We start from the raw sequence: 63,285 nt of genomic DNA, 5'->3' as shown, positions 1-63,285 counted from the left end.
GATTGGTTGTTGTTGAAGGCTCTTGACCGCGTCCGTCAGCACGATCATCTACCGCACGATCGTCACGATCTGTGCCTCCGTGGTCACCACAGGATGCGGAGAGCTGGGTTCCGCCATGGGGGGTGGAGGAGAGGCCTCTTCCCAGCGGGAAGAGTGCCTCGCCGATCTGGTGGCTCTCGACTGCTGAGCTCTGGTTCTTGTCATTTCGAAAGGATGTTTCGAATTATGTGAGGATCGTAATCCCTATCGCTCCCCCCTTCCTGACGCACCAAAACCTGTTGCGGTCAATCCCCTCGTCGCCTGGTCACCGGGAGCGAGCGCCTGCAAAAGAAGTCCACACAACTGGAGATGACTACGGCGGGGACCCTCCGACGGTCAAGTCAGGGAGGAGACTAGGCAACAGTAGAAAAGAATCAAGAGCTCTGCGAGAGAGAGAGAGCTAGAGAGGAGGAGATCGGGGGTTGCGAAAAGAACCTCTCCCAGCACTGTTGCCTTCCCCATTTTATAGTAGGGCGCGGCATGGCGCCGTCATTAATGGCGCAGACAATGGGAGAATTGTCAAATCGTCGAAGACTGTCAGAGTCATCGTGGGGCTGTCAAATCACCGTGGGGCTGTCAAATCATCGTGGGGCTGTCAAATCGCTAGGGTTGACCCATGCCTTAGGTGGGATAATACCCCAGGGCGGCTATGCCGCGCGCCGCTGTCAGGATGGACAGTCTCCAGCAGTCGTACGGCGTTTGAAGGAGTCGACCGACTGTATGTCGGTGCTTGGTTGAGGAATGTCGGTCGAAAACCCAGGGGCCCTCCGATGGATAGTCGGGGGTGTTGCGAGAGTCGGATATCGGGCTCCACAGTTTGGCCAGTCGGGAGGGGAGAGGGTCTGCCTGACCGATATATATTCGGTCGGGCAATGTCGGCAGTCGTCGGTCGGTAGAGTCAGGCTCCGGTCAGGTAAGCCCGATGGTGAGTCGGTGTGAGAGGGACCGGTCGGCACATCCCAACACTATATTTTCTCTTTCTTCCATCTTAAAAAGAAAACCCAAAAGCCAAATAAGAATAAAACTCATCCTACCAAAGGAGTATGTCAATCCCATAAGTTAAAAAAATAAAATAAAATAAATTTCACGTGCTAAAATAGGACATCTATGAATAGAGACCATCCATATCCTTTCTTATTCCTCGTCCCCAAGTCTTTTTTTTCCTCCTACAAACATAAAAATATCGATCTTTTTTTAATCGGACTTAATATATACCTATAGATAAATTGATATATAATTTTTCGAATATGGTATTCATCAGTACATAGTATATGATCAGTTAATATGTCTAAAAAAATATTCATTCGACATTCCAATATATATCTTTAGATGAATCGATATGAAGTTTCTAGAATATGATGTTTACCAATATACAGAATATGACTAAATGATATATACTTGATATCTTATTAATACATATTGTAAGCTTTTTTAATACGTACCTAGTAGCGATCCAATATATATCTATAGATAAATCGATATATAATTTTTCGAACATAATGTTTATTAATATACAGTATATAGCTAGTTGATATACACCTAAAAAAATATTCATCCGACATCCCAATGCACATTTCTAGATAAATCGATATATAGTTTCTAGAATATGGTGCTCATCAATATATAGTACATGATCAAATGATACACATTTGATCCCTTACTGATATATACTATAAAATTTTTTGATATACATCCAGCAATGACTTAATACATATCTATAGGTAAATTGATATATAGTTTTTCGAACATAATATTTATCAGTACATAATATGGCCAATTAGTACATACCTAGTAAAACTTCCTTCGACATCCCAATACATATCTCAAGATAAATCGATACAGAGTTTTCAAAACATTAACGATCACTATCAATAATATATGACTAAATGATATACAATAGTTGATTTATTGATATATGCTGTAAATTTTTTTAATACATATAAGTTGTAAGTATGTACTGACCAATTTATGATTAGAAAAAGGACCAATGCTTTTAGTTTATAGAAGAAAAAGATTTGAAAATAAGAAAGATTTGAGGAAGAAGAAAAGATATGGATGGACTCTTTTTATAGATGTTATCTCTTGGTGTACGAAGTTTTTTCTTTCTTTTTTTTTTTCAACTTATAGGATTTACAGATTGAAATAGTAGGAGGAGTTCTATCCTATTTGATTTTTGGGCTTTTTTTTTTTTTTTTTTTTTAAGATGAGAGAAAAAAAAATATGGTATAAAAAAATGCCATCCCATATGATCGGCTATGGTGCCCACTCCTTATGATTTTTAGGAACATCTACATGGGGAATCCCTAAGTTATGGCTTTGCTAATTCCAAGACAAAACCATATGATGTTGACATGTCAGAAAAACCATATGATGTTGATATGTCAAAAAAAAGAAAAGCAAGAACTTGAGTAGGAGTTAATCGAGCGTTTCATCAAAAAAGCTTACTTCTAAAAAAAACTTTTGAGTTCCCATACTGGATGAACTATATGTGTGCAGTGTGGATCCTAAACAATGCACGCATGGCACCACAGGATGTAGTGCATCCATGGATAGCAAATATACATCATAGAATGGACAGCGATCAAACAATATTCATGACGTGCATAGGCCCGTGCTCATGTGCGACTGTCCATCTGGACTCCAGCGATGAAAGCATGTGCACATGGCATCCTGTGGTGCCACATGCACATCGCAGGAGATCTATGCTCATGTGTGTATCATGCAAGGGGTGAAATCCACGGACTATTCATGCAAATCATCAGTTTATTTTTCATCAACAGCTATTTTAATTTGGTAGATTCTTCAAAAGCTATTCAACTCGAAAAACATAATCAACACTCAAATGTAAACAAAACTTCAAAGGTGAATATATATACACTAGAGATCTTGTAATATGGAGAAATCTATTCTAATATTACACATGAACTGGTGAACGCATCCTTGAAATGGTCCTCGAGTATGTTGCTATAATTCTTCAAGGAAGAGATGAGGGTAGAACATGGCAAATTTGACAGTCTATTTGACACATTACAGGAATAAATAAATAAATAAATAATCATTAGTTTGTTCGGGTAATCGCATCAAGTGCATTGCAGGTGCTAAAACTGTTAGCTCAGTTATAAACTAAGCCAGCCATTCTGCCCTGATATGCACCGGATCATGATGCAATGATACAAAAGCTTGGCAAACAAAGTGGAATCAAGCACACCATTACTTTTTCCTTGAGATGATACGGAAAACCAATATATGATATTGAAAGCTCGTCGCAAGAAGTGCTGCGACTGTTTGATGTTCGGCATGAACAATCAAATTCTGCTACAACCAGTTCTTTATTGATTTTTGTCTCCTCCTTTTGACTGCATATCAGATGAGAATAAACCTTCCAACAACGTGTTCTCGTTTACTGGAGCCTCTTGCCTATGCTTTCTTATCGACTCAGCCTTTTTATTCTTTTCCTTTTCGTTTTTTATGAGACTATTTTTGGTATATCAAGGAGGCACTGTTTGGAAGAAAACTAAGCTGGAAGGAATGCTACTCCGAATGCATCTGCTGCCAAGATACTCTTCAAGATGGATGGAATGGAGGCTCAAATATCCAAGGTGAAGTCCCCCTCCATTGTTTGCACAACAATTCAATCCAACACTTGATTCCCCTCATGATGGACATCGATGACCTTAAGAGTCATGATAGATTGCTTTCACTGTAGAATGTTCTTCAAAAAAAAAAAAGATTTCTTTCACACCCATGGAAAGAGCTAGGAGAATTAATCCATGATATAATTACAGTAGAATTGCCCTTAAGCCAACCTTTTTATTCTTTTAAAATTTGACTCTCAAGTCAGCAAAAAAACAAAATGCTCAAATGTCCAACATTTTATCAAAAAAAAAAAAATCTACGCTATGATAGACTTGTAGTATTGTAGATTTGTTTTTTTTTTTTAAGGGTAGCATTGTACAATTCATTAATTGGATCGTTTCGATGCATGCTAAAGAGGTTGAGTTTCTCAATCATAATTACCAGTATATCATATTGTAAATTCACGTGGTGTGTGATCACGTGAGACGCAAGATGTATCAATCCTGTAGAATTGGTCAATGATGATAGCTTCTTCTAATATATGAATGACCGTGTTTGAAAAATTAAACCTTTCCGATGCAATTTGAGTGCTCCCCTTCAGGTTGTGATTGAGAGCGCCAACCTTCTTATAATAACTTGAAAACAAAACCTCACCAGCACTGGGCCCAAGTCATTTTCTCTTAGCAGAACAGCCTTAATGAGAGATAGAGAAAGGTATCCAAGAAGAGTACTCAAGTCACGGACCTGACGGGGCGATAAACGATCGGTACGACATCCGAGAAAGTAGTAGTGATAAATTATTAAATTTCGTGCTAGCACAATAAATTGAGTGATGGTGTGGTTAGTGGTCATCATTGTTTTCCTATAATAAAATTTTTAGTTGGGTCAAATCTATAGTTGAACTAATCAATTAGTCTAATTGTAAATCATTACGCATAAATCTGTAAGCATTATATTTTTTTAATATTTTTTTCTTCACCTTTACGTGTGTTAGCTACGGATTGGATTGATCTACAAGTTGAGTGATCTGATCTAGATAATAATTTTTTTTTAAAAATATATAATAATTTATGAAAATGCTACTATCGTGTCCATTTGGGTCACGAATGGCATTCCAAATTCCAATTTGGATGCTCGAGGATAGAGAAATTTGGGGTGAACGCCTGTTTCCTGTTTGGAACATAACAGCTTTTATTCCCTTGCTTCTTTTTATGGTCAAAATTCATCATTAGGGCAATTGGTAATGAACTGACAAAAGCCCGTGCCCGAAATACATAGGGAAAGGGAATTAATAGGCCGGTACAACTCGGAAAAGCTCATGAAGTGAATGGACCAACAGAACGGACGGCTGGAATATTCTGATAAAGGTTTATTGTTTTTTCCCCGGGGAATAATGGAAGATTTTAAGCCTTTAACACTTCAAAAGTTACGTTTGGTAGTGTTTCGGCGACTCCTTGTCTGCTTCAGTTCCGGTTGATCCTTTGAGGTTGGCATATCCTGGCAGTGGACTCCATTATTGGAGCTCCATCTCCACCGGATATGCCCCATCATTTTCACCGTAAAATTATATATTTTTTTGACATTAGTACTTGGCATATGGGAAGCACTTTTAGAGAAGATAATGATATTTATGATTTTAACCAAAAATAACATAAAAAACACTGGGTTTTCTATCGAGAGTTCTTTCATGTGAAAAGTATAGTTAAGTGTGGCTCTATATAGAGAATTTAGACACGCAAAACAATTCAAATAGTATATTTTCACTATCCTGATGCAAATCATTTGTATTTTTATCTATAGTCTTTAATCTATTTATATAATTAAGTATTGCCATATATTCCCTCAAAACATACTATATTTTTTGAACAAAGATACATATTTATCATTTAAATTTTATTTTTATTTAAAGAAGAGGAGCAATTGAGATGTCTGAATTAAAAATTAATATTTATTTATTTATTAGAGAGTTGCAAGTTGTAACCACCAATATTATCACGCTTCTTCTAAGATTTAAAATAATAATATTATAATTAATAATAATTATAATAATATTTAATTTAATATTATAATAATAGATAATATTTATTTTATATTTTTTAAATAAAATATTTTTTAAATTTTCCCTAATTCTTTCCGGTCCTTGCATGTACTGTTGCACAAAATGCAGCAGTATTGCAATTGGCCAGCGGCGCAGTCCTTGGTTGCTGGTCCAACGGGTGGTTTCGTCGGGGAAAACGACCGTAAACCGCAAGAAATGAAAAGCTTTGAGAGGCTAATCATGTGCCTGGGGGTTGGGACCAATGTATATCACATGGAGCCCTGGCTCCTTAGCCAATAGACGACCGCCAAATACGTCCGGAAAACTTAACCCCTCCTGGGCCTAATCTAACATTTTAAATCTAATCATTATAATTGTAGTCAGCTAATTTTCAAAACAATCTACAAAAATTTCAATCATCCCAAAAAATAATTTATCAAAGCCATAAGAACCTGAATTAAATCATTGTAACTCGAGTAGAACTTTGAGCCCATATACCTAAATTGGGTGGAAATTTTAATTTATAACCGATTTAAAGTTTGAATTATAAAATATGGCCGGTATGCAACTCTAATAAAAAGAATCCCTAATCCAAACCCGGCTCAAACAGGAATAAATTGAGTTGAGTTTTCATATCAAGCCAATTTTTAGCATGCCTAATTGCTTAATAAGTCATGTCGAAATTGACGTTGATATTATTCGAACAAATGAAAGATTGCCGAATTAGCTTCCACCACCATATTTCATTCTGACTCAGAGAGGAAAGAGAATTTCATCAATAGAAAGATATTCTTACAGAATTTTGGTATCCTACATGACTAAGAATGGCAATACCGTGACACCATACTAATATCTCCCTTTAATTTGTTGTGCCAACCTAGAGCAACAATTCAAAAGGGTGGTTGTAATGGTCAAATTGCAATGTAAAGCTGGTACACCATCATTGCTGGTAAACAAAGGAGGAATATTGGACCACCATGGCATTTCCCAATCCATTGACAACGCTTTCTCCAGCCATTATAAGCGGACAACAAAAAACGAACGTACTACAAAAACAAGCAGGTGACTCCTACATAGTTGCACATGATCTATGAGATAGAATTTCCCCAAGTCAAATACCTGGAAAAATAACCTCCTCCTATGTTTCATGACCAATGGCATCCTTCCGTAATTCTTGGAGCATAATCGTCCATTTATCTCCAACCTCTTTCCTCCTATCACAAAACCCCTGCTAATTCCAAGCCCAACGGATGCCCGGTGAGTCTCGTGCTTTCGCCTTCCCCGCAGCAACCGCAAGTGGAGGGGGTAATTCCTCGTCCCTCGATACCCCCACTTTTTAATACTCTACACCTTAAACTTACTCTCCTCGGACATTGCAATGCAAAATCGGCGTTTAATCCTCTCGAAATCTCGATCTTGATCTCATAGGATTTTGAAAGATGTTCCTTTCGTCATTTCGTCGAGTAATTGATGGTCTGTATCTTTCCGAATTGCTCTTTGGCGATGTCTCGAGGGTTTTTGGTCGGTTCTTTTAAGCTAGGGTTCTGGAGGAGTATAAGTATATATGAGTGATTCTAGGTGTTTGTTTGGTGGTGTGGAAGGATTGGCCCGAGACTTTCGTCAGGGATCTCGGTGTTCTTCAGGTGAGGATTCGTTTTTTATTTGGAGAAGTTAGTCTTCTTGCTGTGATTTCGTTTAGATATCTTTTCTTATCTCTGTAAGTAGTAGCACTCATTTTCCCCTTGTTAGAAGTTAGAATTCGCACGGTCTCTTCTTGTGGCGGGAATTTGAAGTTCAAAATCGATTTTTTAGTTCGGAAATATATGCTTTCTTGATTTTTTATTTTTTTGGAACTCTTTTTCCTCCGTTTTGATCCAAAATATTAGTTTGGCAGCTTCTCTTATTCATAAGACATTCTGAAGAATCCACCAAGTTTTATTCTTTCTTTCTTTTTCTGTTATTTTGTTTCAATTAGGTTCTTTTTTTTTTCTTTTGTTGGAATTACACTTAATACTGAAAGTTTGAATGAAACTATGCAGTTCTTTCGTTGCAGGTAGAGTGACTACGATGGCAAAGTTTGGTATTTGAGTCACTTCACAACTTTGGGAATATGTTGAGAGGAGAGGCTTTTGTGGAGATCATATGATTCCTACTCTGCTCCAAGTTGAACTTTTTGGCTTAGGTTAGGAAGGAGATTGTGATTATTATGACTGGTGGTAAAGTGGAAGTGGTCAGCAGCATTGGCTGTTCAAGGCTCTTTGTTGGTTCCTCCACTTCCTTTCCCTCATTGAATTTTCTGAGACCCACCGAGATGATGTCCCCGGCTTCTTCAGCCCCCCCGCAGTCTGAACCTAGAGTTCCGTCGGTTGTAGGGCCTTTTACTGGTCTTGTCATATGCGTCACGGGGCTCTCTAAAGGTAATTACAGATTGCACCACCATCTATGAGTGTTAATTTCCCTTCTATTTTGCTCTTTCTTTTTTCCTTTTGTTTCCCCCTCCCTTGTGAGTTCCATAATTGCGTCATTATGATTGCTCTGATAAAAAAAAAAAAAGAATGGTTTGATTACCCGCTTAGCTGTTTTTCGCAAGAATTGTTTGATTACCTACTTAGCTGTTTTTCTCTGTCTTCATTCATCAGATGTTTGTCTTGTGTGTTACGGAACATCTAAAAGTACCAGTGGTGCAAAAGTGGTCCAGATGAATGGTGGTCAACATTTGGAGGTTCAACTTTTAAGACGTGGTTCAATTCATAGGATGACTACATGCCACATGATGCATAGACCCTACAGTTGCCTCTAGATTACTTTACCCTTACCTTGTGGTGCATCACCCCTAGAGCACTGCTCTATAGCCGTCTAACGTGTTGGTTCCAATTGACTTAGAAATTTCCCGTCAGTAGAAAACCATGGTTGTGAAGCCTGGTCCAAGCAAAGTTATGATCTTACTACAGCATGATAAGTTAATAGATCAGTGGATCCTTCAACTCCTGGTCAATTTTGAGTCACTTTCGTTGGAAGCAATTGCCATCACCATTTAAGGTGTATGGAGGGTGTTTGCCTGTAGAATATTGTAAGCTTGTCCTTCTATGTTCGCTGACCAAGTGACACGCTGAGAGCACTGATGGTGGACTAAGCTCTTTAACCCTAGTAGTCTATTGGTTGAAGGGATCTTCAAGATAGTCACTTCGAGGAACAAGTTTGGGAAATAATGACCTTTATGCTTTGAGTCATCTTGTTTGCAGTTTTCAAATGATCTCCCAACCACATTTAATGAGACCTGATGGATAGTTGCTAGGCCTGGGGGCAAAAAGCAAGTAGCTCTCCACAAAGTTGTTCAGTGCATAGCTAACTTGTGCTGTCACTTAGTCCAATGTGTCACAACCTCTTCATAGCCAACTAACATATTATGCATCTTCTGCCTAACCCCTAATCCCAAAAAAGCTTCTATGTGTAAGTGCTCATAGGTGACAATACTAGCATGCACACGTGCACACGGTAGGTCTTTCCTACTTGCCAATCGACCTTCTAGGTTCATGGTTGGCTACCCTCCTGTTCAAAGTTTTCTTGGACAAAGATTCAGCTTACTTTGTAGAAGGCTCATTTCAGATTGAAGGCTGGTCTCTAATGTTTGCACATGTTGTTAATGATAAATTAATTTATCAGTTGAAGTGTAGACCATGTATAGATGCAATGGTACTTTCTGATTTTGTTTTTGGGTTGTAACATGTGACTGGAACTGCTTGCAAAATCATTATTTGTTCAAGACAATTACGTAATGGCTATTCTATTGCTTTCATATTTTGAAAACCAGGATTGCATGACTGATCTCATGATAAGTCTATACATACAGTTTGCTTCGTGTAGTTATGAACATCTCTTTAGGCAACTGGCACTATATTTTGATATTGACCTGACTCACCATGGTAGCCTTTTAGTGCCAAGTCAAACTTATTAGTCAAATGGGCTTATCTGGCATGTTGCAGGACAACCTGACACTATACTTGTATTTTCTTTAAAAAAAGGTTGAACATAATAATCTATCTAAAGCATGTTCTGTGACAATCTGTAAGTATCCACTGCCTTACATCTACTCTTTTAGATGCATTGCTTGTGGCTTCCTGTATCCAGCCTTGTCCTCGACACAACTAAAACCATAACATGGGAATGTTGAGGACAACAGATGTGATACTTATTTTTCATCAAAAGACAAACAGGAAAACAATGTTGTGATTCTATCTTTTCTCATGCATGATACTTTTGCTCAGTTTTGATTTTAGAATTAAAAGTTGTAAATATATTTGTGACCTAAGTGTGCTATGAGCTTGTACTCAAGGAATGAATTACAACCACTACAGAGTCTCAATCAAATGATGATGAATTACAACCACTATAGAGTTGGAGTGTGTTATAGAGGTCTGTTAATAGGGCATTCTTTGTAACTCCTTTTTCTCCTAAAATTGTCTGTCAGGACTATTTGTGTGGGTCAGTCAAAGTTTCCAGCTTATTATGTTTACTTTCTGTTAGATCACCGTGACTGAACCACTTTCTTGCAGCATTTTTCTGCACAGGATTTGTACCTCGTTCATTTTGGCTCAGTTCATTTTGACTTTATCATACTACACTTCTCTTAACCATCATGCCTCTTCATTGGAACATTTCATAAAGTTTTTTTTTTTCCTTGGTGGCAGAAGCAAGAAAACAAGTCATGGCTGCAACAGAGAGACTAGGTGGCCAATATAGTGCCAGTTTGCATCCTCAGTGTACTCATCTTGTGGTCCAGATATCCTATATAATAGGAAAAATATCGGTTTCTGTTTTTGGTGAATCTGATTTTTCTAAATCTGCAATATAATTGAAACAATTTTTATTTTTTCCTTGCTAATATTGTATTAGAATGCAAATATCGGACCCTATGGGCCCTTAACAGTTCTACAGCTTTGGTGGACGCAAGTTTGAACATGCATTGAAGTATGGATCGAAAAATGGGCTATTAATTGTTACACTCGGCTGGTTTGTTGACAGTGTTAAGAAAAACAGTGAGTATTAATTTTATGATATTGTCTCGACTTTCTTCATGCTAATGTAATCGCAGAAAGAACATGAAATTATTGAGCATTACTTTCACTGTTATATGGAGTTCATCATTGTTTTAGAATCTCTATTGATTTGGAAATAGGGAATATGTCTTTCAACCATTTATAGTCTTCAGCATTATGTGGTGAATTATGACTGTCAAAATGTGGAGTGGAAGTATGAACAAGTGAACTACTTTTAATTCTTGTAAGCTTGTCTATTCCTATTGATCTTTATTTGTTTGTTGGTCCTGCCTGCAACAGCGAGGCTAAACGAATCTCTTTATAGAATTAGAAGTGTCGGAGAGAGTGGCTTACCATCAGGGGAGTTTAATCGACTTGTTGGGCTTCCTGGCAGTGAAAAATCCTGCCTTCCTGCCATAGCCTTTGAGGATGAAAGGTCTTCTAACACAACTGGGCAACCTCAACTACCTTCTTCTGTAAAAGAGATAAGGGCTGGTGGATCTGTTTTTTTGAATGATTGCATCTACATTGATTCAGGAGTATCATATGAACTGAAGAAGAAGGTAGAATTTGACTTATATGAAGTATTACTATATTCCTATTTTATTTTAGTGGATCATGTTGCAATTTTTATTTTCATTCATTTTAGATGGATCCATCTGCATGCAAATCATTCTTTTCCTTTTTACATTATTTATTTGAATGGATCTTCATGCTGAACTTTATTACTGCTCAAAGAATATGATATTTCTATATTGTTAAGACATTCAATGTGTTCTTTGACTATTGACTTTGATTTTGTTTGTGTCTCCATAGTCATCCATTTTGATGAACCATGTTCCAGTTTTAGCAACTGGCATTATAACAAAGCAAACTGTGCATTTAAGTTAGAAATGATAACATTTGAGAACATTAAACTATTGAGTGTTGGAGTTTATTTGAAAAACTAGGTCTACAATGGAAGCAAAATTTCATCCACACTAGTAAAGACAAACTTCAATTTTACTATATCTATAGGTGTTTCCCCCCACTTTTTCATATGAAGTATGTCTGCTATGTCTAAAAGCAGTGGATTTGAGAACTCCTATGGAGGTGAGCCAATTTGTGCATTTCTGACAAAAGTTATGTGGAATGTTCAAGTTTGAGTCCTAGTCCCTTCATCTTTTAGTTTAAATAGTTAAATAAACCTCATAGGCCTCAGGTACGAGCTTGGGCTTCTGCTAAAAATCAGTCATTACAAGCCACAAGGGCACTTGAGGTGCATTTTGTACTTCATGCATACCATCAACTTGGACGTGAGAAGTGCTTTACTCACATAGGTGCTTGGGGCTTCAGTGGCTAGGTAGCTTACTCTGTTAAAAGCTTGGGGGTCTATAGATAGACTAATGCAGCATTGAGGTCTTGACCATGACATGCAGTCAACATTCTATTCTGTAACTTCTAAGCAAGGACTTAAAATCTGGCTAGGAACCTATACTGGTCACTGGCTGTTATCATATGTACCAAGATATGGGGTTGGCATGGGCTGGAACTTGTTGGTTCACATGGGCTAGGAAAATTTGTACTGAGTGGTATGGTACTATGGGTCGATACAGGGCCAAAATTTACCTGCAAAACCATATTGAGAGATGTCGTGTACTAGTTCCCAACTGGTGCGGTATAGAGTAAGCGATACAGGGCCATATAGATTTCTGAAAGCTAATGCTTTTGATCAGGGTTTGCTGTACCGAACCGAACCATCCGATACGGGACGTATCGAGCCGTACCGGTCCTTTACCGGTCCGGTTCGGGCCTGTTTTTCGGAAAACAACCCCGAACCGCACCGAACCGCCCGGTTCGGTGCGGTTCGGGCCCATATCGCCCGAAATCGAGCGGTATAGCTCGGTTCGCCGTCGGTTCGGGGTGAACCGAACCGTACCGCCCAGGGGATTATTTCACATGGGGGAGGGGGGAGGGGGAAGGTGGGGGCCTTTTCACGGGGTTGGGGGGAGGGAGGGGGGAGAGAAATGGATGTGGCCCACTTCACATGGGGGGAGGGCCTGGTGCTTTAATAAGCACCAGACCTTCGGTGTTCTTTGAGAGTTCTCAGAAAATACCCATGGCCGTGGGCAACTTAATCGTTGAGACCTCCAAAAAATTAGAAAAGAAGGCAAAATTTCGTGAAATTGGAGGAGTGATTTGAGAAGAGACTGATCTTTGGTCGGAGGTAAGATAATCTGTTATTTTGTTAGTAAATATTTTTTTTAATTTTTGTTGTTAGAAATAGGATAAAAATGAGGTAAAATAAAAATAAGAGAAAATCATGTCAAAATCTTATGATTTTGGTATGATTTAATTATATGTGATAGATCTTTGGAAGATCTACACGATGACATCAAAATTATTAATTTTTATTAATTATATATTTTTAAATATTTTTATATATTTATTCATTTAAAAATTAAAAAAAATAAATTTAAGAAAAAAATTAGAGTTTGAAAATCATGTTTAGAATGATTCAAGCTACTTAAATCTAATCTCAAAATTTTTTTAAAATATTTGAAATTTAAAAAATTATTTTTTTAATTATTTAAATTAAAATTTTAATTATAAAATAAAAATATATAAAAATAGTGTTATATTTTAGTTAATTTAAAAATATTATTTGAAGCATATAACATATTTATTTTGAATTTATAAGTTTTAAAATAATTATTAAAATTATTGTAAAATTATATATAATTATTTTAATTATCATTAAACTATTGTGTTTTGTTATACTTGCATATATTTTAGTTATATATATATACCGTGAACGATCTTGTACGTGGAGTAGGGTCCATGGATGTATCTGGATCATCCTCGCATTATGGATCCTATTATCCACAGCCACCTTATGATCCATATGCATATGGTGCATCCGAGGCATCATCTTCTAGTAGTTACTACCCTATGCAGTCTGGAGCATCTTACGGATCAGATTTTGCTACTGGCATATTTGGATGGGCTCCTCCACAACCGTACCATCATTTCGAGGATACTTCTCAGAGTCAGAATTTTAGTGAGAGGTATGAGATGTCTTACAATCCAGAGAGGATGCCTTATGGGATGATGAATATTCGAGAGTATGGTGCAGCTTGGCTAGAGGGTTGGACTGATATCCCTTCAGACTATGTTGATGATCCAGACATTTACGAGCGTCACAGACACTCGACAAGAAATTAAATGCAGAGTACATCTTAAGGTTCGTATATCAGTTATTGCGCTTTGTACTTAAATATTTAGATACATTTTAATGCGTATTTTATATATTTTTTCTTTAGTTTTAAGATGACATAGTTGAAATATAATGTAAATAAATATATGTTTGAAAGTTTGGATCAAGAGTCTTTGTACTGCAACCTAACTCCAAATTGAACCCAAATATGTCAATAATATACAATATAATGCCATATTGAGGTTGTATTTATCAATTATTAACTTCAAAAATTCAAAAAAAAAATTTAAAAATCGAAAAAAATATTATGTACCGGTACTGGACCGGTACGCCTAGGCATACCGTATGTCGGTACGGTACCAGTACCATACTGTACCAGTCCGGTACTGGCACGCCGTCTGGTACCGGTACAGCGAACCTTGCTTTTGATTAAGGTCAAGGTTATTGGACTTGGTATCGTGACTCATACCTGCTACGTGCCAAGTCAGTACATTACAGTACCTTGTCATACCAACACACGTGTACATAGCAATGTGTCAGTCTGCAGGTGCCAGATTTTTTTCAACAAAATAATCCCAAATATCAGACATTATGGCTTTTCCTACCTTTTGAATTCTAGAAAAGAAAAATCTCTCTTTCAGAAAGAGGAAAAAAAATGAAACACTAACCATTTCTAACTATTGGATCAAGGTGGGGCACAAGATTAGAATGCTCTAGGGTCCATTGAAGATGGACAGCCACGATGGTGCATTGATCCAATCCATGGTGAGGCGCTTCATGCGCCAGAGGTTATCTCTGCATGATAGCCCATCCCAGTGGGGCATCCCTCGCTGAAGCGGCTACATGCCACCACCACCCAGCAGCCCTCCTAAATGCTTGGGATAGATCTAGAAGCAACCAGATCTAGAGCCAACAATCCACTGCATGCATCATTCACACCAGCTCCAGCCACAACCATGATGCCGCCCTTCCCACACCCCCCTCCCCTCCCCTCTCTCTCCTCCTCCTCCTCCTCTCTCCCCCTCTTATCCTAGCAACCATCATTGAAGAAGTGAGGAGAAAAAGGGTCAGGAAGCCCTTTTTATTTTGCCAGGGCTTCGGAGTCGAGACTTTTGGGCGAACCGGCAGATGCTGATTAATGCCAGCCTAAATCGGGTGAAAGCATTCGGTTCAGCCCAATTTGGCTTAGTTCATCTCATTGTGCCACTTTTGAAGCCCGAACCATCCTGGTTAAGCCCTATCTGGTATGGTGCAAACTGAACCGAGCAGTTTGGGATGGTTTAACATACCTTGGTTAAGGTGGATGTTCTAGAGGGAAGTGAAGCTGTTGAACAGTTGGTTGTGGTGAGAAAGACCTCTATACTGGAGTTCTTTTGCTCAAGTTTCTTTCTGTGGATGGCCATGGCATTACTACCCCCTCAAGCAATAATCGCCAGACTTCATGTGAAAGGCCTTGTTTTGGCTCATTCTAGTTGATAGGGACAACTGCAAGTTGCTTCTGATGCATTGTACTGTGTCTATTTAATCAGCTATTAAATAGCAACCATCCTTTTGCTATTCCAAACTGGAAATAAGTCCATAAAAGATGATCCAAAGATTAGGTTTAGCTAATAAATGGTTCGAGGTTTGGGCCTCAGTTTCTTGTATCCCATGATTTTTTTTGCTTGAGCTATGCATATAGACCTTAGTTGCCAGAAATGTGGGTGTGGATGTGGGAAAGTGAATATTTTAGAAACACCCGAAATGGGGAAACCTTTAGGAAACAGGCTCACACTTGAGATCTGTAGAAGATTCTGAAGCAGGTGTGCTAGTTAGAAAATTCTGGCTATTAAAATATAGACAGCTAATCACGAGCAGTGCAAACCAGAGTTCTTTTAGCGAGCTTAGTCTCATGCTAGGCTCGTTGGTGTTCCCTTGTTTTTGTGATGGGTGTTTATGCTTGCTATCATATGTAGATATTCTTTGGATTTATCCTTAGAACATATATGGTAAAATTCTCTGTTTGATTGTTTACAGAATGAATCTCTCTAACATTACTTGTCTAACATTACTTCCCCAGGTCATTGAAGCTGCGACCGACGAAGGTGCAGCATTGTTGGATCACTGGTTTGTTGGTTGCCATGCAAGTCATGTTGTTTGTGAAGGACCTTCTGTCCAAAGATACATTGGCCACACCAATAACCTTGTAACTGTAAGAACTGCCGCATCATGTCTCTATTATAGTGAACTGTCTTACTTATTTTTCTTTTAAATGTTATGTCTTCATATTGTTGTGTAGCTTTATTCATTTTTGAAATGATCCAGCCACTGTGGGTCCTGAAAACAGCAAAGGAGAAGTGCTTGCAGCGGCTTGTGCACTTATCTTCTGATCTTGCCAGGCAGGTAGCCATAGTTCTCGAAAATGCTCAGGTAGCAGGAGAGGTTCTTCTAGTTCCCTCTTTTAACAATTTTACATACGTCTTTCTATTCTTGAGCTCTTGTATAACTCATCCTGCTATGGACTATTGATATTATATTGTTTTGTAAGGTTTGTTAAGTTTATTCTCCCCTAAACTTGTATGTTGCTGTCTTCATCTTGGCTGGACTTGTACGGATCAGAATATTTGGCAATAAAGAGTGTCCAAAGTAAAGTGATGGAGAAGTGATTTAGATGGTTGTGTAGAAATGAAAATGTTGAGATGGATATGTGTTAAAGGAATGGTAGGGTAACAATTGCAGTATACTATTGGAGCTATAGGAGTTGCATAAATGAAGGGTAAAGTGTTGGCAAATCAGTTTAGATGGTATGGGAATGAACAACAAAGATTTTAGGGGGCACCTAAAAAGAAGGAACTTCAACCCATGTTGAAGGTACTGGAAAAAAGGGCAGTATCTTAGGTAACGTGGATGGCAGTTGCAAGAAAGGATATCAAAAAGCTTGAAATAATAGCAAAGGTCATCTAAGTTTGGGTGAGGGAGGATCTCTATAGTCGATCACAAATAGTTGGATCAAAGTTTGATGGTTATGGATATATGATAATGTCCAAAATTTCCGCAGCATTTGTTTTCCTTTTAGAAAACTGAAAAATCTTCTTGGTTGTTTAAACGTCATGACTGGTATTGGACTCCATTGAAGCTCTTCAAAGAGAATACAAAAAGCAGATAGCATGAGATGTGAGAGGAATAAAACTGAAAGCGAGAAGAGTTGCCACTGCAGGAGTGGCAGGCTAACCATCAGGGATCTGTGGCTGACGAAATATTAATAAATAGGCACCTAGCCAAATCTCAAGCTGTTCCATTATTAGGTCATCTCAGCCGCTCTTGTTTCTCATGTGAATAGGATCTGCTGTTTACATAGCTGACTAGTTAGATGAACGATCTTCCAGATTGTGGGTCCCAGAATGAAAATGGAGCACTGTGACACAAGTCTGAACTTATTATCAGCCAGACAGCTTAAAACAACAAAATACCGCTGTCTTTCAAGTAGCTAAGATGCTCTACCACATTAAAACTTCTAGCAGATGTATTTAATTTGGGGCTGGCTTGCCCCTGTTTAACCTTTATTGATGTTCACCATCTCATCTAACTGTCTAATCATGTAAACTTGCAAAAGAATTATTCTAGTTACTTAGGTTCATCCTGTCAAGTTCCTCACTTTAAATCAACACAATGGTGGACTTCTTTTTGGTGATTTTGACAGCTCAGACCTGTGCAGTGTCAGTATTTGACATGGGCTGTGCTGTGCTAGTTATGGCAATCAAGCTACTTTAGGTTTGCCAACAAAGTCATCTAGCAAGTCAATAGCATAGTAGGGTTAAATAACATCTTTTGCCCATCACTTGGAGCCAATTTCCGCAAGGGTGGATTCAGATATGTTACCTGGAGCTATATAATGGAACTTTTATTAGTCTAACTTATCTTTTATGTGTCAAGAATTATGAGTATGAAAACTGAGCTGGAGAAGATCTATTGCATGCCAGCTCCATCTAGTGTTGCTGCATATATGTGATACAGGTTAAAAAGGTGTACAACAGGACAATAGTGACATCCCTACTTTTCTGAAATGGTCAAGTCAAAGTTCATGTTGGACTTATGACGACACAATAAAGGGAGTAAGGACCGAGTCAAGATTCTCCCATGTTTTTATATTCTTGTCCTTGGCACATAAGAAGCAATTGCAAAGAAAAATGCTGCTACTCAGGGATTTAAGCAAGAATTTTGGTTGCAAAGAATACAAAGTAAAACTCGTAGGAGAATCTGTGGTGTCGAAGGGCTCTCATGTGGAAAATCTAGTGGTTCATTTGTATATGTAACTTGTTGGTACAATGTCTCTTTAATTTTTGTCATGGGCATTGGCTTCTTTCTGCATTGTCATTTTCTTTGAATTTGCACTTGTTTTCTCATTGCCTGGCACTCTTTCCATTTTGCTTTCTATTCATGTCAGACTTAATAAAGAACATCCAAAGTTTCATAAAGGCTAGAGTGGTCACCATCATGGTTTTACATCCCAGCAAAACAAGGGTGTCCTGGCCGTCCTATGCTGTTCCTGTGTGAAAACGGGACCAGGATGGGATCGAGACTCCAAAATCCATCTATGTAGGGAAAGAAGAAGAAAAGAGGAAAGAAAAGAAGGAAGACGAAAAGAGTAAAAGTGAAAGAAAAAGAAGAAGAAGAAAAATGAAAGAAAGGAAGGGAGAAAAAAAAGAAAGGAAGGAAAGAAGAAAGAAAGGAAAGAGAAAGAAGAAGAAAAAGAAAAAAAAGAAAGATACGAGGGGATAAAAAAAAGAAAGAAAAAAGGAAAGAAATGCCGGTAGAAGAAAAAGAAAGATAAGAAGGAATAAAAGAAAAAAAGAAAGGAAAGAAAAAGGGGAGAGAGATGGGGATATCTATAGAGATGCATGACCAAGACGGCTGTCAGGATGAGATGGGACAGTGGGGCATCCCATTCCATAGAGATACTAGGACATCTCTGTCCCACAGGATTTAAAACCTTAGTCGCTGTTACTATGATCTAGTTAGCACACGATGATACTTTCATTTCCATCTAACAAAGGAAAACCTTAATCAGGAAAGATCAATAGCATCGAGGGGTGGTATTTTCATCTTTCATTTATGGCACCCTAAGTTGCCAATTCAATGCTCAGCCATTAAGGACGAATTTGAAGCAGTGCACGGATATGTGTATCTTTGTCTATACAAACACATACATACATACATATGCATATGTGTATGTATTGAAGTATGTATATATGTATATATGCATGTATGTGCAGTTTTATCACGTGTTATGTAGGTCGTTGACTTAAATTCTTTTATAGGTAGTATTTGATTTAATCTTATTTTTATTTCTTTAGGATACATATGGAGAAAGTGGCCACCATGTTGCTTTAAATTCTAAGAGAACTGCTGATGGCAAAAACAAAGAAAGCCTTGAAGGAGACAAAAAAATGTTGATTTGGCAAAATTGGATGTCAGACGTCGTCGTTGTCGACGTATGCAAGTAAGTATAATTGATCATTCATCTTGTGCATCCTGGTTTCGCTTGAAACTTTTAATTTATTTTATGGAGTGGATGGCTTTTACTTATTGTTTAGGCCCATATAAATCTACATGTGTTTTCCATTTGGTATGTTTCTCTCATCGATGAGTGGTTATTATATATATATGTTGGGGGGGGGGGGTTGGAATTCATCTTTACTTCATAGGTTTTTTTTTTTGAGAATAGTATGGAATGGCCCATCTTTATTTTTTCATCAGAATAGTGAAACCTTACATTGGAGAAGTATTGCAGCATAGTAGCAATGGTGAAACAAGAGAGAGAAATAACAGTGAGTAAGTGAGACGAGTCAATCCTTGGATCAATGAAGACACTCAAGACTAGGCTCTAAGGCCCTCGCATCAATCAAACAATCAACATACAAGTCAAAGGTGATTTGATAGGGCATCTTTCACAATTCTGTGGGTCTTTTTTTGCTTCTTTGTGAGTAAACCCCACACACTAAAAGACAAGAGAGCTTCTCTTATGAACCTTCTCCACACTGAGTTTTTTGAAGGAATGCTCGCCGATTTTGTTTGCCCAGGAGACTGTCATCAACCACTGCATCTGGACGGCTCTGTACTTGGGAATCCTGATACTCTTCCAGTCTGACTAGACAGCATGAAAAGAACTTGACAGTGGTGAAAGCTTGATGAGTAGGCAGTTGAGTTTTCCCTAATCTCTTGACCAAGGATGGGAAAGCAATAGACGATCTACTGTTTTCCAGCTGGGTATTGCAAAACTCTTCCATTTCAAAGATAAATCTTCCAACTCGATGAAGATGGGAAAAACTAGGATGCCATCTGATATTCTTGAAGAGCAGGCAATTCTAGCCTGTAATGATTCCTCCAACAGTCCCTATGGCATTTAAATGGCACCACAAGTTAATTCTTTTGCCTCTGAGAGCAAGTAGTTGCAAGTGAGGATATAAGATTGTGGATTCCTGTATATAGATGAGATCACACTAGGACTTGATAACCACATCTCTAACTACTCTCTTCTTATGTAGCTGTCCAAGTTCTTTTTTCTGATTCAAGTAGTTGTCCAAGTTCTTGAATGTTCGATGATACAAGCTTCATGGTGGGATATATAGATGAGGCACTGGGGAAAGGGAGGGGGAGGTGCAGGTGTGCAGCAAGTGAGAAATGGAGAGAGGGCTGGGAAGAGGAGTTGGTAGAGACACAAGGGGAGCTTAAGAGGAAGTTTAGCAACAATGATGGAGGGCTCAAAAATGTAAAGCAAGACTTAGCTTAGGAAAGGAAAAAGTAACAATAGTGAGGATTAGAGGGTAGGACAATACAAAGTTTAAGCTTTGGTAGTTGCATTTTTGAATGGTATTTGAACTATAGCTAGTAATTTGGGAGGATAGGTCTTTTAGATCTTTGTTGTCAGCTTTTTCAAGAAGTTGACCACCTTTTTTGTCGATGGCAGTCCAAGTTTCCAATATTTATGTTTTAAATCCTCAGGACTCAGTGCCTTTAGTCATTGAGTTGTAAGAGGAGGTGAAACCCATCTCCTTAGAACATTATGCCAGCTTCTTGACTGGTAGCTTTGTTCCTCTGAATTCTTTCTTTAAATTGGTGGTAGAGAGATGGCCTGATTTTGGCAAAGAGGATGGTGTCCATCAGCATGAGCTTCAGTAGTTCCATACAACAAATCAAATGTGCTGGTTGCTTTTAGGATGGCTGACTTGAACCAATGGGATGCAGCTAAAAACTTTCCACTGGAAAGATACTTCATCTCCCATGCAAAGCCAAGGTTATGGGGGACCTCAGTAAGCGCAGTGTAGATGTCCGCACATGAAATTGTCCTGCCCGCTTGCACTTATTTGAGCTTGATGATGGTAGATCTATAGAGTTTGCGGAATCTGCCAATGACTTCCTATGTGGTAGCGATGACAAATGAGGCATATTGGAGAGAAAACATGGAAGGCTTTTTGGGGGGGGCGGGGGAGGAGTTGGAGAGGAGCAGTCAGGGCCATAGATGAAGGGGAAGTAGAGAAGGAGGTGGCATAGTTGGCATGATGGGGTGGGGAAGAGAGGGAATGGATATGGCCAAAAGTTGTAGTGGCAGGAGGTAAAAGAGGAAGAAGCGGAGGGAGATTTGAGTGGGAGGGAGGTTGATGAGGTTGAAGAGAGCTTAAGGACGAAGAGGCCCTCAAGGTGAGGATGGTTTTCTACGCTACCTTTGGTGTGCCTAAGATTTGTGCATCTGAAACATGCACCCTCTCGTGTATAGGTGCCAGAGGGGCGAGAGGGAAGTAGCAAGGTGCTGGAGGGGTGAGAGGGAAGTGAGCACAAGGAGCTACTCGCTACTTCATCCCAAGAGTAGCTTTTGAGAGATCTGACTTTGCTTCCTACAAACAATAGTGCTCCAACTAGCATTAAAGGACAAAGACTGTTGCAATTGGTGGGAAGGTAGGGAGGAGGCAAAGATAAAAATCTAGCTTGAGGTCGGTGCAGAAGCATAGCTGGATGGAAGACTAGAGCAACGGTGACAACATGGTAGTGGGGCAGAGGCAGGTTGGAAAAGGATGTTTAGAAGGGATGGGGCCATGGAGGTAGGATAGATGAAGGTTAGGTGGAGTGGAGGTTGGGAGAGCGACCAAGGTGGAAGAAGGGAGCATGAAAGATGGAGTGGCGGAGGAAGGGGTAGGGAGCATGACAATAAAAAGGGCAGGAGGTGGGAGCTGGGTGAATGGTGAAGGGGGTGATGGGGTTCATTGCTACCTTTAGACCAAATGGAGAATAGGAATATTTGGACATTATTTATCTTTTCTTCAGAGTTGTGTTATTTTTTTTTGTTTTTGATGCATAAGTTCTCTCTCAAAAGATTTCAAAAAGAATGGAAGTTATTGTATGGTTACAGTTATATTTACATGTATGAGAGAACATTTTACTGCAAGGGCAGCAAATGTAGGTCAGTCTATGGAAGAGAACATATTGGGGTCTACAAAAGGGCTGCTATGATGTGTGCTGGAAAATTCAATTCAGACCCAAATGCTCATTAAAATTGAAATAAAAAAGGGGCACCTAGTGCATGAGGCTCTTGCCTTTTTAGGCTCTGGGGAGGGTCAAATGTATGCAGCCTTACCCTATGCATAGAGAGGCTGTTTCCGTGTTTTGAACCCCTGACCCCCAAGTCACAATGGAGCAATGTTCTGGAATGCCGTATAACTCAGGTCACAATGCAGGAATTTGAATACAGAATTGATGGATGCTAAGATGAATCTGAAGAATATGAAGTTGTGGCTCAATTAGGGAATGAAGAGGATTTATACATTTTGGAATGGCTTGCTCTTCATTAGAAACCAGGCCCTTTTTTTTCCAATGTTAAGTGAACTACCAAAATAAAATTTCTGGAAGGGGAATCAATTAAAGAGAATCCATCTAAAATTCTAGGATTTAGGGTTTAGAGATGAACTACTAGCAAAAATAACACAATTAGGAATTTGAATAATCGTCATGGAGATGAGGGTTTTGTGGCAAACTGATAAGGATCAAGAGATAGGATTCAGCTATGATACTCCACACGAAAGTGGAAATGGGAAAAAGCCCAATGTAGAGAAATAAAGGAAACTAAGAAGAAGGCACAAATCAAAGGAAAAATTCATGGAATAGGGGAGGATAGATCTGGACTCATTTCAGAGACCTAGCAATCACACCTAGAAGCCTGTCCAGATCCATGCATGATGCAAGTTGGCAACTGCAGCAGCCATTAATTTCTGCAGAGTCCTTTTGTTTTAACCAAAACATGATGTTCATAGAACAGTTATGATTGTATAAATAGAAAATCCTAACTTTATTTCAAAATCTCAAAACTATCTCCACTCGTACAAAGTTATCGTCCATGGTTACTATTGGCATGAATAGTGCCATGAATGGTATCACTGTGATAATTGACCATACCAAGCTATCAAATAAAAGCTAAAATCTTGATATCTCAACCCTTGATTCCAAAATAACCCACCAAAACTAAAAAATAACCAGAATAAAAAAGAAATATAGAAAATTGATAACTAAATTAAATCTAGTAAAAATCTCTAAGTTGTCATGCTATGATTAGGGGTGCAAAGGAGCCGAGCCGAGCTAAGTATCAGGTTGCTGTTGCTTGGGTTCAGCTACTCATTACTTCAACAAGCTGCTCAAGCTCAGCTCAAGCTCGGGCCAAGCTTACCGTGTAATGTCCAAGCTCCACTGATATATGCTCTGACCGAATTTTTATGGACCCAAGTTGAGCCTTACCTTATGCTTTCAGACGGCTCATGTTCAGACTTGGCTTGTTTATGAGCCTAGCTTAAGAACTTTTTTGAGGTTCCTGGTAGAGCCAAACTCAAATGAGCTTTTGGCAAGATGAGCCCGAGCAACTCATGAGCAGCTCGGTTAGTTTCCAGCCCACCTATAATGCATTATGTCACAATTTTGGGTCTGCACCACAGCAGTAGATGCATTTTGTAATTTTCTGATTAGATTTTTCTCAATGCATTTGTTTATTCTTGTTGTATTAAACCTCCATGAGAACCATTCAGAGATAGTTGCGTTGATGGATGTTGTTACTCTCTTATTGGAAGCCAGTCTTGTCAAATTCCAATTCATCCAATTACTCCTAGCAGCCTTCTGGAGTCAATATGCTGGTCGATCTCCGAGCCAGTTTCATCTGCATGTATCTATACAGAATCCTCTGTTGTAGATGATGTTGGTGAGCAACATACTTCTGTTTTCTTTGATGCAAGGGGTGATGGGAAGGAATCTGAAGCATCATTTGACAACTTCTCGCGCCCACTTAGAGAAAGGTATTTGAATTATTGGAACTGTTTCTACCATCTTTTCCTTTTTGAAATTTTAGTGGTCAGATCAATTGGATTGCTGTTAGCTAAAGCCTGCACTCTCATCCATGCACAGTGAAAAAAGGGAGGTGATCTTTAAGAATCACTTCCTTACCATACTCTTCCCATGTGATCGTTTTGGTGAGTTGGGACCTTCTTCAAGAACATTTTTCAGTGAAGGTGGTTTTACATGTGTACAGGTTCTGGAGCATATTTACAACTTCTACCAGGTATATACTGAAAGCATTGTGGATTTAAGATTTTATTTAACACCTTACTGCATAAACATTTATTTTTTTTCATGTATAGAGTGTCCTTTCTTCCGTAGTACAAATCAAAAAAGTGCACTTGTGCCTTTATTTTCATTTATAGGTTGTTAGCTAGGTTTTGTTGATTGCCATTGTAAGATATGACACATTGAAAGAAAAATGTGAAACTAGTTAAAAAGATAGCTAATGAGTATATTATTGCTTGCAAGACCAATGTATCTATTCTATTTGAACTTTAAGCTTCTGAATCAGGGTTCTCCATCTTTCAACCTAGTGTCTCCAAAACACCTAGCAAGTTAGAGTAGGTTTCCCTTCTAGCCAAGTGTTCTTCCAGTTTTCTGGGTGTGCCATTACTTTGCCTGATCCTTCCTCATGAATTGATTAATTCATTGATGGCGGATATTAGGTTTAGAGTCAGTGGAGAAGTTTTCTGAAAATTTGATAAGTCCTGCTTAAATTGTAAAATTGGCATCATGTCATTTAAAACCTGTGTTTATTTACTCTCGAAATTTTCTTGTTTGCTAATTCACAAGATAAGCAGCTTGTATCATGGCATGTTTTGCTTTTCTTTTCTTTTCTTTTTTTTAATAATCTACCACCAAATTATTGAAGATTGAAGCAAACCTAGATCCTTTTTATTGCTTTTGTTTTCAGGAGAACATGTCAGAAAATGAAATGGCCGTAGCAATTCACACAGACTCAAGGTATGCTGACCGGCTCCGGTCTCTCTATGCTAGCAAAGAATCAATTGAACGAGGTTTTGTGCCATTCAAGCGAATTGATTTCTTGGGAAGTCGAAGGAGCTTTGAGTCACTGAAGCGAGTCAGTGGGGAGAATAACACCAATGTATATGAGCTCTTGATCAGAGCATGAGTTCTATGCTTTAATTGCAACCACGGGCTTCTGTTTGGTTTGGTTTCTTTTTCAAAAGCTCACTTCAGAACTGTTGTATATGTTGGGATTCATATGAATAATGACCAACCAGGGAAAACTCTGCTGCCCTTGGGCCTTAGCTTTGTTAGAGTTACAGAAGAGTGCAGCTAAATGCTCCACGATAGTTCCGTCTTTAGCGTTGTCGGTCGCATGGTAAAACAATAATTTAACATGCAAGAGGCCATATAACTTTATTCTTGTACCTATGTTCATAGTAACAGTACCCTCTGGATCAGTGCAAAATTCTCAAATTATTTATGACATCTTTTTGGTCAAACATACTCCGAATAATTCCTTAGAAATTGAAGACACTAAAAATCGTTTAGTTATTCATGATTTTTACTATTTTTTTTAATGAATATACGTACTCGGTTCTGTGCGTGTGGTGCGCATGTATGTTTTTGGTCGTCCTTGGCTGTTAAAAGCTACAATTTTAACTGCTCCTGCTGCTGCTGCTGCTGCTTTTGTGAGACAAATTTTGACTGGTGCTGTTTGTAGAGGGATCAGACTGACCAACGACGGTCATCCCATTGCAATGGCAGAAACAGCTTGCGATTGAATTATTTAATCGTTTTTATTCAGATAATAAAATAAAATAAAAACGATGCAAGTGTTTTGTTGTTTTATAGGTCTAGAGGGATTCCTTCAGCGGTTTGTTGCATCATCTTGTGTTATGGCATGCTCGCATTTCCTTTGAATTGGGATTGACCTTGTGTGGATGTGTGGCGTTTTTATCCAGTTCAACAGGAAATTTACAAATGATGGTGCGCATTTTCCCCCTCTCTAATTTGCCATCCAATTCATGAGTTTTGATTGAAATGGATGTTTTTAATGGACCAACGCCTTCCATTGATTTTTATCTTTCCAAAACAGTCGTTACTGTTGGTTTCATAAAATCATGTTTTAATTTCCTAGGTTCATGAAGCTGATTGTTGCTCACCGATTTAAAATTCTAAGCAAAAAACAACAAAAAAAAAAAAAAAGGGTTCCATAACGAAACTATCCTATGCATACAAATTTAGTTCTAATACGAGCGCAACACACCGTATCAGATCTTTTTACTTATAACTGATTGAATAAGACATTTCATGCTAGCTTATTAATAAATCAATGTCAATAATTATATTGGAAATATCAGTGTGCATCCAACCACATGATTTGGTTAATGGCGAATCCAAGCCGTATCAACGATCACCGTAGATTTTTTTTTTTTTGGTGCATCCAACCACATGATTTGGTTAATGGCGTATCCAAGCCGTATCAACGATCATCGTAGACTTTTTTTTTTTTTTTTTAGTGGTGGCAGTTGGGTGGCATTTATTAAATACGTTAAAATCATATAGGGCGGGCATCATAAAATATCATATGGGATAGGTTTGTTTCTCTTAATATTAATTTTAAAAAATATATCTAAAAATCAGATTTTTTTCTACTAATGGAGCTTTTAGTTCCGTGATTAAGTTATTCTCTTGCTTTCTCATTCTCAACACGTATTTTTTAGCGATACATATTATATGACTATATGATATATATTAAATATATAGTCAAGTGATACATACTACAAGCTTGTTTAATACACATCCAGCAACGATTTAATACACAGCTAAATTGATATATAATTTATCGAACTGAGGCTTCGTATGTATATAATATATGACTAGTTAATACACATCTAGCAAAATATTCATTCAATATTCTAATATATATCTCTAGATAAAGCAATACATAATTTTCATAATACAGCACTCATTAATACACAACATATGAACAAATGATACACACTAGATGTTTACTAATACATACTGTAAACTTTATTGATACACACCTAATATCGATCCAATACATATTTACAGATAAATTAATACATAGTTTATCAAATTTAGTATCTATCAATACACAATATATGGTCAGTTAATATACTCCTAGCATTAGTAAACTATTCATCCAACATTGTAATATATATCTTTAAGTAAAACGATATACAATTCTGTGAATTTCTAAATACAAAGATCTTAAATAAAAAAAAAAAAGAGAGATTTAAAAGAAAAGAAATGGACTTGAGAAAGATCTCATAGATAGAAGAGATGGTGCATGAAATTTAAAACAGAAAAAAAATATTTGAAAAAAAAATCTTGCGAACAGGAGAAATGGCTTGATAAGAAAAATAATGAATAAAAAGACTTGATGAAAAAAAAATATAGACGATCACGAAAAATTTTTCTTAAGCATATATTTTATTTTTTTTTATTATTATTATTTTGATTATGCAACTAATTGACTCCACTAGTAAAAAAAATTCAATCCCTACTTGACTTTTAGATTTCCTCTTTAAGAAATGAAAAAAAAAAAAAATGATATGAAACTAAGCCCACGCCTGCCCCTTACAATTTTTGTTCCCGTCATACAGCCATTATTTTAAGCCTTTTGCTCCTCTACAAAGTGGTTGAATAGGGTTAACTCCCTCCAATATGATCCTCCTTGTCATGTATTAGGCCCAAAAATGACCGAAACATGTATAACCATCAAACATTATGTGCAGCCGTGGCCCTGAGGACACAACGCTAACAATCCAATGCTCAGCTTGTTCACAGGTCACAACCAGAATGAAGAGCAAAGTCATGCGGATTCCGATCATATTTGCTGTTGACAGCCTGCAATCATTTATTTACAAAAACCACGATATACTCTTTTTGTGAGTTGAGCAGTGACGCACATTGGAGAAAAGAAGACGGTTGACTAAATTAACAATGACCAATAGTTTCAAACCTATGAAAGGACGGGAGAACTCAGTGAGATCATAATAAACAAACCATATGCTAAAACTTCATTGCTACCTAATCCTCTTGCTTGCGTTGTTTGCTCCATTTTTTTGAGAATCCAGAATCCTCTTCTGGACACCTCTAGAGGGGTACTGGCTTGACACCCCTGAGGAGCCCATCTGACCCTCCTTCCTTTTCTGATTAATAAATTCCGAAAAGGAGGGGATTTGGGGAAGTTCTATCTTTTCTCCAGGGGCTTTCATCTCTACTGATTCATTAGAATGCTTTAATTTAATATTGTCCTGGTTTTCTCCAGTAGAAGCTTCTCCTGGCACGTGGTCCAGAATGATAGGATCTGGTGGTGGGGTAACAGATTTACAGTTGGTGCTAACTAGAGTAGTAGAATTCGCATTAAGCCGGTCAAGTATCTGCTCATGACTCGAAGATGACAGCCACCTGACTGTCGCAGCGACTTGTGAGTTATAGAATGTTTTCCCAACCTTCTCATACTTTTTGAAGCAGTCCATTTCAAGGAAGATAGCAGAAGCCTCGAGGTCTAACCTGAAAAGTTGTACAGGACAAGAATTGGCAATGAGGTTAGAAGGAAGAGAACAAATGTATTCACTGCATAATAATCCTTCTGGTGTTTGATCAAAAGATTAACAGGGAAAGCCAGCTTGCATGGTGGTCTCATGGATCAGATAAAATAATAACTAGACACTGTCTGCTGGAAAAACAAAATTAAAGAGAATATCTGCACATAATGGTACAATGAAATTGACAGGTGGTTGCATGAACAATACTCTAAATTATTTAAGAATATCCCCTTGGAAGGACAAATCTGGATTCTTTGTTGGTGTTGTGTCATTTGCCAAATATTCATTAACATATGAAACAATGTATGATCAATTGAGGCAGTGAGAATTGGAAGCTTGCTTACGGTAGGTCTCCAAGCCTTTCCTGAGCCTGTTTGAGAGCATTCAACAACCTCTTTTTGCTTGCTTCTTTCAGTGTCTCAGATATGGCCTTTTTGTCAGTAAGACTGCCCTCCTGTTAATACACAAAATGTTTTTACATAAATTTAAGAGTAGTTTTTGCAAGGATACAAGCATCTAATACTGCGAAAGCTCAAACCAGTGGAGTATCAATGTAGTCGTAATTCAGTGAGTCCTATAGTTACTATAAATTTAAAACTAAAGTGCAATTACATTAGATTGGATGATATTAACCAGATTCGCTGGCTCGGTATCGGACCCCATACTAGTACCATCCTATTACAGTGTCAGTATACGGTTCGGTATGATACGAGATGGCATACGGAGTGTTGGTACAATATGTGACACCGTACCAATACAAGATCGGTAATGGTACAAGGTGTATCGAGCGGTTCGGCCCAGTATGGCATTCTATGATTCTAACCATAAATTAAATATAAACATTGTCTTCTAAAGACTATTCATTTTGTCACCACCCAATGAATAAGAAATCTTTAAGAACATCTGAATATCTATTTTATCTCAAGATCCTTTTTTGAAGCACAGACTGCACATGGGAGTGAGTTTGCTGGCAGTTGACATCGCGGGAGGAGAGATTGAAGGGATTAGGTGAAGCTGTGAGAAGAAAGAATTCTAAAAATTTATGATAATATAATTGGAGATTGTCCCAATGGTCACGCCCCTCTATTTAGCAACCAAAACTAAGTTCGAATCATGGATGGTGCATCCCTATGTATTTGCGCCTGGATAAATAAGTGTGGGCGGACCTCCCTTCTTTTCTCTCAAATATCAGGATAACTGGAATAAAAAGGTCATTTTAATTATCCTTAATTATATGGATTCACAATCTCCTCCCATCCTGATGCACATCCTTCAAACTTAAAACCCCAACACCCCCCACCCCCAGGGGAAAAAAAAAAAAAAAGAAAACTATTTACACCTGCCTAGGGATGTTTATTTATCCTTAAATTTTATGGATTCACAATCTTGTCCCATCCTAACACACATCCTTCAAACACCCCTCCCCCCACCAAAAAAAAAAGTTTACACCGGCCTGGGGATGTTGTGCATGGATATTCTGTCCATCCATCCAAACAAGGCATAAATGCAGATCATGATTGATGGTATAGTGGCTTTTGGCTTCCCCTTTCAGTCATGATTGATGGTGTAGACCATTAAGTTTTTGGACAGTCCAAGATCTAGTCAATCATCCTCCATATGCTAAAAGTGCAAGTATAACTTAAAATATTGATAAGCAGTAGAAACCAAGGTCTTACATCCTGGTGGGATGGGGGGCGCCGGCTATCCCATTCCATTCCTATAAGAAAATGAGATCGGGATTGGCTCCGGACTCTGAAACCCATCCACATAGGAAGAGGAGAGAGAGGAAAGAAAGAAAGGAAAAAAAAGATGAAGGAAAGCATAAAAGGAAAGAAGAAAAATGAGAAAAAGAAAGGAAGGAAAAAGAAAAATCAAGAAAAAAGGAAAAGAAAAAAGGAGGGTACAGGAAAAGAAATAAAAGGAAGAAAAGAAAAAAAATGAAAGAAAAAAGAAAAGAATGGGAGAAACATGGAGGATATCTATTGGGATGCATAATCAGGACTGCTGTCAGGATAAAATGAGATATTGGGGCATCCTGTTTCATTAAGAAATGGGGACACTTTTGTCCTATAGAATCTAAAATTTTGGTAGAAACTATCTTTGAAAATTAAATTTTCTAAGGATACTTTGTCCAATGAACAATAGATGAAAATGACATACGACCCAACAAAAGGCAAATTTTGTCTCCTCCGGAAGTCCTACAACCAACTATAGCAGATAATGGAGTAGAAGAAAAAATAATATACTATACCTGCTTTCTCTGGCCTTTGTTTTGATAATAAACCTCTTCTGCGTGCTTCAAAATCTCAAATTTTTCATCTAGTCCTGCTTTTGTTGAAATCTTTGACCTAGTTAAACTGCTTATGACCTCTACTCCATCTGCCATTATGAAGGTGATAAATAAGAGTCAGCACGAATACTAATTGATAAACTCACACACACAAGCTGCTAAAGTTTAGACACATCTGTTTGATATTTATCTTTTCCTTTATACAAGTTGGTATAGAACAATCACAGCAGTTTAAAATGTAGAAGCCAATTTTAGAGGTAGACACTACGTATATGTAATATCGGTGTTTTAATTTTACTTGTATTTGTACTTCAGAGCTGTTCTTGTTGCTTTGTGCCGCTACAGTTTCATATATAGGACATGTGCCCCCTAAAGAAAATGATAGCAGCTTCCAGCAAACAATCTAGTTTCTTACAAAGGTTTCACCCAGAAACATATTCGGGGAACACAAGCATAATCATAAATGAACAGAAAATCTTTAATGGTTATTGTGCCATAGAAATGATTCTAGGTTGACCTAGGCAAATTAGGGCCCTCATGCTCAACCTGGTGTGCGGCTTTGGGTAGGCCTGGGCAGAGGCTCTTGGCCTGTTTCGTCAGGCAAGACCTATAAATTGTGGCCCAACAGAATTGGGTAGGCCTAGATTGGAGGGAATGTATACTAGCCCGGCTTAGCCCCCCCTGAAGTAATATAAATATAGAATAACACAGTCTCCACTATAGAATAACACAGTCTCCCCCTTTTCCTTTATGAAAGATTTTGTTCTTCCCTTCACCACCATTTGTGTTGCTTGACCTCTGCCCACTGCCCATCTTCATCACAACATGGAAGTGCTGCCTCTTCCTTTATCTCTCACCTACAACCCCACCCTCCTCACTTAAAATACGTAGATCAATGGCACACCAAGCGACTTAGAGCATCAACAAACATGGAAGTGCCACAATCAGATTGCATATGACTTTTGCACTGCTGCTTTCTTTATTTCTCCTACCTCACCTTTGTCATCTTGGATATGACTGTTGCCTCTATCTCTCACATACCACAAGTCTGCCACCATCTTTGCCTCCATCTTTTCTTTACCTCACCACTAATAGCATCCCATCACGGTTCCTTCCATCATCGCCTTCGCTTCCCCTTTCTCCCTCAGTACCCCAGCAATAATAAAGGGACTGACTGGTGAGCTAGTTTAACCAGATAAAACCATGTTGGACTCGAGCTTGGAATACTATGTGCAGGCTGGGCTCTAGTTAAAGATTGTAGGCCCTCAGCTGGGTCAGGATAGGGCTAGGATATGAGCAATTGAGCCCTTAACATCAAACTTAGGAACTTGGCCTAGCTCAACCAATGTTCAGGTTTAGACTAGATCTATGAACAAGCATGTAGCAAGACCATCTTGCTCTGGTTTTTATAACATTCAAGCTACATTGCTGAGTCTGCCTAATTGAAATAGTTAGATCTGCTCATTCTTATAGCTTTGCCCCAAAGATATCATATTCAGAATCAACCACTTTTTGCAATCAAATTCCTGATGGTTTACACCCATCAGATATTAATTTCCAGATCAACTTTTCTTTTCTAGGTTCACTTTTATACACTTCCCTTTTCTGAAACTTCCATAAAAAACTGCAGCCTGCCCCTATTAAGGGCATCTAGAAGCCGTCTTTGTCTACTATATTACAACTGATGTCCGAAAATGGTTTGCTCCTGAGTTTCCTTCCAAGTGCTCAACTTCATATCTTCTATTTTGTCTTACCCAAGGTTTGGAATATCAAGGGGTGCACAGATGGGGTGGGTACAATATCCACCATGCAGCTGGCACTTGGTAAAGGTAAACCCTTGACCTTTTATGGATTATTTTCAAATAACATTCTTTAAAAGTAGGTTTGGAGGTTCAATCCAAAATTCATGCTTTAATGCATGAATGCAGCAATCAAACAACATTTAATCCTTATCTTTTGATTTAAAAACAAATTTCACTCAAATTTCTAAAGAAATAAAAAGAGGGAGAAAGAAGATTTACCTAAGTAGATTGATTTCTAACCTCAAAAATCAAAAACGAACTTTGGCCTGCAAGCCAATCTCTCTAGGTAGTCTTCCTTCTGGTTCACTTTGTTCCCACATTCAAAATATGAGGAACGACTTCCAGAAGGCCTGTTTTGTTCAAGTCTAAGTAGGGGCAGACTGACCTTGATCCACCTCAGAACAACTTGACCTGAGGTCAGTTCAAGTACTTTGGGTGCAGTTCAACTTCAAGCAGTATTTGCTTGGACCAATGCTCTGTTGTATCCCCAAGGTGTCGATATGGTACATATCAATGAGTAACTGTTGTACCGTGTGGTATTTCAGACATGGGTTTTACCCAGAAGTCTGTAAAAGCATTCATTTGTACAACTCAAATCATATGCTATTTCTATTTACTAACATTCCAACATGCATAGGGTTATAGGTGGCAAGAAAACCATACAAAGGACCAATGAACTTGACAGAAGTTTCTTGTTTATAGATATAAGAAAAACAAAGTAGATACCACAACATTATAAGTTTCGACTGCAAATTGACCTCTTACCATCAGAATCCGAAATGTCTTCACCAGAGAAACTTCCCTCATCATCTCGATTCCAAAATTCAGTGTCTTGAACTTGGCCTTCTAAAAAAGCATCTTTTGAGCTGCAAAAAAAATAATATATAGAAGACAAATATGCATAACCAACCAAGCGGTTAAATTTCGAATTGAGACTATTTGTGTAAGATGTTTCTGACATAAGATTAGTATTGTAAGAAAGACACAAGGCAAAACTAGCACTAATATAGCAAAAGGACCAATAAAGCTAGGTAAAACAACTCCTGAGAGGCATCAAGGAAAAGAACTCAGAAAGATGCACTTCAACCAAAAAGGTTTAACTGGTTTCAATTATATATATACAATAGATAAAGGATGCTACAGCTCAGGTTATTCTTAGAGTCATTTGAATTTCTTATCATAGGTACAATATTACTGAAAACTTGGAAGCATCCAATGCACCTCAACTGACAATATCATCTCATCATACATAAATAGTGATTATTCTACAGTTAAATACCATGTTCTTTGATGATTTATGTGGCGAGAAAATTGCATAATAGTTGTTAGAAGCAACTCTGGTAACTCAGCTTCTATAATCTGATCAGTAGGAATCAAATCTGTGTTTCCATTTCAGCATTCTTTTTGCAGTATTCTTTCAGGAGAAAATTTTCTCTATGATCTACTATTTAAAAAAAAGTAGACCTGAAGACAGAACACCAGCTTTTCTTTGTTCTTGTAAGGGTAGTGAAACAAGAAATAAAAATAAGACATAAACACATAAGCTACCAACACATTTGGGAAACAGCACACTTTGTGATATCATAATGCACATTGGATACTAAGAGGCTGTTTGGATGTTTAGCGAAATAAGATCAAATGGTCAATGGTGAACAAAGAGGTAGCTGCAGGGAGAGAAGAAACTCAAACATGGTAACACGAGAACCGACCAACCCAAAAAATAGGGATATCAAATTCCTTCGGAAAGGTGATACAGCATCTTAATTTTTGGGCATTATCTATGCAGTGATTTTCCTTATCAGGAAACCTGTTATCACCTGGTAGGTAACTCTCACTCCCCACAAGGTCCTTCCATCAGTCAACATGATTTTGGTTGTCCAAAACATAGCCTGTTCAAACATCCAAAGAGGCCCTAAATGTATTGCCCACATCTTGGTACCATGTCTCGTCGTGATTCTCTATGTGGATTTTAGACATGTGTTGCCCACTTACAAGCTTATATTTTAGCTAATATTTACTGTTGCAGGCAGAGGAAAAGGAGATTAAAGTACAAGCAACATAAACCACTGGCATAACTTTTATAGAAAGTTATGTGCTTCCAACATACTTCAAAATTGCATCATACAAGATTCTGTCATCTGGAATATCTTCATGGTTGGATTGAATCAACATGATGCTGCATTTAGAGAAAATGTTAGTGTGCAGTACTGCACAAACACTATAAATGCTTGAAGTGCACAGCACATACTTTCAAGACACATCATGTAGGTTCAGCCATCTGAAATATCTTCATGGTTGGACTGGATCACTATGACATCGCATTCATCATTGTACCCTTGATGACAAATTTTGCAAAATTATCAATAGATTCTACCAAAATGGATGTCGACATTCATTGGAAAGGTTGCCAAGTCCACCTATACCCCAGGACTTTGGTTTGTTTTATCCAGGATTTCCAAAGTAATGTTACCAAAGTAAAAGAAGCCAACAGATATTTAGTGGTTCTCTCCCTTCTCAATTAGTGAAGGGTGAATGACATGGCTGTTTTGAGTCAATATCTTTTTGATTATTAGCTAGCTAGGGCTTAAATGGTCCACAGCAAGGAGCAAAGTGTCAACAGATTATGAGATTGACTTCCTACAAATTAACTGGCATTGCTCAATGTTGATTGTGGGACAAGAGGCTTCTATGGTGGATAATTTGAACTGTCAAGTAGATGCAACAAAGAATGAAAGAGTTGATGTTGGAAAAGAATAATCAATGATAGAGTTTGCTTTGTAGGAATTGTTGAAAGAAAGGACTAAGGAGTATATTTTATCTTTGGGCAGTGAATTTTCAATTAGGAGGGAGACCATCAATCTTGTTCAAAGGCACACATTTAAATTTGTTCACATACAGATGAAATGAACAAAATGGGGACATATCCAAAAACGACAAATTGATTCAAAGAAAACCGCCTCCAAGCAGACAAATCAAAGTGAATATGGATTTATAAAAAGCTGTCAACTGGAAGCAGGTTATTAGCGTTCTACTAAAGAAGGAACGAGGTAGCCTAGCATAATGTCATAACCCTGCAATTACATGTTATTTGAGAGAGAGCGAACAATAGTAAACTAAAGGACAAACAGAACATCAGGAAAGTTTGCATATATTGGACCTCAAATCCTTGGATATCATAATATAATTGCCTTTCTTAATGGTCATGATGTAATAGGAGCTTGTTTTCCATGAAATCCTTGGATATCATAGGACACATCTCCACCGGAAAGTCAAAGGACTGGTCAGGAGAACTTCAGTTACTTGGTCTAGCCTACTACTAATCCATAAAATATTTGAGCATGTATTGGTGATCATCTCTCTTTCATATCACCTACATTCAAATTATTGGCATCATCTTCCTGCAGAACTGTATGTTGCTCAATATCCAATAATAGATGAATTTTTCTAGAAGAAAATATCATCTAACCTGCTTTGCCACCAGTAGAATGGGTTAGCCAGTTCATTTTTTCTAAGAGACTACATTAGCGTCCTCATTGGCCTGCAACTCTACCCAAGGATTCAAAATCCCTGAGGATGGGGTATTTTTCCATGGAAAGGGACGAGCTGCATTCTGACACTCAAGATGGTGGACGTCCTGTCTCATCCATCCCTGTCTTGTCTCGATCCTGTCCCATAAATAGGATGGTGCCCCATCTTGACACTCAGGACAATAGGACGCCCCACCATCCAATTGGGACTTGGATCTTGATTCTTCCTTGTTAGGGACAGTATTCAAAAGGTTTGTTGAGTTGTTCTGTCATAGATTGAAGTTTCCTATCAAATCTAAACTATATTTACTGCAACTTCTGGCAGTCATGAAGCATTATCCATACATGCCATTTTGAAACATTGGAGCTTATGCAGAGTTGGTTGTCTATATATGTACTGATTCATTCACTGTATGGAATAGATGGATTGATGATTCAGAGTGTGTGAATAAGTGGGTTCTGTAATCACCTCCTATGTGTTGTGATCCAGTGATAGTGCATTTCTTATCTAATTGCAAGTAGCTGGGCTTGTACCCCAACTAGACTCTCAATTTCCATCACTTGCTCCTTCAATTTATGAAACAACAAATCAATCAATCAATTCCAGCAAAGCCCACATCATTGAAATTAAAATAAAATAAAAACAAGAGAACATTTATGATGCCACAAATCGTAACCTTCCATGCAAGAAAAAAAGAAAAGCACCTTTTAATAATAATTGGAAAGAATCCATCCCTTTTGTGAGTGTTAGATGAATGGCGAAGTTCCTCCAGTTTTCTGGATACCAGGCCTGGATGTTTGCATGCATCACATGATTTTTGACATAGAGATGCAGGTACCTAGTTTGATAATGGAACAATACTGATGTCATATATGCCAGGAAGTATCAAGGATCCATCCAGCTTATGCAGAAACAAATAATTGATTGAGGAATAACAATAATATGGATAAGCCAGAGCTGATACCTCTTCTCCAAAACTTTTGAGGATTCTTTTCCGGCGGCAGCCAGAACCTTCACAATATTCCACCATCTGCATATAGTGAGGAATCATTATTCTCTAAGTGACCCTACTTTTTTGCTAGTGTCTTATTCAAAACAATAGAAACACCTGACTGAAGGCTTCTAGGGACTTTTCTGACAAACTATTTGAGGATGATGAAGACTCTGAATTTTTATTGGCAGCATTTCTCAAAATGAATTCCTACCACAAAGTACAGATCCATTTATTTAACACCACAAATGCGTTAAATGTGTGAATTCTAATATATTGTATAACCACCATTCTTTTGCGGTCATCCATGCCATAATACAACACACTTCTTGAAGGCAACTGATCACGGCCAGCTCTTCCAGACTCTTGGTAAAAGCCTTCCATTGACTTTGGGATATTAAAGTGACAAACAATACGAACATCCTTTCTATCTATACCCTGTAAACATGAACAAATGGAAGAAAGTCATCTGTTACAAAGAATAAACACTTGGCAATAAGGTATTTCTTCTAGAACTATGGCATAAGAGCAGATTGTATGAAATTCAAAAAAAAAAAAATCAAGCAGTCTTACCATCCTGTGGCAGCGGAAATGAATATTTCAGTTTTCGTGATAGTATCCAAGTAACCCCAGCAGCACACCAAATACATGACAAAAGCAGAATTTCGGGTTCATGATCAAACAGCAAAGTGATTCAACAATTTAGCAATAAAGAGAAGGCAAGTTTTGCTGAAGCAAGAAAAAAAATTGAGCAACAAATTCTAGCGTCGTGAAATTCTAGTTCAGCCACAGGTTTAAGGATGAAGACATGCATTGACAAGTTTGTGATTACAAATCTGGTGATAGAAAATTAAAATGCATATTGCATAGTATTAAATGGCAATGCATTGTGCCACAACTTTTATTATTGTGTGCTATATAGAGAATTTGGTAGATTCTCCATCTGTTAAAATATATAACATACTGACATATTCCGATACAAGAAAATACATATAAAGAATACTCAGACAGAGAAGCAAGCAGGGGTACGAATGAGCTGAGCTGAGGCAGGTATCAGGCTGCTTGGTTCGCTCAGTACATCAGAAGAGCTGCTTAAACTCAGTTCGAACACGAGCCAAGATTCACATTAAGTGCTCAAGCTCTGCTGTGCTAAGTTCTGGGCTAAGTTTCGTGCTAAGCTGAGCTTTTCTACTGAAAGTAAACAGAGTCGATCTTCAGGCTCGGCTCGTTCATGGAGCCAAGCTCTGAAAAATGTTTAAGCTCGGCTCATTACTGAGCTTAAGCTCAAGCAAGTAGTTAGTGTGTTGAGCCCAAGCTGCTCATGAGCAGCTCAGCTCATTTGCAGCCCTAAAAGCAAGGTTTCAAACTGAACTTTTTTCTGACAATAAATCTAGACAGAGTTCATTTCATTACAAAAGAATCAAGTGGATCATCTAGACAAAACAGGTAAAACAAAAAAAAGAAAAGAAGCAAGGAGACAGATGGAAGCCTAATTTCAAATACTCGTTAATTTATTAGTACTAATAAACCTCCCATGATATTTTTTTTCTCAGCGATTTGCTGTGCTTACAGCTTAAAAAGTTTAGCAACATTATCTTTTTTACATCACATGATTTAAGGCTTGAAGATGTGTCAACCTATAACTTATAAAAGGATCTTTCTTTCAAGCTCATAAGTAATACAATACATGAAGATTTGCATTCAATTAATGTGATTTCCATATATAACTTATGCAACGAGCATGGCTTCTCAACGAAGTAAACAGCTTGTCTTGCGAGTCTTAGAAAAAGAGGCAGGCATCAAGCTCAAAAGACATGTTCATATGGTGTAGAATTTTGCCAGACTGTGATCATATACAAATAATAGCACAGGAGATATGTTTATTGGCGAGCTTATTAGAAATGTAGCTTGCTATTTGAACAAGCTGACAGGTGAGCAAAACTGGAACCACTGAAGACTTAGATGAGAATGTAACTATCGTATCTATCATGCAAGGATATGATTGATGACCCTTCAATGACTGCCACCACCATTTCGCCTGACTAGTTTCATTTAATAGGAAAAAGTTATGTTTTATGTGGGAGACATCTGAAGAATCATGGCTGTCATGCACGTCAAATCTTGAATAAGTCATTTCTTCTTGATTTATGTTTATTTAATGGCTGTAAAATTCGGTTCTGACTATAGAGCTCCTAGGTTGGAGATGCAGTAGGGAACCAATTCTCACATAAATATGGACAAAACTTCACAATGACTTTGTCAATGACATATATAACATGAACATAAACAGGAAAATAAATCAGAGATATGAGCTCCAGGTTGCATTAATCAAAGAAAAAAAAATGAAAGCATAGAAAATAAAAACAGCTCAAAATATGTAGAATACACATTACAAAGATATCAAGGATACAAATACCCAAAAGCCACTGTTGCAACGATGACTTGTACTCTGGAAGAAAGCCAATCATCCAATATAGCACTGCGGAGTTTGCTGTTTAGCCCCGCATGATAAGCTAAAATGGAAGAGAGGAAATATATAGTTGAAAAGAAACATTAGGAAGACTATGAATAGGTAATGTCGTCAAACTGTATATTCACATACCAGCAGAGGATATGCCATTCTTGCATAGGTAACCAGACAAGTCATCACAGATAGAACGTTCAAGACAATAAACAATTGAGCAAACATTTCTGGCAGACTTGAGTAGATTTGATAAATCAGTGTAAGCATCAGCCAGAAGATCTTTATAGCGAACTGCATGAAGTGATAATTCTCATGTAGGTTCACATGTTTTCATAACACCAGAAAAGATTTACAATAGAGCAGTGGGAAAAATAAAAGAGCTTTAGATACAAGCATTTTAATATTTGGACTCCATTTACATGAACAGTGCTCAAAGTCAATGACCCAAAACTAGGCAAGGGGTCTAAATCAAAATTACATAAAACTGTACAGTTATGCTGTCTCATTTTACATCATATGTAAAGGTACAGATCAATACTACGAAGAACTTAGTCAAGGAAAGTTAGATGAAACATTGGCTTACTTAACCAAAAAGAATAGAATAATTACACAAACCAGAACATAAAATCACTGATTACAGTGAGTTGATCGAATGACATTACCTTCATAAAATATGTTAGGACGATTAAATGATGCCCTTAGGATTAATGGGTGCTGCAGGCACAGTGATTCTATCACGTCGTTTTGAACTCTGGGTCACAACAAAAGCTGGTTCTTAGTACAGTCAAGAAATTTTACAACATAGACAGGAAATATATATTATGAGAAACACCTACAAACTTAAAAACAAAGGGCAACATTTAAGTTACTTAACCGGACTTGGCCTTTGGCTTAATTATCAATTTTAAAAGCAACCTCATGTTTCAAGGTGTTCATAGATGATATTGGTCTCAGTTCATGAGACCAGGAAGAGGTGAACATTGGATGACTGGATTAAAGGTAATTTAACCAAATATAGAATACGAAGTGTAAATACAGAACAGTTGGTGAACCGACAAAAAAAAAAAAAAAGTGTTTCGGACAAAATTTACTATCTTAGCTATGTCATGCTAAAGGGCAAGGAAATTGCAGGAATGAATCATCATATATTGCTGAATGGAAATTTTGCAACACAGTCGCAAGATCAGCTTTCTTGTAGGATTTAAAATGTTTCATACTAGAAGAAGTCACGTCACACAAGCCAAAAGATAAGAAACACAAGCAAGATGTCGATGTGAATGCCTAGTAAGAACACAATTAGAGCTCAGAACACTACACAACAGTTATGCAGCAACAGTAAGGGGTATGCTCAGGAAGAATAGTTTGGCTATAAAAGTTAGAGGCTAGAGATAACCGCAATAACGAGTGGGCTCTTAGATGTAGGTTGAGATATCCAAGGTTTTAAATATCATGAGGCGGAGGTGTTCCAATATCTCCATCGAATGGGATGCCCCGCTGTCCCGTCCCATCCCGAGAGTGGTCCCAGTTATGCATCTTGATAGATATCCTCCATCTCTCTCTCCTTCTTTTCTTTCTTTCTTCCTTTTTCTTTCCTTCCTTCCTTTTTTTCTTTTTCTTCTACCTTGCTTTCTTTACTTCCCTTTTTCTTTCTTCTTCTTATCTTCTTATCCTTTCCTTCTTGTCTTTTTTTTCTTTTTCTTCTTCTTTCTTTTTCTTTTCTTTCTTCTTTCATTCCTCTCTTTTTCTTCTTCCTTCCTTTCTTTCTTTCATTTTTATTCTCTTTTTCTTTCACCTTTTCCCTTGTTTCATCTTCCTTTCTTTCCTCTTTCTTCTTCTCTCCCCGCATGGATGGGCTTCGAAGTTAGAACCCGGTTCTGATCCCATTTTCTCACAAAAATGGGACAGGACAGTCGGGACATCCCCGTCCCACTGGAATGTAAAACCTTGGAGATATCCTTAGAGATGAGGGAAGACCAACAAGACTTGGAAACAGCAAAATAGCATGATTTCCTTTTGATTGATTTGACTTTGGAGCTTGGATGGTAAGCAAGAGAAGGATCCATGAAGCCAACCAAACAGCTGGGTCAAGGCTTATCATTTAGTTTGTTGCCAATTTCAGCTAGATTTATTTTTAATGTCAAAATGTCATCACTAGCTCACACTGGAAATGCCACCCTCAGATGGACTGCTATTTTTAGTTAAATTGCCGCAGTATTAACTTACATTTAATTTTCTTTCCTAGTATGGGACCTCGTTTGAACTAAACATTTGTATTACTTTTTACCAATCAGCAAAGAAAAAAGAAAAGGGAATTTAAGTATAAAAAAAATTAATACAACTCACTTTGGAACAGCTGTAGCAGTCAAAGCTAATATTGGCACACCCGGAAGGTGCCTCCTTAAAGATGACAGTTTGCGGTAGCTAGGCCTGCATTGCAAGCAAAGTAGAGACAACATACAAAATATATAGTCATTAAAACATAGTATATCATTCTTTGTTACTATACCTAAACTTTGCACAAATGAAGAGTAATTGTTGCCTAGCAGTCCTGATGGAAAACATTTGTGGCAAACCTGAAATCATGGCCCCAAGTTGAAATGCAGTGCGCCTGAAATACGGTATTTAAGTATGAAGCAATGAAGTGGAAAGATAAGGGTCTGAAAGTAAAATATGGCTACAACCACAAAAGAAATATACTGCTGGAATATGAACAACTTTTCAACCTCATCAATGGCAATTAGACTCAGCAACCCTCTATTATAAAGCTTTGTTAGCTTTGTCATAAATCCAAATATTGCAACCAACTCTGGAGTCACATACAACAATCTAATAGACGGCTTTCCAGAATTGAGCTCTTCATGGATCTGAAGAAAAGAAACAGGAAATGAATTGTTGAATTAAATTAAAATGTTCAATAAATTCAATGTGGAAAAATAAATGTGGGATGTTTCTGGTTCTCAGAATATTCCCTAGCCAAACTCAATGCTACGACCCCAAACATACACTGTAATGTGCATGAAGCAAAATGCTCTTCTAATTAAAATCCATTGATGAAATCAGACTTGGAGATGTGTGAAATTTTTGTAACTTCAACATTGGACCATCACTCCACAAAATCAAAATAAATGACAGAATCCCCCTTCAATGTAAGGAAGCATGCACACACACAAAATGAAAAATCCTAATTTTCCATCTGAAGGCTCGGCTGTTTGTTCTTCATGAACATGTACATTGCCTTCTTGGTAGTTAAGAAAAGATAAAGGTGAAACTGATTTACCAACAGTGTGACCTTCAAGAGTCTGGCAATGATATGAAACTAAATTGAGATGCTTGAAAGTCTTGTGTGCTGTAAAATCAAGTGCCCTTCCAGCAAGCATAACCAATTTCTTTCACCAGTTGTTCAAACTTTAGCAGCGTTTTACTTCTTACTTTTCAACTTTCTTAATTTACATAGCCTGCTGCCAACATGGACTTATGAACATGTGCAAAGAACAATTTTGAAGAGCCTCTAAGGACATCTCATGGCCCAGAATGAATTATTGGCAGTTGATATGTACATAAGTCATCTCCTATTCTAAATATTGAAAATATGTTACAACTATAAAATGTTGACAGCAGACTTGAACCAACTGGCCATATTATTGATCCAGTTGCCACAATAGGAGCTCACAGAAACTGAATAAAAAGGAAAAGATAAAAAAAACAAAGGGCGGTCATGATGTGCAAACTTATAACCCATTGCGAGCAATGAATAAGACCACTTGCCTTTTGTCTTTCCAATTTAGTTTGACTTAGTAGGTAGTACAAGCTTGTCTCTTTCAATACTTTCTCCTTAATTTAGCCACATTAGTCAATTCCTATCAGAGAGTAACCTGACTGGCATCACTTGTTGTTACCATGATCCCTTGGATATAAGGGATTTACTCTCTCTCACACATAAAATTTGCAAGTTCATTCTAAAGAACATCACTTTGAACATCAGGAATCCTAAAGTGACCTAAAAAGATTAGATAATGATTGCTGGTTATTTTTATCCACTTGAAAGTTGAAAATTATCACAAGGATTTACAATTACGTACCAGTAATCTTTAACTAGGCCCAATTATGTGCATACTGGTGTAGCTGTTGCTTCTTCTTCTTGTTCTAACTACTGGCAGAGATATATCCATATAACCACTGTGATGTTACCAAATATGTATAATTGATGATTAACTAGAAATTTCATGGACCGAGCACATAAAGAAACCTGGTGCATTACTTCAGCATAAAGAACCTTGATAAGGTCCAGAAACACAGTTTAAGTTGAAGAACCTCAGGCTCAGGGTGTGTTTGGCTCACGGCTAAAATCAGAATTGGAACCAGAATGAACTGGAATGGGAATCAGAAAGGTCATAATTTCTAATACATTTGGTTTGTAACTAGATTCGGAATTAGAACCGGAATAGGATTTGAATACTAGGTGAGAGTCCGGATTGAATTTTGGGAGATTGGGGCAATCTCATCCTCCTTAGAATCAGAATGGGAATGGAACTCCCTCCAACCAAATAGTTGGAATGGTAGTCACTCCTTCCCCATTCCCATTCCAAAGCCCAACTCCCTCCATCCAAACATGCCCTCAATGTGTTCTTAAGTGTCAAAACAAAACTGATGCTTAACAGCATTATACATAAGCTTACAATATCAACGTAATTCCTGGGATGACTCAAGAACCAACCAAGAGGATGCCGGGAAGGCCCAAACTACCAAACTTTAGCATTGAGTTGACAACTTCAATAATGGTCTCTATAGAAAGTCCAAGTCTATATTGGACTGTTCTCCCTAATCGAAGCTTCTTATTCCTGATCCTTGTAGCCTAACATGTGACACAAGATGATCTGCTGGAGAAGTACACCAGCTAGCTGAGTCCCCTATTGCATTCAACATAAGATATATGCAAAAGAAAGTAACAGAGACAAAGACAAGATGCAATGCAACAAGCTGAATGCCATAAATATGTGGTTTAGCAATCTGCTCTACATCATTGTCTTTACTCTTATCCAATAAGAGCACAGAGAAAAATGGAGTTGTTATGTGGAAGTACAACTATACCAAGTTATGAACAATAGCAGCGTTCATGGAACAAACAACTGGAGGTGCTTGCGGTAGTATGAGTGCAAACGAACCAAAACATTCATGAATGGCTATGGCTTGGAAGGATAGCAGGCCTGTTCAGGCTTATTTAATAAGTAAACAGCTTCGGCTCGAACCTCATATTAACAGGCTCAGCTTACAAATGAGATTAAATTTGGGCTTGCAAAATAAAAGCTGAGATTCAGGCCCATAACAGGCTTGTTCAACATAGCTCAATTAAGAAGAAACTAAGATTGAAACACCCATAACTGACCTTTGGTGAAGCTTGAACATCCCTTCAATATAACAGCCCAAGCATGAACAGTCTAAAGCTTGAATTGGTTAGCTGCATGCCTACAGATTGGGCATGGTGGAACCTTAATCAGCTCTATGTTCTATCATTCAAGCTTCTCCACAATCCAATGAACAATAACCTTAATAATTCATTGGATCCCCCTCCTCATGATCTAACATTCCTTATTTCGGATTCTAATGAAACAAAAATTTCACTACAGGATAACCTAGTGTGCAAATTCTTTTGACTTTGCTCATGAACTGTCGGTAAAGAATCATCAGCCTTCATGTGCAACTATTTTGCCTCCATCATAAATAATGACAAAATCTTCTCAATAAATCCATATGTAAAGGAGAAAAGAAAAAGAAGAAAAAACCCTACACATGACTATTGATGGAAACAGAATACACATAGCAACAAAAGTTTAATGATGCTGAGGTTTTATCTGATTGCTATAAAATAATATAGAAGTTATAATTAATTCAGATTATTTAAAGCGTGCAATTGGATGGATTTAGTATTCCTCCATCCCTCCACCCCCCCCCCCACAAAAAACAAAAAAAAAAAAAGCTTTTGAATGTTAATGCAAGACTGCCCTCACCTTCGTGCAATGGGATGAAAATTCAATCTTCCTGATCAGTGAGTCATCATTTACAACAGACCAACTGAACCAAATAGATCATCAGATTCAATGTAGACCACTTTGACCACTATAAGTTAGTCTATGTGGATCACTTTGACCACTACGAGTATTCAGAAAAATCACCAAACTCGACGTGGATTCCTTTAGCCACTACAAGTATTCAGGAGGATCATCAGACTTGATATGGACCATGTTAGCCACTACGGACATCCAAGAACATCACCAGACTCAATATGGACCAATTTTGCTACTACGACTAAGAGCTGGATGGGGTCCAAGGGCAAGATCTGCCATCAAGAAGCCAAATCGCATGTCAAACTTCAAAAGACCATAATTTGATTATATGATGCCCGATTTAGATGATCTTTTTATTAAAAAAAAAAAGATATTTTTTCGAGATCAATTACTTTGGATGAACCCCTAACGCGGCTAAATCGGATCAGAATTTCATCATTTGGGCCTCAAAATGGCTGATCAAACTGAAACTTTCCTTTTCGGAAAAAGACTTTGACCAGGAGTTATCTTCCAATCCGTGAAGAATTAAGCAGGACAGTAAAATGCAAAATTGATGTAGAAGTTGAGATCTATCTCATATAAAATTTTAGTATTTTTCATGATTTTTTATATTCATCATATTTTTAGAGATCTAGTTCTATTTAACTAGGAAGAGGAGTCCAACCCAACTGATTCTATGGTGGACATTCTTCTAAAAGATAAAAGAGAAATCCAATCCGAATTATATAAGACAGACCTCGCTAGTATAAATAGGGACTATATACCTCGTTTTTATTGTAGAGAATAAAAAAATAGAGAAAGAAAAGGGACTTGAGCTCTACTTTCGAAGATTCTCTTCTTCTTCTATCTTTTTCATTTATGAAATTCAAGTTGAGCAGGTTGAAGAAAATTTTTCTTCTCCCTGATCGGTTCACCAACCAGTCATAGACACTATTTGAACAGAGATGAAGTGTAGCTCTTTTAAATCTTTCCCGATCATTAATTCTAGCTATATAATGAAAACAAGGGAATCACTTAATTGTCCATGTAACATGGGTGGACTACACTCTTGTAAATGACATGTATCCACTCTTAATAAAATATGCCAGTCTAAAACAAAGGTAATTATAAAGAAAGTAAATATTGGTATAGATCTATCATCACCATGCTAAGAAAATTTGTAATCTCAAATTTTACCTTCTCTTTAGTTTGTGCAGTCTGTGTTGAAGAGAGAAACTCAGCAGGAATTCCTTTCATCTTCAGTGCTGCAACTTGGTTTTCCTAATCATGGGCATCAAAAGAAAACAAGCATGACCTTACAGAAAAAGAATGTGTTAAAGAAAACAATCTGAATAGCACTTAAACTTACCATCAGTGCTGGTCAAAAGAATTTGAATGGACAAGCAAAAACTGTCAGAGTGGTCTAAATAAGCAGATGTAGAACTTTTTCTCCAAACTAGCAGCAAACCACGTTAAAAATTGAACAGGACAGAATGCATTCACCAATCAAGGGAGAGATCACAAGCACAATGCCTGGCTTTGCCACTGCTGGAATCTGATAACACATAGATTTTCCTCCTCCAGTTGGCATAAGACAAAAACAGTCTCTTCCTGTAAAGGAATTGCTAACATGATATCCAGATTCGAGGATGCTTGTTAACAGAGACATTGGATTCAAAAAACCAAATAGTCAATGACATAACATGAATGATAAGACAGAGGATCATAAAAAAATAATACAGGCACAGCATTCTCTTATTGATCAGTATACATCCAAGCACAGCATTCTCTTATTGATCAGTATATATCCAAATTAGCAGGTAGCCAGAGAACAGGATGAAACCTGCCAAAACAGCTTCAATAGCCTCCAACTGCTTTCCCCTGAATTCGGGATGCCCAAAATATTGTTTCAGAAGCCTCACTAAATCTTCCTTTCCAACACTATGCCTTTCAGAAGCAGGCACATTTTTCACCGGAAGAAGTGATTTCTTCATCACAAGCTGCATAAACAAAAGTAATGCAATATGTATAAGAACACTAACTTACAATATAGCCGTCGAGTACTCATGAAAGTTGAATTTGTATGTCTATCACTGGTTAATTGCATCAGGCGCACCAAACAAAGACATCTGTGCAGTTCATTGCCAATTGGTAATACCAAAACTAAACTTTATAACAAGAAAACAATTGGAAGTAGAGAACTATAAGTGTTTCAATCATTTAAACAGTGCATTGATTACAAAAGAGGGAGGACCATGCAGGAGTTGGTATGTTAGGGAAGTGATATTGAATCACATGAATTAACTGTAGAAAATCTTGCAAGGAATTAAATTTACTTCATTATATCAAAAACAATGGCTGCATGGAGCACAGAACCAACCCGACTAGAATATGAAAGGTCCAATGCTATGTATCATTTTTTCAGGCTGAGTGCATCAAAGAGAAGCTTATAGGGGTATTCAAATGACTGGAATGCTATGCAGGAGTAGCATTGCTAGAGAATCCAATCTTAAACTGAATCTATGAAGCAGGGTTTCATACATATGCCATTTGCCAGGAGCATTGTTATCCAACCACATACATGAATGGGTTTATTGCAATCTCATTTGAGGTGTTCATGGTATACCAAAAATTTCATGAATTGCAGCATCAATGTCCTCTCTGACCCCTTGCACTCCTTGTTTCCACAACCACCTTTCCTAAATATGCAACTTGCATGCCAAGATGAAAATTGATTAAAAGCTGATAAGATGGCATGGCTTTCCAGCACAATGCGCTGGAGCACTTATAATTCATGTTGCACCGCTGAAACACCTCTTCTGATCAACAAGATATCCACTTCTAACCTTATTCAACCACTTTTGAGTTAATTTTTACATACATGAATATATATATATATATATATATATATATATATATAAACATGCAACAATCTATACTCAGGTCTTCTGAGCAGTATAGATGACTTGATGGTTAAACCTCATGAATTACGATAAAAATGCATGACGGGCAGCCATTGATACTATTCTCTCTTGGAGTGTGCACGTGCGCGCTTTTTTTCCTTTTTTTTTTAAATTTACTTCTTTGGGTATTTACTTGTCAATTCAATCAATAAATTTTCATTACAACACCCTCAATCATAAGCTTTGATTCCAGACAAAAGGATTTGGTACTAAAGTTCATTTAAAATACCTAAAAGTTCTATCTTTACCGATAAAAATAAGCATGAGAATCGGCTTTTAAAAATTAGATGCAGCAACAAATAAAAGAAGGGGCTATATATGCCCCACAAAACCTAAAATGCAATAGAAAACGGAAACTAAAGAAAAAGAGCACTGGATTAGAATAAAACGTTAAAAAAATCACAGGCCATCAATCGAAAACCTAAAATGCAAAGAGAAACGGAAACAAAAGATCCGTAGATATATAATACAACGATCTGAAACGATATTGTGGAAAAGATTCGTTCATGATTGGAACGAGAGAGGGACATATGGAGGGGAGACCTGAGCAGGACGGCGGAGAGAGAGGGACACGAAGGGACAGAAGAGGGCGGGAAAGGAGTGCCGACAAGGCGAGGGGATTCGACATTAGCAACGAGGAAATGAATCGTCAAAAAGGAGAGGATAGGGGTAATTTAGTAATTTTATGGTATTTCATCTAAAGTCGGCATTGAAGGTGCCTACTTTGTGCAAAGAGTAACGCCCACGTGCCATACATGTGACTGGGAGCTACAAAGTGTAACTGCACTGGCTCACTGAAGATTTCGTATCCACCACCAGTGATGGAAACGTGAGATACACGTGACAGCATGTTAGTGATTTTTTTTTTTTTTTTTTTGGATAGGATCAAAAAATTATATAAATTTAACGTGAATACATCCAAATAAATCAAAAAGCAAAATATCAATGTCGATTCTCACCTTTGATACTCAAGACAAATTTATTTGGGGTTTGAGTTGCAGTGCTAAGGTCAAGGTGAAAGACATTTATGAGCTTCACAGGAGTAGACTAGACAAACATATCAACAGACATTGGATATGGAAATTCGATCTCTATTTGAGAGTAGTTTGGAGTCACTTTTCTGCAACAAAAATCTTGAGTCATCGGGAGATGAACTTAAAAACCATTGTGAGGTCTGCATGGCCACAAACAGTTAGACCTTTTTGATGGACTACCATTTTTCTTTGGTCAGCAACACCTGTGGAGACCTTCATCTCTTATCTTATGAGGTGTACTGGTGATCAAGTAAGAAAAATTAGAGGGGTTTGATGTGTTTACTTGGCTTACTACATCTGGCTTGCTATAAGTATTCGGATCTTTGGAAGGCATTCACAGTTTTCAAGATTCATTTTAGAGAAAATGTTCATTCAAGCGATTGAGGTTATGCAGTTATTTTCTATTAGAGAGCTCTTAAGAGCTCGGGATAACTGGGACTCCTTATTAGCTGTCACAGCAATCTGGATGATATTTATCACTTGGAGCCTCTTTTGCAAAATGCCTCTTCTATTTCACTAGATGTTAAGCATTTTATAAGATAAATATTCGGAGTTGTGTCTAATGATAAGTTCTATTTTACTTTAGCAGTTGCACTTTCTTGATTTTATTTCTTAAATAAAAAATTGAAAGAAAAATAAAAAAATATTAATTTAGGTAATATGTATAAAATATTTGAAAGTGGAAACAATTGAATGTTCGGATGAGATTTCTTAAGAAATTAGCAATGACCCACCAGTTGTATGCCCAATAGGAAACCTCCTATATATCATATTGAGCACAAGCCATGCCCAACATTAATAGATGACCATGATCCCATCAAATGAAAGATTTTTCTTATTTATGCATCCCTTGTTATTGTTTTTTGTTTCCTACTTATAGTTTGTGTAGAATAAGAATTGAACCAAGAGAAGTATATATATTGACATATTTATATATATGGAGTGTAAAGTATAGCAACACTTGACTTCGATCATAAATATACAAGTGAATGGCTATGTTCCATAAATGGCTGAGTTCCCAAGGCTTTCATCTTTGCATGATTTGAGAAGGGTCAGAAATACACAAACAAAAATCATATGAGACAGACATTTTAATATATCATATGGGGTGGCCTTCATAGTGTGTCATATTTCTCTTAATGCTAATCTTAAAGAATAAGTCTAAAAGTCAAAAAATTTTCTATCAACGGAGTTATTAATTCTATGATTAAGATATCTTTTTTCTTCCTCATTTTCAGTATATAATGATACATACTATATAACCATATGGTACATATTAAATATATAGCCAGATGATGCATACTGTAAGCTTTTTTAATACACACCCAGTAACAATCCAATACATACCTACAACTAAATTGATACATAATTTATCGAACATAGTTTCATCAGTGCAGCGTATATGACTAGTTAATACATACCTGGCAAAATATTCATCTAACATCCCAATACACACCTTTAAGTAGATTGATACATAATTTTTAAAATATAGTATTTATCAGTACACAGTGTGTTAGTAAATGATACGTACTAGATGGTTTGTCGATATATACTATAAATTTTTTTTATATACACCAGCAATGATCCAATATATACCTACAGATAAATTGATACATAGTTTATTAAACTTAGTATTCACTAGTATACAATATATGATCAGTTGATACATACTAGTAAAATATTCATCCTACGTCTCAATACACACTTCTAAATAAAATGATGTATAGTTTTCGTAAACTTTTAGATGCAAAGATCTTAGAAAATAAGAAAAATTTGAAAGGAGAAAAAGGATCTTGAGATATATATTAGATCGTTGCTAGGTGTGTATCAAAAAAAGCTTATAGTATGCATCAAGAAGCCATCTAGTGTGTATTATTTGCTTATATACTATGTACTAATGAATGCTATATTTTGAAAATCGTACATTGCTTTATCTAGAAGTGGGTATTGAGATGTTGAATGAATATTTTGCTAGGTGTATATCAACTAGTTATATATTATGTACTAGTGAATACTAAATTCGATAAATTACGTATCAATTTAGCTATATGTGTGTATTAGATCATTGCTGGGTGTGTATTAAAAAATTACAGTATGTATCACCTGATTATATATTAAGTGTGTATCATATTATCATGTAGTATGCATCTCTCTGTGTTGAAAATGAGAAAAAAAAAGAATGCTTCAATCACGGGACTAATAACTCCATTCGTAAAAAAAAAAAAATTGACTTTTACACTTATTCTTTAAGATTAATACTATTACGGTCAACTCTCTATCGCCTGTCACCGGTGAAGAGCACCTGCAAGATAAAAATTCTCACAGACCAGAGTTGTGTCCGACGGAGACCCCGATGCTTAAGTCAGAGAGGAGGTTGGTGAACAGCTAATAGGAATATTGAGAGTAGCAGAGTTTTGATCCAGAATTATCTTACCCGTGCTGCTCGTTTACCTTCTCTTTTATAGATGATTCTGATGTAACCGTCGAGCATGTGGTCTCACTTTTTATGGTGCTAGATTATCGATCATAATCGTAGAGTTAGTGGACTGTTTATTCTCACTAATGATCGTGACACGTAATCGATAACCATTCATAATGGTTAGGATATGTTGAGCAGATAAGCCGACTATATGTTCGTAATACTGATACGTCGGTAGAGGTAAGTCAGTAGAAGATTCGAATGACCATCAACTAGTAACTTTGATATGCCAATGATCTTCAGTCAGAGGTTGATCGTCATTTATTATTGGTCGATAATAACCGACGATCGTTCGGTCAACCGATTATGAGTTGGAGTAATATGTTCATTCGATCGATGTAGAGTTGAAGTTGGGGTCGTTTGATTTACCTCAATAGTTGCCCCCCACTTCCAAGTCCAAGGTGGTCCGACGTGTATATCATCACGTGATTTATCACGTTGAATGAAGGGAGTTGTCACGTACCATTTCGAGCCCTGACTCAGCTGTTGTCCTTTATGGATTTTTTGAAATATAAAATTTTTTGGCTTTTTATCATTTCAGTGGTTGAAAAATTATTATTGGACTGTCATGTCGACAGGAAATTCAGAATCGAACATTAGTATCAGACATCGTTTCAAAAAAATAATTCGACATCGGACAATACGATTCTGACTAGTAGATTTTGGCCACGTGTCCGAATATCATTGGATCGGAACTGTTCACACAGATGATGGTGAGGTGGCACGATCAAGAGTAAATGCATCGAATTATCCGATCAATGGTCGATCCGGATGTTGCCATATATCATCTGATAAGACTTTGAGTTGATCACTTCCATCCTGACTGTTGAAGATCCTATATATATAGAGTCACTTTCAGTCAGACTTTTACTTTACATTTTCTCTTCATCCTCTGCTGTAAAAACTCTGTCGGAAGGTCGCCCCAACATCAGAAGACCAGGGTTCCTTCTTTGCCTTTTTGCTTTTAGCTTTCAGGTTAAGTGTTTTTGTCCTTCCTTCTTGGGTCCATCTCCTTTTTGTTCTCTTTAGTCTTCTTTTCCCATGACTAGGGCTTCTTCTTCTTGGGATAGTCGATCGGAGAATCCGACCGACAACTTTCCATCGAGTCTGAAAGTGGAGGCTTCTTCACTATCCGAACTTAATGTTGAACGGCTTCAGAAACAATATCATATCTCAGAGCAATATCAGCTCTTTGCGCTTGATGCTGATGGTCGGGTGAACTCTCCTTCTTCGATCAGGTTGCTTTCTATGTCGAAGACCTTCAGGCTGGTCTTCGATTCTCGATTTGGAGTTCATCTGAAATTTTTTGGACTATTATGGTCTCTGTCCCGCTCAGCTGGCATCGAATTCAATCTGGCTTATAATTAGCTATGTTTTGTTGTGTCGATTAATACCGATCGAGCCTCATCCTTTTCTTTTTCATTCCTTCTTTGTTCTTCGCCCCCATCCTAAGATCAAGGGTTGGTGGCTCTTCAATCCAAAAAAGGTCTTTCCTTCATCATCGGTCTTCCATCATCTATTCATGGGTGGAAGAACCAATTCTTCTTTGTTGCTTCTTCTCTTCCCTGGGGCTTCCTTTCATACTGGGATGATCCAAGGACCAGCCCCAACGAGAACAGTCGCGTAGAGGTCAACGATCGAAAAGACTTCCATAGATTGAAGGACATGACGGTCCCACCACAGAGAGAGCTGATAACCAAACAAGCTCTCTATGATGCCAATCTTAGTTCGATCACCACTTTAGGTATAGTCTAGTCGATCACTTCTATTTTTATTTTGTTTGTTTCTGAACTATGCTAATTTTTTACTCTCATTGCAGCTATGCAGTCGAGGTACGTGTATCGACTTTCAATATTCGTCAACATGCTGCCAAGAAAAGGACAACATCTGAAGCTGGATCTTTCCGACTGCCAAAGAAGGATCAGGCAACTACATCTATGCCAGTGAAGAAACTTGACTATCATCAGTGTTGGTTCTTGAGCCGGTTCTGGTGCTCTCAACCTCGACAGTGTTCCTGAAGTGCCATCTACCAAAGATGGGGCGGTAAGAGAAGACAGAGTTGCCACAACACCATCGATGGCTCAATCAATAGAGGTTCGGGTCGAGGCAGAAGTCATGGTCAAACTTGAACAGTCCGCAGCTGCATCAGTCGTTCCTTCAGCAGGACTTTCTCGGGCGCAATCAAGCTCAAGTTTTCTCGCATTCTCAAGCGCGGGACTACCAATGGAAGATCGAGGAAGGCATTGGTGACTTCGACTGAAGATGGATCATCACCAGGGCACACCGTTCACTTCGACATCAGGCTTTCTGATGATGAGTCAGCCTTGACCAATCCAAAGTTGGCCAAACGGCTCATTCAAGCTGCCCTTCTCTCGACTAATCGAGAGAATAGAAAAAGTCATACCATCATCGAAATATTTTTCTCTTTTTACTCGATGATACTCGGGGTAAGTTTTGCTTCACACTTTTTTTTTGATTGATTCAACTTATCTTCTGCTTTCAGTTGGCATATGATATGTTCGATCTGGAAGCTGCTACCGAAAGGTTGCAGACTTCCATCGGACATGGATGGATAAAGTGGCGCCATTAATGCTGAAAAGGTGGCTGCCCTTGAATAACTTTGGACAGCGATCGAGCGGGAGATGAAGCTTCAGGAGAAAGTCTCTCATCTGACCACCGACCTTCAATCTTTTGGAGCCGAACTTGAGTCATCTCGCCAAAACATCTTGGCTCTTGAGTCGCGGATTAAGAGCAAGAAACATTTGATCCATCGCTTCGATAAGAAAGAGATGGGTGCATCAGTGAACTTGAAACCAAACGTGGAAGACATCGGGCCAGCCTGAAAAGGTTGGCACTGGCCGATGATGAATCGACTTCTGCAAGGGCTGACGTAAAGTTGGTGAGAGCGAAACAGAGTCGGCAAGGGAGGCTCTGAACCACACCATTGAGAACTTGAAGAATTCACAGGAGTTCAAGGAAGAGATTCTGAAGGCAAATTTACTCCTACTGCGTTGGCTATGAGGACGGCCGAGATACGGTCGAAAAGTTATATCCGATCTTGACTTGAGCAGCATCGTCCCTCCTGCATCAGAAGATGGAGCTACTGAGAAAGAAGCTGCGCTGACTCAAGATGAAGCACTGACAGCACCAAAATTGTCCAAATCGTCGATACTACATCAGAGCAAAGAGATAGGGACGATGAGTTGTGATGGTATAATCTTTTTTTTTCTTTTTGTAATCAAATACTTTTGTAATCGGACTTCGGTCTAATTCTGTAATCTTCTTTTTTCAATGAATGAAAAGATTTTTTTTCTAAATATAAGCTCTCTTTTCTGTGTGTTTGTAATGTTGTAGAGTAATTATTTAACTATCGAACATCATTCGGCAAATCGAATATTCGATAGTACTTGTAGAATCATTGTTAGTCGAATATCCATTTGACATACTTTTAAGCATTAGGATAAACGGTAATAAGCCGAATACCCTGCGTCCGACTTTAGTCGGGTTAGTACGTCAAGTTATTTGATAATCGGTGGCAAGCCGAATATCCTTCGACCGACCATAGTCAAGTCAATATAATGTCAATCCAACCTTGATCGTATTGGCATAGCATTCTGCTTAGTTAAGACTAAATCGGCATAATACTCATTCGACTATGATCGACTTTTACAATGAAAAATCGAGATATGTTCGGTACCGAGACACAGTCAGTATTGTAGCTTTTACAATGAAAGCCAAAGTATAATTGATATGTCGATTTTTATAGTGAAAAACTAAAATATAGTCAATAGTCGATGAATTGACCATCCATCTGTCGGTCCATTACCACTTTATAGTTGATTGAAACTTGTAATTCTGAAATTCAATGTTTCAATCTGAATGATGTATACACAGATAACTTTATTGATAATACATTTTTTAGTTATCATCATTCCATGTTCAGAGAATGATTACTCCCTCCAGAGTTTCTAGCTGATATGTGTCCGATCGAAGTGTTTTCGTTATTCTGTAGGATCCTTTCCAGTTCGAAGATAACTTTCCCTGATCAAGAGGTCTCGAGACTTTCACTTTTTTTAGGACCAGATCTCCTGGACGGAAGACCTTCGATTTAACTTTTGTATTGTAATACTGGGCTACCCTTTGCCGATATGCTGCCATCCGAACTTGAACTTGCTGTCGGACTTTGAAAGTAGATCTAGATTGGCTCTCCGATATTCAAAATTGCTCGGCTCACTGTATTGCTCAACCCTTATTGAAGGTAATCCGATCTTAAGTGGGATCATTGCTTCTATTCTATAGGCTAAATTGAATGACATTCTCCTGTTGGTATATGAGGAGTCATTCGGTATGCCCATAAGATCGGATATAGTTCTTCTACCCATAGATCTTTAGTTTCATTTAGTCTAATTTTGAGTCCATATAGAATTGTTCGATTGGTTACTTTCACCTCTCTGTTGGATTGTGGATGGCCGACTGATATGAGTTTGTACGTAATATGAAATTTCGTATAAAATTTTTAAAATTTTGATTGTCGAATTACCGACAATTGTCAGTGATGATGATGTGTGGCAAATCAAATCTGTATATAATTGATTTTTGAATAAAGTCTTCCATCTTACTCTTAGTGACTTGTGCCAGAGGTTCAGCTTCCACCTACTTGGTGAAGTAATCGATGGCGACCACTATGAACTTCTTCTAACCAGATGTTGGAGGGAAAGGATCAAGTATATCAATCTCCCATTTGCAAAGGACCATGGCATGACAATTGATATTAACTGACTTGCCAGTAGGTGTTGTATATTTACATATTTCTAATATGGTTCACACCTTGGACAAGTTCAGCCATATTTTTCTTCATGGTGGGCCAATAATATCCTTAACGTAGGACCTTGTAAGCTAGAGCTTTGCCCCCAAGTGATTTTTACAAATCCCTTCATGAACCTCTTGAGTGCATAATCGGCATCTGTTGGTCCCAAACACTTCAATAAGGAAGAGAGAATGACCTTTTGTATAGATGATCATTCATTAAAATATATTGAGAGGTCGTCCATCTGAGTTATTTGGCTTTGAGAGATCTATAGGAAGAGTTCCATCAGTCAAGTACTGAACAATCGGATCCATCCAACTTGGTTCATCTATAAGTTGTAACACTTCCTTGACTTTATCAATACTTAGCTGTTCAAGACATTCGACGAATGTCTGACCCAGTGAGTTAAAAAAAGAGGTTGCGAGTCATGAAAGTGTGTCGGCTGAGCATTTTCTGTTCTTAGAATGTAAAAGATTTCAAAATGCTTTAATATTGAAGATAGATCTTTCACTTTCTAAAGATACTTCATCATAATATGATCTCAAACTTCAAACTCGCTCTTAACCTGTCCAGCAATCAGTTGTGAGTCAGTGAAGATCTTCAGACTGTCGATATCAAGCTCTTTAGTAATTTTCAAGCTGGCTAAGAGTGCTTCATACTTGGCTTGGTTATTCGAAGCTTTAAAATTGAATCGAAGGGCATATTCAGTTATAACCCTTTCGAATTGGTGAGGATGAGACCGGCCCCACTGCCCTGTGCATTAGATGCTCCATCAATATGTAGCACCCATACCGATGCCAAGTTGAGTTCGAAAGTTGTGGCTGCTTTCTTTTGTCATTAGCTTCATCCTCAGGTTTATTATATGGTATTGTACATTCGATGACAAAGCCGACTAAAACTTGTGCCTTCATTGATGGACGTGGATGATATTGTATATCAAATTCATCGAGTTTTATTATCTACTTTGTCATTCGATCCGATGTGTCAGGTCGATGCAAGATTTTCTTCAACGGCTGATCCGTCAGAACAACAATAGAATGTGCTTGAAAGTATGGACGAAGTCGTTGTGATGATATGATCAGAGCGTAGATCATCTTCTCTGCTCTTGAATATCTCACTTCAGTATTGTGAAGCACCATGTTAGTGTAGTAGATTGGCCGTTGAATTTGATTTTTATCTTCTTGGATGAGTATCGAATGACCGTTTTCGTTGAAGTTGCCAAGTAGAGATACAGAGTTTCTTCGATCTTTGGCTTTGTAAGCAGTGGTGGAGATGTTAAATATTTTTTTAGATCTTCAAAAGATTGTCGACACTCATCTGACCATATGAAGTCATTTGATTGTCTCAAGATCTTGAAAAAGGCAAGCATCTTTCTGCCGACTGTGAAATAAATCGGTTGAGTGTGGCAATCCTTCCGTTGAGTTGCTGTATCTCTTTCTTGAAACTAAGATACTTCATATTGATGATAGTCTTTATTTTCTCGTGATTGGCTTTGATTCCTCATAGAGACACAAGAAATCTAAGAAACTTCCTGAAAGTTACTCTAAACTTACACTTTGTCAGATTCAGCTTCATCTGATGTCGTCGAAGTGTGCTGAAGGCTTCTTCTAGGTCCCGAACATGGTCAGTAGTTTGAGGGCTTTTCACCAGCATGTCATCCACATAGACTTTCATATTTCACTCGATCTATGCCTTGAAGATTTTATTGACAAGTCATTGGTAAGTGGCTCTGATATTTTTTAAACTGAAAGGCATTACTTTATAGCAGTAGATGCCTTTGTCGATTATGAAGGCTGTATGCTCCTCGTCTTCGGGTACCATCCAAATCTGATTGTAGGCTATAAAGGCATCCATGAAATTAAGAGTCGATGATCCGAAGTCACATCAACTAGTTGATCAATCTTCGGTAAAGAGAATCTATTTTTCAGACAAGCTTCATTCAATTTGTGTAGTCGATGCAGATTCTTTATTTTTCATTGGCCTTTCTCACCATTACTACATTGGCGAGCCAATCGGGATAAGTAGCTTTTCTGATGAAGTCAGCTGCGAGGAGCTTATCGACTTCTTCATCGATGATCTTCTGTCTTTTAGGAATAAAAGGTCTTTTCTTTTGTCTCACCGACTTAATCTTTGGATCAATGTTTAGCCGATGGTTATTACTTTCGGAGGAATAACTGGCATATCAGTAGCCGACCAAGCAAAAATATCGACGTTTGTCCTGAGTAGATTTATTAGTTGCTGTCGCTCCGGATCAGACAGCTGCGATCCAATTTGGATCGTCTTCTCAAGATTTTCTTCTTTTAATGGGATGGCAACCAGTTGTTCGGTCGGTTCATCCCTCTGTTCATTTTCTTTTTGATCCAATTTATCAACGGACAAAGAGCTTTCAGTTTATTATTTTGTGTGGAGACTAGGAAGCAACATCGAATAAGTTGTAGATCTCCACATATCTCTCCGACTCCATTGTTTATCGAAAATTGGACTAACAGATGATATGTCGAGACTACTACTCTCAGATGTTAAGTCCAGATCGTCCGAGTATGGCATTATAAGCTGAAAGAACTCAGACAATCGTGAATGTTAAGAGTATAGTACTCTATTGTGGTTCATTCCCACAGTTAAGGAAAAAGTGATTTTTTTTTCTACAGTAACAGCATCTCCAGTGAAACCGACCAATGGTGTCGAGACTCTTCTGAGTCGATCAGTCGGTAGTCGTATTCGAAAGAAAGTTGAGTAAAAAAAATATCTGTTGAGCTTTCATTATCTACAAGAATTTTTTTTTACATCATAATTAGCTATCGTTGTCGAGACAATGAAGCATCATTATGGAGAGTTTAAATTTTTCGAACATCTTCTTCTGAAAAAATTATTACATCGTTGATTCATCGTTTCTTTGTCAATCTTCTTCGAAAGTTGCCCCCCAGTTTGATCGCCCGAAGATCATGTTAATTACTCCTACAGTCAGCCAATTGTTGATAGTCTTCTCAGTTTGTGGTTGAGGTTGTCGGTCAGTAGGAGGTTGAGTCCGTTGATCCCTTCGAAACTTTTCAAGGTAGCCTCATCGGATCAGAGCTTCTATCTCGTCCCTGAACTGGATGCACTATTCGATATCGTGACCATGATCATGATAGAACCGACAGTACTTCTTTCTATCTCGGCCCTTGATGGTGTTTTCATTGACGGAGGATATCGTAAGTATTCTGCTCCTTCGATCTCCATCAGGATCTGCGTACGAGGAGCAGAAAGAGGAGTTTAGGAGTCATACCTATCATAGTTCGGCTTCAAACTCCATCGTCGAGGTGAAGCTCTTTTGTTGACAGTCGACCTACTTAATTCGGTCGGAGCTTCACTTTTCTTTTGTTTGTTCTTCTGATCTTTTTCATCTATTTAGCATCGGTCAGAAGCAGCTTCATCAGCATGAATGTACTTATATGCGCGCTCCAGAAGTTTAGCATAGGTTTGAGGGAGAGTTTGTCAAGAGAGAAGTAAATCTGGATCCCCTCATACCCCTTTTCATGGCCGATATAGTCATGTCTTCGTTAAGGTCCCTGACCTCAAGTATGGCTGTATTGAAACAAGCCACAAAGTCTCTCAGTATCTCTGTCTCACCTTGCTTGATTGAGAAGAGACTGTCGGATGTCCGTGGCGGCCTTCGGCTTGTGCTAAAGTGGGCCACGAAAAAATATTCAAGCTGCTCGAAAGAGTTAATGCTCCTCGACTGAAGTCTAAAATACCAGGCTCGAGCAGCCTTCCGAAGAGTTGTCAGGAAGTCAATGCATAAGAGGCATCGGTTGCCCTCTGAATCATCATGAGAGCTTTATAGCTCTCCAAGTAGTCGATCGGATCGATGGAGCCATCATATGACTCCATCTGTGGCATCTTGAACCGAGAGAAAATTGATTCATCTAAGATGCATCGGGAGAGAGGCTGAGCAGTGTGAAAGTCGTAGTCATTGAAAGACTTTCGACCTTCCACTTGAAGTCAGACGAGTTGATGATCAATTTCTCGAAACTTGCATTCATAATCGTCAAGCCGCCATTGCTAAAAAACTCTGGAGGTGAAACCCACTGAAGAACTCAAAGTAGGAGAAGCAGAAGGTAGCCGCGGTCGTTTCTCCTTCTTGATACTTTGTGCACGAGAAGGAGAGGGAGAACGCCGCGAATGGTGGGTGGCATAATGAGAGTGTCAAGAATGCGGTTGTCCATCTCAGTGGAAGTGTCAAGACAATCGCTCCGGAGATGAAGAGGGTGAACGTCGGGGAGGATGGCAGCTGTGCCTAGATGGCATCGACTGGGCCACCGGTTGCTCCACCGACGGCTGCTACTGCTGCTAGTTTGCTGCTGTTGGAGGCTTTAGACCGTCTCCGTCAAAATCTTTATTTGCTGCATGAGTGCAGCAATCTGTGCGTCCGTAGTGACCACAGGACGTGAGGAACTGGGCTCTACGACTGGAGGTGGAGGAGGAATATCTTTCCGACGGGAAGACTGCCTCACCGATCTAGTTGAGTGTTGAGCTCTGATTCTCGACATGGTTGACTGTGGCTTCCCCTACCTAGTGCGCCAATCTGTTGCAGCCAACTCCTTTCGTCTGTCGTCGGTGAAGAGCACCTGCAAGACAAAAGTCTTCACAGACCGGAGTTGTATCCGGTGGAGACTCTCCGATGCTTAAGTCATAGTGGGGGTTGGTGAACAGCTAATAGGAATGTTGAGAGTGACAGAGTTTTGGTCCAGAATTGTCTTACCTATGCTGCTCGTTTACCTCCCCTTTTATGGATGATTCTGATGTAACTGTCGAGCACGTGGTCCTACTTTTTATAGCGCTAGATTATCGGGCTATAATTATGGAGTTAGTGGGCTATTTATTCCACTAATGACCGTGACACATAGTCGATAATCGTTAATAACGGTTAGGGTATGTTGAGCATATAAGCCGACTATATGTCGGTAATACTAATACGTCGGTAGAGGTAAGTCGGTAGAAGATCCGAATGACCATCGGCTAGTAACTCTGATATGCCGATGATCTTTGGTCAGAGGTTGATCAAGTCGTTTGTTATTGATCAATAATAGTCGACTGTCAGTCGGTCAACCGATGATGAGTCGGAGTAATATGTTCATTCGGTCGATGTAGAATCAGAGTCGGGGGTCAGTTGATTTACCCCAACAAATACCAAGAGAAATATGGCACATTATGAAGCCTGCCCCATATGATATTTTTTGGTGCCTACCCCACATGATTTTTGTTTGAAATACACAACCTTATCTCTATATGTGGAAAAATTATTTTCGTATTTCAAATCTATAGCACCTTGGTCATAATAGAGGACTCTTACCATTATGGCCAAGATCCGCTCTTAATGATCGTGTTCCAAGCTAGCGATAAATATTTGTATAACAAATAAGTATGCTCACATTTCTCCCTTTTTTTTCATCTTGGTGCCTAAAGCTCAAATGGTTGTTGATAAACAATCAAGAAAGTGATAAAGGGAATGGGCGAGTTGGAGTTGCGCATTATGCAGCAGAGCTAAATCATACCCCTACTTGTAACCTACACAAAAAATTTCATGCAAGCTATCTAATTGAGCCTGTAATGTCGTTCAAGCTATGCCTGGGCATAACACCATGAATGACCATGTTCCAAGCTAGCGATAAATATGTGTATAACAAATAAGTATGCTCACATTTCCCCCTTTTTTTTCCATCTTGGTGCCTAAAGCTCAAATGGTTGTGTTGATAAACAATCAAGAAAGTGATAAAGGGAATGGCTGAGTTGGAATTGCACATTGTGCAGCAGAGCTAAATCATACCCTTGCTTGTAACCTACACGAAAAATTCTATGCAAGCTATCAAATTGAGCCTGTAATGTCGTTCAAGCTATGCCTGGACATAACACCATGAATGATCATGTTCCAAGCTAGCGATAAATATTTGTATAACAAATAAATATGCTCACATTTCCCCTCTTTTTTTTTCATCTTGGTGCCTAAAACTCAAATGGTTGTGTTGATAAACAATCAAGAAAATGATAAAGAGAATGGGCGAGTTAGAATTGCGTATTATGCAACAGAACTAAACCATACCCCTACTCGTAACCTACGCAGAAAA

General features: G+C 38.1%; 2 protein-coding genes across 2 annotated transcripts; one reads left to right on the top strand and one right to left on the bottom strand.

The window, feature by feature from the left end:
• Nucleotides 1-6,974: 6,974 nt before the first annotated feature.
• Nucleotides 6,975-25,704, top strand: LOC140856500 (uncharacterized). The gene is given in 12 exon segments (XM_073253964.1): nt 6,975-7,296; nt 7,707-8,070; nt 10,342-10,427; nt 10,581-10,689; nt 10,990-11,252; nt 15,945-16,076; nt 16,190-16,294; nt 19,219-19,297; nt 19,300-19,364; nt 23,975-24,192; nt 24,302-24,455; nt 25,149-25,704. Coding segments are annotated over 11 exon segments (1,641 nt in total). The 5' UTR covers nt 6,975-7,296; nt 7,707-7,859; the 3' UTR covers nt 25,368-25,704.
• A 2,327-nt stretch (nt 25,705-28,031) lies between these two features.
• Nucleotides 28,032-49,467, bottom strand: LOC105042050 (ATP-dependent DNA helicase Q-like 3). The gene is made up of 20 exons (XM_010919155.4): nt 49,405-49,467; nt 47,742-47,898; nt 47,402-47,509; nt 47,268-47,275; nt 47,096-47,179; nt 42,581-42,721; nt 42,431-42,465; nt 42,201-42,284; nt 40,520-40,608; nt 39,996-40,148; nt 39,810-39,906; nt 37,967-37,970; nt 37,682-37,831; nt 37,511-37,603; nt 37,367-37,432; nt 37,107-37,240; nt 33,640-33,740; nt 31,034-31,161; nt 29,127-29,236; nt 28,032-28,747 (listed from the first exon to the last, which is right to left on the bottom strand). The coding sequence occupies exons 2-20, from the start codon at nt 47,890-47,892 to the stop codon at nt 28,258-28,260; spliced, it is 2,226 nt and encodes a 741-aa protein (XP_010917457.1). The 5' UTR covers nt 47,893-47,898; nt 49,405-49,467; the 3' UTR covers nt 28,032-28,257.
• Nucleotides 49,468-63,285: the final 13,818 nt, after the last annotated feature.

The sequence above is a fragment of the Elaeis guineensis genome, chromosome 3, assembly GCF_000442705.2.
Source record: "Elaeis guineensis isolate ETL-2024a chromosome 3, EG11, whole genome shotgun sequence".
Classification (NCBI taxonomy): domain Eukaryota; kingdom Viridiplantae; phylum Streptophyta; class Magnoliopsida; order Arecales; family Arecaceae; genus Elaeis; species Elaeis guineensis.
This window is presented reverse-complemented; position numbering and strand designations above follow the sequence as displayed.

What these genes read in the sequence shown, in the direction of transcription:
- LOC105042050 (XM_010919155.4), bottom strand. Translation starts at nt 47,892, where the DNA reads ATGAAGAAATCACTTCTTCCGGTGAAAAATGTGCCTGCTTCTGAAAGG. An exon ending in TCCTAACATATTTTATGAAG is followed by an intron (nt 40,149 to 40,519) that starts GTAATGTCATTC and finishes CACTTCATGCAG; the next exon opens with TTCGCTATAAAGATCTTCTG. An exon ending in TTTCCAATTATTATTAAAAG is followed by an intron (nt 33,741 to 37,106) that starts GTGCTTTTCTTT and finishes TTTTTTTTGCAG; the next exon opens with CTCAAAAGATGCTTTTTTAG.